Source organism: Oncorhynchus clarkii, chromosome 12 (assembly GCF_045791955.1).
Source record: "Oncorhynchus clarkii lewisi isolate Uvic-CL-2024 chromosome 12, UVic_Ocla_1.0, whole genome shotgun sequence".
NCBI lineage: Eukaryota > Metazoa > Chordata > Actinopteri > Salmoniformes > Salmonidae > Oncorhynchus > Oncorhynchus clarkii.
In genome coordinates this window covers 27,702,824-27,768,762 of record NC_092158.1, presented here as the reverse complement: position 1 = coordinate 27,768,762, position 65,939 = coordinate 27,702,824, and the positions used below count along the sequence as shown (strand labels likewise).

The 65,939-nt window shown below is 40.2% G+C and overlaps 1 protein-coding gene across 4 annotated transcripts; it reads right to left on the bottom strand.

Annotated features, from left to right (window-relative positions):
* Window positions 1-9,660: 9,660 nt before the first annotated feature.
* On the bottom strand, window positions 9,661-65,045 carry LOC139422958 (oligophrenin 1). Of its 4 annotated transcripts, XM_071174476.1 has the most exons (25): window positions 64,513-65,028; window positions 44,587-44,682; window positions 38,678-38,739; window positions 31,908-31,979; window positions 30,482-30,583; window positions 30,160-30,270; window positions 29,528-29,632; window positions 29,251-29,380; window positions 28,177-28,277; window positions 27,866-27,957; window positions 26,974-27,052; window positions 26,701-26,734; window positions 26,482-26,544; window positions 25,421-25,495; window positions 20,999-21,083; window positions 20,006-20,064; window positions 17,201-17,306; window positions 16,639-16,798; window positions 16,319-16,469; window positions 14,632-14,955; window positions 14,272-14,422; window positions 12,778-12,828; window positions 11,828-11,876; window positions 11,484-11,534; window positions 9,661-9,744 (listed from the first exon to the last, which is right to left on the bottom strand). In XM_071174476.1, the coding sequence occupies exons 1-24, from the start codon at window positions 64,664-64,666 to the stop codon at window positions 11,523-11,525; spliced, it is 2,424 nt and encodes an 807-aa protein (XP_071030577.1). In that variant the 5' UTR covers window positions 64,667-65,028; the 3' UTR covers window positions 9,661-9,744; window positions 11,484-11,522. The 4 variants fall into 4 exon arrangements, with proteins under 4 accessions (XP_071030577.1, XP_071030576.1, XP_071030578.1 ...); XM_071174475.1 differs by lacking the exon at window positions 9,661-9,744 and having other exon boundaries at window positions 10,064-11,534; window positions 64,513-65,045; XM_071174477.1 differs by lacking the exon at window positions 9,661-9,744 and having other exon boundaries at window positions 11,132-11,534; window positions 14,272-14,419; window positions 64,513-65,026.
* Window positions 65,046-65,939: the final 894 nt, after the last annotated feature.

Below are 65,939 nucleotides of genomic sequence, written 5' to 3'. Positions count from 1 at the left end.
ATGCATGATACGCCATCTTAACAGACTTCCTTGGCTTCAAATGCTCTATTGAGTCTTCACATAGGAATGAATGGTGTCCATTCATTTTGTCATTAGTTCAAACTAAGTGAGTGACATTTTTAATTCAACAAATTCCATCTTTGTTTTTATATGCCAACTGTGGCTTAAATTACTTCATAAAATCAAACAGTTTCATATTTTAGATAAGGTGAAATGCATTATCATATTAAGAATATAATTATACGCCTTTAAAATTGTGAAATCTTCATGTAGATATCTTGAAAACAAAAAAACTCCAGAAAGATCCCATTTTCATGGTCTTCGACATCTGATTGAACAAATGGTGGTATCCTAGTGGTTAGAGCGTTGGGCCAGTAACTGACAGATTGGAATCTCAAGGTGAATAATCTGTTCATGTGTAAGGCACTTAACCCTAATTGCTCCTGTAAGACGCTCTGGATAAGAACTGGTGCACCTGGCACCGACAATCATACCACGCTCAAATTTGCTTAGGCCACTCGTTTTGCCCATCCTAACATTAAATCGAACAGTAACTGAATGCCTCAATGCCCGTCTGCCTTCTTTATACAGCAAGCCACAGCCACGTGACTCACTGTCGGTAGGAAGAACCATTTTCATGAAAGGGGTGAATAAAAACTGGCCACTGAGTCTATATCTCTTCAATAGCTTGTGCATAAAGCTGTATTCACATTGTGACTTAAACCCTTTCTCTATAACGCATATTACTGTCAATTGAGATGTGAGAAACGTTTTACATTAGCAGTTGTCCAATGTGCTAAACACAATTGCAAAATGGTTTTGGTAAAAACCGCAGATTAAGACACGTTGTACATCACAGAAGTTGTGTACACAAGGACACTGCATAAATATTGCTACAGCAGATTTGATTGAATTCAGTCTTAGGTTACAATTGCTCATCTGAAGATATCTGACATTTTCTCTTCTGGAGAGACATAGGCTATGCCTATAAGCAATGACACTGTTAATTTGAATGTTTAATACATCAGATGACAATTTGTTAAAACCTGTACATTGTTTGCTATTGTTGTATTCATTTGTTACTCATTACAGGGTTTTCCTTAAAAAACATCTCAAATCAGGCAACCCAAATTGGAAAATACTAAATAAAGTACTAATTCAAAATATACTATAGGGCCCTATAATTATTTTGTCAAATTCAGTTTAGTATTTTCCCCATTTACATTTTCTGATTTCAGATAAGTTTTCAATTTTAGTTTTGCACTGTAAAAATTACAATACAGTTATCATTAGCGTCACTAACTGGTTACACAAAGTGCGGCCACCACACAGACAGGGGCATTCCCATGCCATTGCTTCTTCAGAAAGTTTCAGGAAAAAAACTGATGCATTATTTTCATATCTTGTGCGGAACTTGTGCAAATAAACATTTGATTAATATTCTACTAAATTCAACACACTTTTGAATATTGTTGAAATCCATTTATGTCTGGATTCCGTGATGTCTGCAGATTTTATAGGGCCCTAAATATGAAGGCCTTAAAAAAGCATGGCTGTTATACCATTTATTATTTTACAGTTCATGTAACTTTTAGATAATCTGTAAAGTAAAATTAGCAGCAGTTGTGTCTACCATACTGACTCCACATTACTGAATTTGAATTGAGGTAAATAGATTTAAGGAAATGATCAAAGATAAAGCGTTCTCTTCATACACCCAGTAATCATGCAATTACTATTTTGTTTATCATTATACATGTTTTCAACATTCTTTTTAGATTGACTTGGAGAACAGGATTGCTCTGTCAAGCAATAAACGATTTTCCATCATTAACTTTACTTTAAAATGTACCATGGTAGACCAACATTGAAATTTCCATATAAGCCTACAAGTAAATGACATTACAAGTATATTAAAAAGTCAAAATGGACATAGCTGTATGTATTTATACATTTGTATATTAATCTGTTTTTGTGTAAATGGTACAATTATTTGTGTACATGTTACTGACATTTTATGTCTGTTACAAAATGTAATGTAATGGAAAAACATTTTTCTTACAAAATAAGTTGTTAATGCTTTTTAACTACCTTCTGTAGTAGTATTGATTTAAATATTCTGTGAGTAAAATGCAAAGTTGCATGACTTCTTAAAGATGAGGCAATTCTGACCATCAAAATGGTGTTACCGAATCTTTGAAAGTTTGTTGTATTTTTACAATGTCTCTTATGTGAAGTTACTACTATTGAATGAGTCTATTTAAGAATGACCCCCATTCGTAACCTGTAAATTGATTGTCCATTTTCAGCTATTGATATGATTTGTCAGGTAGTTCTTAGTGTACCTTTATTTTCCTTTTTATTTTCCTTTGCATATTATTAAAAACAATCAAGTGTAAATGTGTGTTTCACTTACTTTAAAATGTACATACTGTATTTGTTTCAGAAACTAACTTTTCAACAGCGATCAAGACGACACTGAGCGTAAATATATATATTGATTGCAATTGTTTCCGAATGAGTGAGCGTTCATGTGTAAAGGATTATCATTTCAATTGTTATAATTATTAACTCTGTAGTGACTTCTTAGTCGACCCCCACTTCCCCTTTGTCTAACAAGCCGCCATGCCGGTTTAGCCCACTAGGGCACATTCTCCTATCATTTCTTGTAACCATATTTACTTTGTTGTTTTGTTTATGCATTTCTGTGATTACTTAGTAATAAATAAATAATTTAAGACAATTGATGTATGGATAACTCATAGTGAAGACTGGGTTCGTGCAGATAACCAACAATTTACGACGTTTGGAATGAGACTAACGTGAGGTCAAATAAATAATTCATTAATCAGATGACTATTGATCAGATATGAAAATATTTGAAAGGTTATATTGGGAAATTGTAACTTTGTAATCTGAATAATTTTCCTTGGTGCCCCGACTTCCTAGTTAATTACAGTTACATGATTATTCAGTTTAATCGCGTAATACTAATTACAGAGAATCTTTGATAAAAACGAAGTCTTCAATTTAATGATAGTAAAGACACGACACTAGGTAAGTCAGTCCAGCCAGTTAATTAAACCTGGTAGTAATCATAGTCAAATTATTGACGGGGAAACCAAACTCAAGTGCCCAGGGGCCCTGACTTCCAGGGGCCCCCCATTGATTTTGTTAGTCTCTCACTCAGATGACTTATGTCATGTTCATACAGTGCCTTGCGAAAGTATTCGGCCCCCTTGAACTTTGCGACCTTTTGCCACAATTCAGGCTTCAAACATAAAGATATAAAACTGTATTTTTTTGTGAAGAATCAACAACAAGTGGGACACAATCATGAAGTGGAACGACATTTATTGGATATTTCAAAATTTTTTAACAAATCAAAAACTGAAAAATTTTGCGTGCAAAATTATTCAGCCCCCTTAAGTTAATACTTTGTAGCGCCACCTTTTGCTGCGATTACAGCTGTAAGTCGCTTGGGGTATGTCTCTATCAGTTTTGCACATCGAGAGACTGACATTTTTTCCCATTCCTCCTTGCAAAACAGCTCGAGCTCAGTGAGGTTGGATGGAGAGCATTTGTGAACAGCAGTTTTCAGTTCTTTCCACAGATTCTCGATTGGATTCAGGTCTGGACTTTGACTTGGCCATTCTAACACCTGGATATGTTTATTTTTGAACCATTCCATTGTAGATTTTGCTTTATGTTTTGGATCATTGTCTTGTTGGAAGACAAATCTCCGTCCCAGTCTCAGGTCTTTTGCAGACTCCATCAGGTTTTCTTCCAGAATGGTCCTGTATTTGGCTCCATCCATCTTCCCATCAATTTTAACCATCTTCCCTGTCCCTGCTGAAGAAAAGCAGGCCCAAACCATGATGCTGCCACCACCATGTTTGACAGTGGGGATGGTGTGTTCAGCTGTGTTGCTTTTACGCCAAACATAACGTTTTGCATTGTTGCCAAAAAGTTCAATTTTGGTTTCATCTGACCAGAGCACCTTCTTCCACATGTTTGGTGTGTCTCCCAGGTGGCTTGTGGCAAACTTTAAACGACACTTTTTATGAATATATTTAAGAAATGGCTTTCTTCTTGCCACTCTTCCATAAAGGCCAGATTTGTGCAATATACGACTGATTGTTGTCCTATGGACAGTCTCCCACCTCAGCTGTAGATCTCTGCAGTTCATCCAGAGTGATCATGGGCCTCTTGGCTGCATCTCTGATCAGTCTTCTCCTTGTATGAGCTGAAAATTTAGAGGGACGGCCAGGTCTTGGTAGATTTGCAGTGGTCTGATACTCTTTCCATTTCAATATTATCGCTTGCACAGTGCTCCTTGGGATGTTTAAAGCTTGGGAAATCTTTTTGTATCCAAATCCGGCTTTAAACTTCTTCACAACAGTATCTCGGACCTGCCTGTTGTGTTCCTTGTTCTTCATGATGCTCTCTGCGCTTTTAATGGACCTCTGAGACTATCACAGTGCAGGTGCATTTATACGGAGACTTGATTACACACAGGTGGATTGTATTTATCATCATTAGTCATTTAGGTCAACATTGGATCATTCAGAGATCCTCACTGAACTTCTGGAGAGAGTTTGCTGCACTGAAAGTAAAGGGGCTGAATAATTTTGCACGCCCAATTTTTCAGTTTTTGATTTGTTAAAAAAGTTTGAAATATCCAATAAATGTCGTTCCACTTCATGATTGTGTCCCACTTGTTGTTGATTCTTCACAAAAAAATACAGTTTTATATCTTTATGTTTGAAGCCTGAAATGTGGCAAAAGGTCGCAAAGTTCAAGGGGGCCGAATACTTTCGCAAGGCACTGTATGCTATGGCAAAATGTGTAGAACTGCAAGGAAGTAGAATTAAAACGGCAACATTCTGCAACTGCAGAACTGCAGTTGTTTCAAGACCTAAAATTCAATGTTTTACATTTTATAGTTAAGCAATAAGGCAAGAGGGGGTGTGGTATATGGCCAATATACCAAGGCATTAGGGCTGTTCCTTAGTACGACGCAACGTGGTTTATAATTCTAAATAAAACATGTCTATTTGTTCAGCCCAGGGCCCACCAGGCCAAAGGTTTGAGCACCCCTGTCCTAAGTACTTTATACAATGCAAAACAAGTTTTGCAGTATAAACCACTTGCATTATGTTTTGTCATTGATATACAGTTACACATCAAATGTTTTGGTTGATATTGAACTGTCATTTAAAGTATTTTTCACTGTTGCAAATCCGGGGAACACATACAGTATGCCACCACAGTTCAATAATTACATATAAATTCAATACAACTTATCCCCTTAGAGCAATTAATAAATGCGTCTGCTTATTGACAAAAATACAATAGAATCCAATCGATCTTGTAAATTCCTTCTTGATAAGACCATAGAGCATTTAGAACAGGTTATTTGTACGCTTTAAAACTAGAAGCTGGCTCCCCTGGATTCTTAAGGAAACGCAGCTGTTTTTATATCAATATCAAATCATTTCTGGATAACAATTAAAAACCTCACTGTAATAGATTTCCATGGAAACTGACAAAAATAGGTTTTTAGCAAAACAATATTTCTTAAGCAAGCAAAAATTTAGCTGGGACTGCCTGGGAGTCGTCTGAGTGGGGAGGGGAAAACTAGCTGTAATTTATTTTTCCCCCTCTAATCTACACACAATACACCATAATGACAAAGCAATAACTGTTCAGACATTTTTGTAAAAAAATAAAAAAATCATACATCACACACACCACAGGAAACATCACATTTACATACGTTACCAGTCAAAAGTTTGGACACCTACTCAATACAGGTTTTTCTTTATTTTTTACTATTTTCTACATTGTAGAATAAATGTAACATATATGGAATCATCAGGTAACCAAAAAATGGTGTTAAAACAAATAAAATATATTTTATTGTGTTGGAGGTAAGCAGCCACCGTTTGCCTTGATGACAGCTTTGCACACTCTTGGCATTCTCTCAACTAGCTTCACGAGGTAGTCACCTAGAATGTATGCCAATTAACAGGTATGCCTTGTTAAAAGTTAATTTGTGGAATTTCAATTGTGTTGTGACAAGGCAGGGGTGGTATACAGAATATAGCCCTATTTGGTAAAAAGATAAAGTCCATATTATGGCAAGAACAGCTCAAATAAGCAAAGAGAAATGACAGTCCATCATTCATTTAAGACATGAAGGCCAGTCACTCCGGAAAATGTCAAGAACTTTGAAAGTTTCTTCAAGTGCAGTCCCAAAAACCATCAAGCGTTATGATGAAACTGGCTCTCATGAGGACCACCACAGGAAAGGAAGACCCAGAGTTACCTCTGCTGCAGAGGATAAGTTCATGAGAGTTACCAACCTCAGAAATTGGAGCCCAAATAAATGCTTCAGAGTTCAAGTAACAGACAACTGTTCTGAGTAGACTGCGTGAATCAGGCCTTCATGGTCGAATTGCTGCAAAGAAACCACTTCTAGGACACCAAGAAGAAGATACTTGCTTGGGCCAAGAAACATGAGCAATTGATATTAGACCTGTGGAAATCTGTCCTTTGGTCTGATGAGTCCAAATTGGAGATATTTGGTTCCAAACGCCATGTCTTTGTGAGATGCAGAGTAGGTGAATGGATGATCTCTGCATGTGTGGTTCCCACCGTGAAGCATGGAGGTGGTGTGATGGTACTTTGCTGGTGACACTGTCAGTGATTTATTTAGAATTCAAGGCACACTTAACCAGCACGGCTACCACAACATTCTGCAGCGATACGCAATCCCATCTGGTTTGTCAGCCAAAACACACCTCCAGGCTGTGTAAGGTCTATTTGACCAACAAGGAGAGTGATGGAGTGCTGCATCAGATGACCTGGCCTCCACAATCACATGACCTCAACCCAATTGAGATGGTTTGGGATGAGTTGGACTGCAGAGTGGAGGAAAAGCAGCCAACTTTGAAGAATCTAAAATATATTTTGATTTGTTTAACACTTTTTTGGTTACTACATGATTCCATGTGTTGTTTCATGGTTTTGAAATCTTCACTATTATTCTACAATGTAGAAAATATTAAAAATAAAGGAAAAGCATGGAATGAGTAGGTGTCCAAACTTTTGACTGATACTGTAAGTATTCAGACCCTTTACTCAGTACTTTGTTGAAGCACCATTGGCAGCGTTTACAGCTTCGAGTCTTCTTGTGTAAGACGCTACAAGCCTGGCACACCTGTATTTGGGGAGTTTCTCCCATTCTTCTCTGCAAATCCTCTCAAGCGCTGTCAGGTTGGATGGTGAGCGTCGCTGCACAGCTATTATCAAGTCTCTCCAAAGATGTTCGATTAGGTTCAAGTCCCGGCTCAGGCTGGGCCACTCAAGGAAATTCAGTGACTTGTACCAAAGCCACTCCTGCGTTATCTTGGCTGTGTGCCTAGGGTCATTGTCCTGTTGGAAGGTGAATCTTCGCTCCAGTCTGAGGTCCTGAGCGCTCTGGAGCAGGATTTCATCAAGGATCTTTCTGTACTTTGCTCTGTTCATCTTTCCCTTGATCCTGACTACTCTCCCAGTCACTGCTGCTGAAAAATATCTCCAGAGCATGATGCTGCCACCACCATGCTTTACCATAGGGATGGTGCCAGGTTTCCTCCAGACGTGACGCTTGGCATTCAGGCCAAAGAGTTCAATCTTGGTTTCATCAGACCATGAGAAACTTGTTTTTCATGGTCTGAGAGTCTCCAAGCGGGCTGCCATGGGCCTTTCAATGAGGAGCGGCTTATGTGTGGCCACTCTACCACAAAGGTCTGATTGGTGGAGTGCTGCAGAGATGGTTGTCCTTCTGGAAGGTTCTCCCATCTCCACAGAGGAACTCTCAAGCTCTGTCAGTGACCATCGGGTTCTTGAACACGTCCTTGACCAAGGCCCTTCTCCTCCGATTGGTCAGTTGACCGGGCGGCCAGCTCTAGGAATAGGCTTGGTGGGTCGAAATTTCTTCCATTTAAGAATTACCCGTCAATGCTGCCGAAATGTTTTGGTACCCTTCCCCAGATCTGTGCCTCCGAACAATCCTGTCTTGGAGCTCTATTCCTTGGACCTCATTGCTTGGTTTTTGCTCTGACATGCACATTTATTTTTTATAAAAACGTGTTTTTGCTTTGTCGTTATGGGTGTAGATTGATGAGGAATTTTTAAAATCCATTTTAGAGTAAGGCTGTAATATAACAAAATGTGGAAAATGTCAAGGGTCTGAATACTTTCCGAATGCACTGTATATGTTTTGTTTGTTTGTTTTTTAGTCCTCATTTGGACTAATCTTCCAAGATATCTTCCATATGTTCATGTGCAATATCTAAGACATTGGTTTTATGCAGGCTACAGTACCAAACTGTTTACTTTATTTTCCCATGACTGCAAGGCCAAGCATGACTCCAACAGCATCATTAAGTTTGCTGACGACAACAGTGGAAGGCCTGATCACAGACAACGACGATACAGCCTATAGGGAGGAGGTCAGAGACCTGGCAGTGTGATACCAGGACAACAACCTCTCCCTCAATGTGAGCAAGACAAAGGAGATGATCTTGGACTACAGGAAAAGGAGGGGCGAACAGACCCCCATTAACATCGATGGGGCTGTAGTGGAGCGGGTCGAGAGTTAAGTTCCTTGGTGTCCACATCACCAACAAACTATCATGGTCCAAACACACCACAACAGTCATGAAGAGGGCACGACAACACCTTTTCCCCAGGAGACTGAAAAGATATGGCATGGGTCCCCAGATCCTCAAAATGTTCTACAGCTGCACCATCAAAAGCATCCTGACCGGGTGCATCACCGCCTGGTATGGCAACTGCTCGGCATCTGACCATAAGGCGCTACAGAGGCTAGTGCATTCGGCCCAATACATCACTGTGGCCAAGCTTCCTGCCATAGAGGACCTATATACTAGGCGGTGTCAGAGGAAGGGCAAAAAAATAGTCCAAGACTCAAGTCACCCAAGTCATAAGACTGTTCTCTCTGCTACTGCACGGCAAGCAGTACCAGAGCGTCAAGTCTAGGCCCAAAATGCTCCTTAACAGCTTCTGCCCCCAAGCCATAAGTCTGCTGAACAATTAATCAAATGGCCACCGGAGTATTTACATTGACATCCACCCTTTGTTTTTACACTGCTGCTACTCGCTGTTTACTATCCATCTATCTATGCATAGCCACTTTACCCCCATCTACATGTACAAATTACCTCAACAAACCTGTATCCCCGCACACTGACTCGGTACTGGAACCCGCTGTATATAGCCTTGTTATTGTTATGTAATCTTGTTACTTTTTACTTTAGTTTATTTAGCAATGAGCTGCATTATTGGTTAAAGGCTTGTAAGTAAGCATTTCGTGGATAAGGTCTACAGCTGTTGGATTTGGCGCATGTGTGACAAATAACATTTGATTTGACTGCTGCATGTATCATTGCCATCGAAGTCTCCCTTTTCTCAAATTCTGACAAAGAAAATCCCTCTTAGAAAAAAATACTAAAAGGGCATTTTGGAGTAACTTTACACAGTATTCTCTTGCCCTGCATTTGAGTTAGAGTTGTTTTTTTGTGATGTGGATATGACCACGCTAGTCCCCTAACGCACAACTTATTAACCATTCTTATCACGCTTTCAATGTTTTTGAGAAAAAGTGGAAAGTTGATTTATTTTACTTTTCATGCTGATACATCTGGGCATGTTTCTTGATAAATCTGTACAACACTTACAGAATGCATACAAGGGAAAAAGAAAAGCTGACAATTAGTTTAAGACAGGACATTGAAGAGCATATTTGTTTTATACAATAAGACAATTAACATAAAAACATCAATACAGCTGTTGCTGTTAAATTTTTTGTTGAAAGACAGGATCAAGCAGGTAAGAGACACACAAGACAAGGAATGTTTCTTTGTCCAAATTTTCACAGAAATCAAATGGGAGTGAAGACAAAATGTTAAGATGAGCCAAAAACCTCTGGGAATTCTAATGACGAGCTCTTACCTGCGCTGTCAATCATTCACAAAATATTCTGAGACAGAAATCATTGAAGACAATTTTTTTTTTAATGCTATACATATTAGCTTTTCATAAACCTCCCTTCACAATATAATGCTTTCTTAAAATGACACAGTATTCTCCATTGTGAGGTCATCTGCAATGGTGCAAGCCACAAACAGGTATAACAGTTGCTAGTACTATGTAGCAATGTGTACCCACACTCGGTACAATGTACAGTAGCTGCCAATGTAATTACCACGTAAATTATGGCCTTAGTGACACTACATACAAAGTAGGACCAAAAGAAACATTCATGTTGGAGTGTTGTATGAATGACAGTACCCACATGGAAATAGAGAGATGCCAACAAACGGTTTCAAAAAACAAAACAAAAAAAACTATTGCAAACATTTGAACTGCTGATCATTCAAAATAAACCAGTGGTTATTTGGATTCCACAATCTAAAATAATTTAGTTAAGAGTCCTTAAAGCTGAGCTCCGCATTAGGTGAAACAGCGCCACTGGTCGCCCCCAGGCGCATTCGTTACATGTTTTGTTTATGAAGAAGAGGACATAAAAAAATGTATTACATACTCTGCTGTTCTATTGCATGTGCAATGATGTCCTAGAAAATAAATAAAACATGTTTGAAGTAACATCTTCGTTGGACGTGGCAGTATCACCGCTACGTATTCCAGCTTTAAGGATTCTTAAGAACATGGGAATGGTGAAATACATCTAACTAGATCTAACAAAGACACAGCATTCTGTAGTGTGACAGTGTGGATAATTATTTGTTACTTATCATTGTTATCATGGTTGGTATAGTAGGACTAACCTCAAGCTTAACCAAATGTATTATGGTATTCAGCACATTAGAATTTCCGTGGTCTGTTTTCATTCATCAAAGTGCATCATGAACAGAAGGAGTAGATAGTAATGCATATAACTCAACCTTTCTTAGAACCTATACCTTTTGTTATCAGTTTTGATTTAAGATGCTAGTTAACAATATTGTGCTACCGCTGAGCCACTTGGGGTGCTTTAATTTCAACCTGGTACAATAGGGAATATGTGAATTCCAAATGGTATCAGGTAGCTACAGTAGTATTTTTTTTTTTTGCAATTTGAAATTGAATGTGAAATGTGTCATAATATTGTGTGTCAAATACCTGGATACTGGAACTAGCCACTTGGACCAGGATTAATTTAGTTAACACATTATATAGAGTTGATCCCATATAATATCGATCCAGATGCCAAAAGCTAAAAGCTATGGATCAGACGGAGACATATAAAGGCATCCTATCTAGACCGGAGCTCCTTTATCACAAGTTAAACAACATGTTAATTTGGTCCCTTATAACAACAAGCAGGAGGATATCCACTGACAGGACAAAAGTGCTGTCATTCCGAGAGCGCGCCTCCATTCCACAACAGGACAGTGTGTCCAGATACTCACTGCAGTTCCACAGGAGTAGAGGCCATGGTAACAGACTAATCAACTTAAACTCTAAGGGAAAATAAAGATTGGTTTTGATTACAAAGTGCAAAGCAAATAGTTTTTGTAAAATCTATTTAAAGATTTAAGGGCCAAATAAGTTCATAAAAGCTGAGCAAGGCCTATTTCAAACCATAACGTGCATCTGAAATACAGTTTCAGGTACATGTATGACGCTGAGCTATTATCTCAACTACCTCTAAATCACCTCTGCAGCATCTCACTCAAACCATTACCCTCCCTCTGTCTGCCTGTTCCCAAAATGGAGCAGGTGGGGGAGAGAAAGAAACTATAGGACATCATACCTCTTCTTTCACATTGAGCAAAGTAGATGCTGGAGGTGAGACCGATGAGCTACATGAGGGAAGCAGAACAACACATTACACATGAAATATGCAACAAAGTCAGATGCAAATACCATTTTAAAAATACATTTGTATTTCTCCAGTTACAGTTTGCAAGCACAACTATTGTCTACATTAACCTGTTAGCTTGAAAGCTTCTACTTCATTATTCTGTATGTGCTTTACTGTCTGGCTTGAAATGCTCTTATAATTGATGGAAGTTTATCATTATAGTACATAACAGCATACAATAATTTACTGGATTTGAACCAAACAGTCAATGAGGCTACAAATAATTTGACATTTGAGGTTGGCCTCTATGCTTAATTTGGGACAAAACAACAGCTGTGCAGTGTGTGCCCCGCTTCTTTATTTAGTCTGAAACTCAAGGAGGCTCTTTCAAGGTTTTACTCAGAGTTACCAGGTTACAACGGACACCAGGAAGCCACAATATCACTGAATGTAACATCAACTCAATCCCTTGTTTAAACCTTTTAGTGGGAAAAAATGTATGCAGGTATCACAAGCGCATCACGTCAGTCATACAAGCATGGACATTGTCTGATGATCAAGATTGGTTTCAATATTCACTTGAGCTACTTCAAAAAAACATCTCAGCTCCTGTTCAATTATAAAATCGTCAAACAACCTGAGATCAGTGACAGGGACTACTTACATTTTTAAGAGCAGGATACTTTCAATAGTTCATAATTAAAGTGAACTGATCAATTTATTTCTCAGCCATCACATTATGTTTAAACAACTTGGCTTTGCAGCATGTTGAGGCCTTGCCTACCCTGACTATATCCACTTCCACATCATCTAACATGCATATCTCACTGATTTCTTCTATATAAGCATTTCATGGGGCAAAGGGGCGTGTGGAGATAAGAGTTTCGTTTTGAACCTACCTTCCAAATTTCCTTGAAGCATTCTCAAAAAACTTGGCTTTGGAAGCAACGCTGGAGAAAGAGAAAGACAGGGATCACCTGGGATGAACTTGAGGCATGTCGGGCTTTACAGCACACCAAACACTCTTTTGGAGTACAATGACAAAACTTTATGGGCAACATTTTCTGCCCACTAAATAGCCCTGGCAATGTGAAAATGGCATGTTACTTAGGATGTTACAAAACAGTAGTATTTAAAATAGACAGGATGGCCTTGTAATACAAAAGGAGTTTGGAACAGTGCAGCTTGTGATCTCATCTGTTGTGCACACAGTTTACTTGAGATGCACGTACATTATTGCCATTATCTAATTAGCTATATTTTTCCTTCTCCTTCCTTTGTACTTTTATTTTATTATGTTATGATGTGAAGCACTTTGTTACTCATATTGAAAAGTGGTCTAAAAAAAATTAAGTGCTCATTACTGTAAAAGAGAGCTTTTGAGATGCACCAGAGTGCAAGTATTATGACTAACACTTTTCCATTTGTGCATTTTGTTGGTGTTTAGCAGGCAGAAAGAAAAAAAACCACCCTAAATATACACTGAGTATACTAAACATTGGGAACACCGTACTAATATTGAGCACCACCCATTTTGCCCTCCGAACTGCCTCAATTCGTTGGGGCATGGACTCCGCAAGATGTCGAAAGCTGTCCACCGGGATGCTGGCCCATGTTGACTCCAATGCTTCCCACAGTTATGCCAAGTTGGCTGGATGTCCTTTGGGTAGTGGACTATTCTTGATATACACGGGAAACTGTTGAGCGTTAAAAAAAACAGCAGCATTGCAGTTCTTGACACAAACCGGTGCACCTGACACCTACTACCATACCCCGTTCAAAGATGCTTAAATATTTTGTCTTGCCCATTCACCCTCTGAATGGCACACATACACAATCCATGTCCCAATTGTCTCTAGGCTTAACAATCCTTATTTAACCAGTCTCCTCCCCTTAATCTACACTGACTGAAGTGGATTTAACAAGAGACATCAATAAAGGATCATAGTTTTCCCCGGGTTAGTCTGTCATGGAATAGCAGGTGTTCTTAACGTTTTGTATACTCAGTGTATTATGGCATCGCACTGCATACCCCTTGTAAAACAACAGGAGCAGGCATGTACAGAGTACACGACTGGTCATTGGGGAGTAGCAAATTGTAGGTTATTTTGTTGCTACAATGTGATAAATGGACACTGAAATGGGGAACACAGTGGGGAACATCTGAACACACTAGTGAAAGAGTAAAATCTTTGATCTAAATGCAGCCAATGGAATTAGTATGTTGTGAAGGGTTCAAAACGGTACATTTAATAAGAGACTTACAAGGACTGGAGAAAGACCAAAAGGAAACTCAAGGCTAAACACAGCATTTTGTGATTGTTCTCTTGATTAAGATTTTAATCAGTCTGGATGGAATGTCTGGGTCTGGCTGAGTTCTAAGGTCTACTCACTACGACGCCGGGGTGTCCTCGCTGGGGGTTGCAGTGGGGCTCTTGTGGGGTGCAGGGTATCGGCTAGGGGGGTCAGGGGGTCTGGTTGGAGGTCTGCAGATGGCAGGCTTCTCAGCTGGAGACCTCGTTTTGATCACACCGTCATTTTCTGCTGCAATGCAAGGAACGAAAATTTTAGCTTCCATAACAGAACCAAGAGCTAACACAATGAAATCCACTTTCAACCTTCTTTCTCATTGAACATGATATCAGTACCACAGAGCAGCTAGGTACTGTACTGCTGCACTGTTGTTAAGCAAAGTATAAAATGCAGTCTAAAATTCATAGCATGTTTGTATAGGCTACAGGTTGTTCCGCTACCTTCTCGAATGACCGCAACACTTCGAGGTGGTCTTCTGCCTTGGAAGGACTGCGCTCGGTTCACAGTGACTCCCGTCTCTCCATTGGCTGTTGCATCTGGCCTCTGACCTCCATCCGGTAGCTTAGCAACCAGTTTGACGACGTTAGAGTCTGAGTGTCTGTCCTGGCGGATGGATGGCCTGGGAAGGAGGGCCTGCCTCTGAGGAGGTTCCCGAGGGAGCCGTGGAGGGGCAGTTATGGGTTTGGTCCTTTGGAGAGGTGTAGGGCTCGTTGGGGTGTCCCCACCAGCCTCCACTCCCTCTGGTCTGCTACCATTCTGATCATCTGTGAGACAAACACAGGAACATTTTCAAATCAACATACAAAGAGAGTACACATTCAGCCCAGGCATATCCCTGGTTTACCTTCTTGTGATTGGGTTTAGTGCAGAGGTTGTCGTTTTAACTGATTTTGAACTTGATATCATTACTTCTCCTGAGCTCCTACCTACCATGATTAGTATACTTCTACTTACAGAATGTTATGTCTATACATGTAGTATGAGTGATCATAGCATACTTTAATAGCATACCTATTAGAAAATTAATAAAACCAATTTAAAAAAATTAACCATTATAAAAATAAATGAAACATTCTTTATATGATTTGATTTGTTTATATGGATCCTATTAGCTTTTGCAGAAACCTCTGCTACTCTTCCTGGGGTTCCTAGAGTATTATAAAAGCAAGTCTAATGTTGGCATTTGGGAGGATGCATTTAACAATGGCAGAAAGCACAAACCCTTTACAGTTAAATACATTTGTGGATTAATAGTCTGAGCTGGAGAAAAATATGGTTTTAAGGAAAGTGAATTGTGTATAACAATGATCTATTAATCTAGGATAATAAAAAGTCAGACTACTAGGTTGCATTCTTTCATCTAGAGTCATGATGTTGGCCAGGTTTCCAGTGGTACATACACTATTCAAATGCTGCGAGGGATTTAGACAGGTGGTAGTTTGTCGTCAAGCAAATCGGAGCTGGTTATTTGGTAACTCCAAGCAGGAACCAAGAAGAGTGATAAATAAAATACTACACAATGAGGGGAGGACACGCTGCAAGTGTTCCACATCTTTCCATACCACAGTAAATGAAAGGCATGACTCACACAGACATTTAACAAAGTTACAAGAGATATAAATGACATGATTTAGCCTGAAGCAATAACTTCCATTCAGTGATCACGGCCTAAGCAAGACCTCCAATTGCCTTTCTTTAAGCACAGTTAACAAAAACAATTAATGGTTCAACTTGGCTGAGGAGGTCGTAGTAAGCCAACATCTGGATATGCCATTGGCCACTATGCAACAAATGTAATGCTTATTGTTTCCGAATCAACAAAATGGCTTGATAAAACGTCCCACCAAAAGGCTTGCGAATAATGTAAAGATCAAACATTTAGAAAGAAAAGTAAAAGCACTATTCTATTTTAGCAATTCACAACGAGTACTTAAGATTCACACTTGCAGTAATACAGTGCCCAGAATAAACATCAGCCACCTACTGTATAAATCACCTTACCCATACCAAGTGTACAATGTAATAATCCTAATATAATTATTTGCATTCACAGGACAAGGGATGGTAATGATAATAATGGTGATGGTGATAATGAGATTGATGATTAAATCAGAGGCTGATAATTACTCTCAATGTTCTGGAGCTGGCCATAATTAACTGCTGGGTAGACGCGGGGCGTGCGCTTGGAGATGGTGATTGGTTGCCGTTTCCTTGGGGTAATCCTTGGAGGCGGCATGGGTGGGGCTGTGGAACTCTCCTCTGGCGCAGTGCAGAAGATCTGTAATCACCCCAGCACGTCCAAAATGACTTACATTATATAGACATTCAACTTGAGAATATGCATTTAATAAAATCTAGAATGTACCATGGAATACTTGAATGTTTATGATGCCACAGTGCATTAAATAACAATCACATGACCCCCTAATGACATTTTTCAAATTCACCTTGGTGTAGTCCTCGATTAGAATCTCAACAACAATGTTCTGGAACTTTATATCCAACATGGCTGCCACAGTCTCTTCCTCTGCCCTCATGAGGGTGGGGCCAAAGATCACGCCCATGTTGGAGGGAGTCATCAGGTTGTCTCCACTGTTGCTGCAGACACTGCCAACAGGAATCCAGACGGGTTCGTAAACAACATAATTCTCTAAAGACATGTCCAACAAGAACAAACACCTCTCAAATAGGGGATAGGGAAGTTAATGCCAGTTAATGTCAATTTATAAATTGCACAACTACTATTAATGCATTAAATACAAGTATTATTTTAGGAAGATTGGACAGCTATTACACTATGCATAGATGCATGAGTCTCAGTCAGATACTTTACCCATCTGAACAGATGCCACTTAATCCCTTCACTGACGCACATGCAACACAACACCACAAATGCAATTACAAAACAAGAAAAGGCCTAAATAAGCATAACTTGTATAACTTCATCAGTTAGGAGGCACACAGAGACTGAAGCACAACAGTGGCATGTCATATCAGGTTAGCTCTTACTTCACCAGGTGTTCGATCAGTAGGCTTAACATTTCTCGATTCTTCTCTGGGAGTTTGTATGTCAGGGAGTGGATTGCACCCAGTCGATCATCTAGACTATCTGATTCTAAGAAACAAGATAGATTTATTTTTTACATGAGCAATAACTGACATATTGTCCATAAGTTAGATTGAGACCTATTATGTTAAGAGCAATGTGAATGTATTCATTGGTAATTAACACAATCCATTACACACACACACACACACACACACACACACACACACACACACACAACCAGTCAAACGTTTGGACACACCTACTCATTCAAGGGTTTTTCTTCATTTTTTACTATTTCTACATTGTAGAATAATAGTGAAGACATGGAGAACTATGAAATAACACCTATGGAATCATGTAGTAACCAAAAAGTGGTAAACAAATCAAAATCTATTTTATATTTGAGATTCTTCAAATAGCCACCCTTTGCCTTAACGACAGCTTTGCACACACTTGGCATTCTCTCAACCAGCTTCATGAAGTAGTCACCTGGAATGCATTTCAATTAAAAGGTGTGCCTGGTTAAAAGTTCATTTGTGGAATTTCTTTCCTTCTCAATGCGTTTTAGCCAATCAGTTGTATTATAACAAGGAAGTGGGAGTAGTAAACAGAAGATACCCCTATTTTGTAAAAGACCAAGTCCATATTATGGCAATAACAGCTCAAATAAGCAAAGAGAAATGACAGTCCATCATTCATTTAAGACATGAAGGCCAGTCAATACGGAAAATGTCAAGAACTTTTAAAGTTTCTTCAAGAGCACTCGCAAAAACCATCAAGCGTTATGATGAAACTGGCTCTCACGTGGACCGCCACAGGAAAGGAAGACCCAGAGTTACCTCTGCTGCAGAGGATAAGTTCATTGGAGTTATCAGCCTCAGAAATTGCAACCCAAATAAATGCTTCAGAGTTCAAGTAACAGACATCTCAACATCAACTGTTCAGAGGAGGCTATGTGAATTAGGCCTTCATGGTCAAATTGTTGCAAAGAATCCACTACTAAAATGACACCAATAAGAAGAAGACTAGCTTGGGCCAAGAAACACGAGCAATGTTCTTGGTCTGGAGTCCAAATTGGAGATTTTTGTTTCAACCGCCGTGTCTTTGAGACGCGGTATGGGTGAACGGATGATCTCTGCATGTGTGGTTTCCACTGTGAAGCATGGAGGTGGTGGTGTTATGGTGTGGGGGTGCTTTGCTGGTGACACTGATTTATTTAGAATTCAAGGCACACTTAACCAGCATGGCTACCACAGCATTCTACAGTGATACGCCATCCCATCTGGTTTGGGCTTAGTGAGACTATCATTTGTTTTTCAACAGGACAATGACCCAACACACCTCCAGACTGTGTACAGTATGGGCAATTTTAACAAGAAGGAGAGTGATGGAGTGCTGCATCAGATGACCTGGCCTCCACAATCCCCGACCTCAACCAAATTGAGATGGTTTGGGATGAGTCGGACCACAAAGTGAAGGAAAAGCAGCCAACAAGTGCTCTGCATATGTGGGAAGTCCTTCAAGACCGTTGGAAAATCATTCCAGGTGAAGCTGGTTGAGAGAATGCCAAGTGTGTGCAAAGCTGCCATCAATATAAAATATATTTTGATTTGGTTAACACTTTTTTGGTTTATATGCATAAACATTGTGCATGAGAAAGTTCATCAGCAAAGCCCAATCCTCATCCCAGTCAAAACATTTCAGGTGTCCAATTGCAGAACCCGCTGCTACATTGCTGTGTAATGTGAACCTCAAGAAGTTAAAAGATCGGGCTCCTGGGGCATGGGAGCTTATCTCAGTTAAGAGGTTTAGAACTGGTGTATAACATGCTTTTACAATGGTTTTACCATTTAATTATGGCATGTTCAAACGCAATCTGGAGTTTTTCACACCCACTATGATACTGTGGATCCAGTCTGTGGAGAAACGGACCAAAATAAAATTACATTAGGAGGCAAGGGACTAGGATCCCCTGCAGGAGAACTGAATAAGATATCCAGAGGTAGGAACTTTAATTGACTGGATCTAATAAAAGAAAATGCCTGATGCCATTATATCCTTTTTCTTTGTTATTGCTTTTTTCACAGGGAACACACAGATAGTGTGTATTTTTTTTTTTTTTAAATGTATAAAGAAAATAAATAGGGATTTTACTTTAAATTTACTGTACTGAACAGAGAGAATGTTTTTTTCCCCCTTCCCTTTTATAGCTGTAACCCAGCCTGTTGAACTTGAGAGTGAACTCAGTCTGATGGAGAACAAATGCACAATTAACTGTAGAAAGAGCACTTAGAAGACATAAAACAAGATGTGGAAGTAAACCACCTGTTGCTCAGCTCCCAAAGCCAACCTTAAATGTAATTTGACATTTTAGTCATATCCAGAGAGTGACAGTAGTGAGCGCATACATTTTTATATTTTATTTGTACTGGTCCCCTGTGGTAATCGAACCCACAACGAGCACTGCTCTACTAACTGAGCTACACGTTACTTCTAATGACTTGTACGATACCCAAACAGTGTTTGACAAAGACATGCCCTCGCATGAGAAGGAAATGTAAATGTGCCATGAGACTATCCTAAAGATCTAGAAATCTGACCTACTACTGTACATGTTCTGATAACAGAAATCCATCAGTTTAGTGGACTGGTGCAGCTTTTCTTTTTAAAGTGTGTAAGCAAATAAAGTGTGCAAATAAAATGTTGATCTTGAGGTAGGTCTGAGTAATTGTCTTTATATCAGTAAGTGTGAAAACACATCTTACTTGCTGCTAAGATGAGGTCCCTGTTGAGACCGTAGGTCATCAGAGGCTCTGTTAAACTCCTGTGGATGAACACACGCGATCAGGTAAACAAGTACAGTACAAATACTCCAACACTCACATCATACCCTAAAACAGCCTTTTTAATAACTGCTACTGAATTGTTGCTCATGCACTTTCAGCATCAACAAGTGCTACAGTACTCATTCTGAATGAATTTAAGAGTCCACTGACAAATGTCTCCTTATCAAAATGTTCCTTCCTAGTCTGAAATTAGACTTAACAATGCAGTGTTAAGGCATGAGTGACCAAAGGCCTAATGTAAGCCTTCAAGCAGCTGCCTGGCCTCCTCAAAGTGTGGGGAGACAACCTGTGAGTAAATCATTATGAGGGGTATTGGGGGGAGGATAAAAACCTGGCCTTGAAGACAAGAGGCCTTGAAGACAAGAGGCCTTGTCACTGAGCACTTTAAGCAGCAAACAATTATACTAGGCTCATGGAGCAGAGAGAAACCTCTCATCCTTTGCCAGCATAGATGATTACAACTTTAAAATGTAGTATATCTAATCACAGCACATAACTTATTTCAAAACATGGCATTATATTTTCTCATAAAACATAGAATATACAGTCTGGAAATGGCAGAGCGCTGTTTCGCCCTCTTTAAATGTCTCTAATTTAGAAGCTGAGTGCTAATTGGCATCAGACAAAGCTTGGTCTAACATCATTCTATAGAACATGTTGTTCCAGAGCAACTGGCTCTTGTATGTCACCTGCTAGATGATTTAAGACAGAGGTGTCAAACTCATTTCATGGAGGGCTTAGTGTCTGCGGGTTTTTGTTTTTTCCTTTCAATTAAGACCTAGACAACCAGCTGAGGGGAGTTTTCCACTAATTAGTGACCTTAATTCATCAATCAAGAATAAAGGAGGAGCCCACAGACACTCGGCCCTCCGTGGAATGAGTTTGACAAGATTTAATAGGACGGGAACACACCGGAGATAAAACTTCATGGCACTTGTGATGGTTTTAATGTCCCAGTCGCTGCTGTGGAAATCCACATCCCCTGGGCATTTCTGGTCTACAGGAAGAGGAGAAAGACGATTAAAAACAAACAAGAAAACACAATTCTGAAGAGTGACAACAAGTACAGGTTAAACTCAAATAAAGCATACTATTTAATAGCAAACAAACCTGATAAAACAACTTGCAGCCCTCCCAAAACAAATAATAAGCAAACCAGTTATAATTTCCCAAAAATAAGGATAAATGCTTTAATTAGAAACACTATTCATAACAATTTTAAACACTTCTAAAAAAATCTGAATTAAACAGTTGGACTGATCCTACAGCCTTCTTAGACTCAATAACTTTGAAACAATCAGCAGCAGCAAGAAAAATATTAAAAATGTAAATCCCCCAAGAAGAAATATTGGACACTTAAAACATTAGCGCGGAGAAAAGCACAATGGGCATCTTTCCCATGTCATTTTATTTGATATTCTGGGACAAAGTAGTGCCCCTATTTACTCAAATGACAACACACGTCACTCAATTCAGCGCTTCTGAGTTTCATGTATCAAACAGTTATTTCAGTTATATTAAAACCAAGAAAATATGGAGTCCCGTCAGATTACAGACCCATAAATGTAATAAATTGGGACAAAATAATAACAATAGTCATAAGCAACAGAATGGCAGAAGTATTACCAGACTTGATACATATTAAGCCAACATGGTTTATTAGAAATATACACTTACAAATGAAAATATGTTTCAGTATAATACAGTACTCTAAAAAACAAGATGTATCAATAATGGCTGTTGATAGCGAAAAGGCTTTTCAGTCGAGTGGCCTTCTCTATTCAAAACTTTGGAAGCCTTCAACTTTCCACCTGAAATAATACATTTCATAAAAATATCCTGTATTGTCTAGTGTTGTGGCTTTGCTGGCATGCATCCCACTTTTTTTCTCTCTGCTCCAAGAGCCCCCACCCACCAAGAATTACATGTTAAAAATCACCACTGGGTACGAGACTGGGATGTCCTCTCTCCCCCCTCATGTTTGCACTGACAATACGTGAAAATAGTCTGGGATTAGCATGCGCATCTCCCATATGTAACCATTGTTCCTCTTTAGTGCATTTAACAATATGTCGCAAGTAAAAGCCTTTGGTGACGAGTTGATACAATCTCAGGATATAAAATTAAACGTGAAAATTTCATTTTTTATGGCAATAGGAAAAATACAACTTAATTTATGATCTATAGCAATCCTTTAAGTGAACCACAAACATTGTAAATACTTAGGATATTTAAGTGATAATAAAACAAATATATTAAGATACAGTTATCCTAGATCTAATTCAATTGAACAATCTCCCCATACATTTAACAAGTAGAATAAACCTCTTTAGAATGTCCTGGCTCCCAAAGTTTGTATGTTTATTCTCAGTAATACCAATTTCCCCACTAAACCAGAGCCTAGTGGTTAGAGCATTGGACTAGTAACCGGAAGGTTGCAAGTTCAAACCCCCAAGCTGACAAGGTACAAATTTGTCGTTCTGCCCCTGAACAGGCAGTTAACCCACTGTTCCTAGGCCGTCAGTGAAAATAAGAATTTGTTCTTAACTGACTTGCCTAGTTAAATACAGTGGGGAGAACAAGTATTTGATAACCTGCAAAATCGGTAGTGTTTCCTACTTACAAAGAATGTAGAGGTCTGTAATTTGTATCATAGGTACACTTCAACTGTGAGAGACGGAATCTAAACCAAAAATCCAGAAAATCACATTGTATGATTTTGAAGTAATTCATTTGCATTTTATTGCATGACATATGTATTTGATCACCTACCAACCAGTAAGAATTCCGGTTAGTTTTTCTTTAAGAAGCCCTCCTGTTCTCCACTCATTACCTGTATTAACTGCACCTGTTTGAACTCGTTACCTCCAACCTCTCCACAATGGCCAAGACCAGAGAGCTGTGTAAGGACATCAGGGATAAAATTGTAGACCTGCACAAGGCTGGGATGGGCTACAGGACAATAGGCAAGCAGCTTGGTGAGAAGGCAACAACTGTTGGCGCAATTATTAGAAAATGGAAAAAGTTCAAGATGACTGTCAATCACCCTCGGTCTGGGGCTCCATGCAAGATCTCACCTCGTGGGGCATCAATGATCATGAGGCAGGTGAGGGATCAGCCCAGAACTACACGGCAGGCCCCTTCAGGCCCCAATGACCTGAAGAGAGCCGGGACCACAGTCTCAAAGAAAACCATTAGTAACACACTACGCCGTCAAGGATTAAAATCCTGCAGCGCACGCAAGGTCCCCCTGCTCAAGCCAGCGCGTGTCCAGGCCCGTCTGAAGTTTGCCAATGACCATCTGGATGATCCAGAGGAGGAATGGGAGAAGGTCATGTGGTCTGATGAGACAAAAATAGAGCTTTTCGGTCTAAACTCCACAAGCCGTGTTTGGAGGAAGAAGAAGGATGAGTACAACCCCAAGAACACCATCCCAACCGTGAAGCATGAAGGTGGAAACATCATTCTTTGGGGATGCTTTTCTGCAAAGGGGACAGGACGACTGCACCGTATTGAGGGGAGGATCGATGGGGCCATGTATCGTGAGATCTTGGCCAACAACCTCCTTCCCTCAGTAAGAGCATTGAAGATGGGTCGTGGCTGGGTCTTCCAGCATGACAACGACCCGAAACACACAGCCAGGGAAACAAAGGAGTGGCTCCATAAGAAGCATCTCAAGGTCCTGGAGTGACCTAGCCAGTCTCCAGAACTGAACAGGAAAGAAAATCTTTGGAGGGAGCTGAAAATCCGTATTGCCCAGTGACAGCCCCGAAACCTGAAGGATCTGGAGAAGGTCTGTATGGAGGAGTGGGCCAAAATCCCTGCTGCAGTGTGCGCAAACCTGGTAAAGAACTACAGGAAACGTATGATCTCTGTAATTGCTTTTCTGATGTATCAAATACTTATGTCATGCAATACAATGCAAATTAATTACTTACAAATCATACAATGTGATTTTCTGTATTTTTGTTTTAGATTCCATCTCTCACAGTTTAAGTGTACTGTTGATAAAAATGACAGACCTCTACATGCTTTGTAAGTAGGAAAACCTACAAAATCGGCAGTGTGTCAAATACTTGTTCTCCCCACTGTAGGTAAAATAAAAATAAAAGGACATTCTTTAAATGGAGGGTGGTTTTAACCTTCTAGATTTGGAATTGTATCAACTCGTCATCCAGGGCTTTTACTCGTATTGTTAAATGCACTAAAGAGGAACAATGGTTACATATTGAAGATGCGCATGCTCATCCCCAGACTATTTGTTAAAAATATATATATATATAAAATAAAAAAAAACTGGAAAAAAAATCTAAATTCAACTTAATTAAAAAAATTATTTAAAAAATTAAGCAGAAATGGCAAACCTTTTTTTCCACAGGGGCCCTTGCAAACACATCTGATTAGTGTTCTTTTTTTATTCAGGTCACACTGGCAAGTTATCACAGTAGGTGCAGCCAGTTGAAATATCTGACTGTATTGGTGAATTAAAGTACTCAATCTTAAAATGCAAGTAAATATAAAATGCCAGTGTCTTTTGCACTGTTTCCACAACAATAAAACTATTATGGAGGGTTGGATACAAGATTATGATATGGATACAATATTATGATAAATTAAGCCTTTGCAGTAGCGCATAGTGATATCTAGATTAATATTGGAAAAAATAAATGTTATATCCGGTCACAGTCATCTGCCATAGGGGCAAGGGAATTACTTATAAACTACTTCATAAATATGCATTTGGTGCTTTTTAATATTGCTTCAAAATCTGCTGTGTGTTTGCCTGGCTACCCAAAATACTTGCTCCGCCCAAACGCTACGCCACACCCACGGACGTTACTTTGTTCTCCGCAATGAGTCTGGATCAGTGTAGCTCCCCGACAACTTCTAGAATGCAAACACATTCTAACCGTTCTGATTGGTCCAAGAAAAACTCCTGAGTTGGGCCAGAGGCAGAACACACATGGGTAAAGCAGATTTAAAACAATTTGTCATTTGCTTTGATACTCTGATTAGTTAGAAATTATCCAATCACCGAGGTCTTTGTTTTGCACAACAACCGTCTCAGAATGATGTAAAAAAAAAGAAAGAAAGAAAAAAAAAGAAGCAGAATAATTCAGTTTGAGTTCTCAGGCAAGCTGTGCGTGCCAGTAAAACAGGGAAATGTAACAGTTTAATCTCTGTATTGTGCTTCAAACAGCCCCTCTGTTTCATGCAATCTTCAATCCCATCTATCTATCTATCTATCTATCTATCTATCTATCTATCTATCTATCGAGAGAGGGAGAGAGAGAGAGAAAGAGAGAGAACATGTTGACTGGGTAATTTCCTCACCAAAGAAAGCATTTAAAAGCTTCTGCACTTGGATGTTACTGCCAACAGTTCTGTATACTCCTTCTTGTGTGAGTCCTGTAAAAGAGAGAAGGAGAGAGTGGGTGGGGTTTAGGTAAAAGGAAAGAAAAGGGGGAGTTTCCTCCAGAGAAATTCAGAGCAGTGGAAATGTACAAGCTGTTCCTCAGTGCAGGCCTGTATCAACTGGAGTGAAAATAAGGACGTAGCAGACAACGCCTTCACAATGCTAGCCTACTTCCAAATTAATGATTTGCTTCACTGCTCCAGTGGATGGCTGGAGTTTGTTATTATACGAGGCCTGTATAATTTAATGTATGCCATTTAGCAGACGCTTTTATCTAAAGAGACTTACAATCATGCGTTAACACATTTAATGCATGGTTGGCCCCGGGAATCGAACCCACAATCCTGGCTTTGCAAGCGCCATGCTCGACCACCTAAACCATACAGGATCATACAACATCAAAGTGACGGTGCCTCACCAAACTCGTAAATAAATTGGACGAGTGAATTAGGGAGGGCTGAAGTGAGAAAGCCTATGGAATCTAAAGAATTTGAGCTGCTTGAGAGATAGGAGCAGTTGAATGTGCCCACACATTTAACCGTTTTCTGATGCCACATGGTAATATACTCTCTCTGGAGTAATACTTTTGTTGCCTACATACTGGTATGATTCTTAAAAAACTATGTATAGTACTAGTGCGTTGTTATTAGTTATATTGCTGTAAACAAAGCAAAACAGCAAATGTAGTATGGACTGAAGTGCTCTTCTATAAGGACATTTATTGTGGTGAGCTAAATGGCAAAGTTAAGCTGGACGTCATAATGCAGCCGTTGTGTTTTTATTTACTGCTGCCCTCTGGTGAGAAAGTTCATTTAGGATAGCAGTGAGGCTTCAGAGTCCATTTCAAACAACTCATCTCTGCCCTCTAACGGGCAATATGGAAAACTGACTAGACTATGATGAAACTGGCATGATATTTGATAGGCGGCATACATAGACAAAACGCATGGTATGGACTAGAACTTTCTGGTTACTTTACCTTTAGTTTCAACGAAGTTAATGCATTTTCTTACAAACTTGAATCCAACTTCATTCAATTCCACTGTGGAAGACAAGTAACATTTAACAGATTTCACAAGCAGTGGAATGACAAACAAATGTGTCTTTATGGATGTTCAGTGAGATTAATACGGTATAATTTACTATATTATACTGCAGTAAAAAACAACAAATAATGAACATTGGTAATGGTACATACTTTCAGCTTGCTTGTGAATTGGGGAATGATAAATCTGGAATGAAATAACAATGTAAAACACCAAAAACGAATATCTGTGGAGCTTTCTGTGGCACTCATAAAAATAACCCTGAATATATGATATTATAAAGAGATCTGACTTTCATTATCATATTTCATTATCATTACCAAAGAAAAACAGCAATATTAGGACTATAAAACACAATGCCTTTACAGTACAGAATAACATTTGGACCAAGGGGGCTGTATGGACCCTCCAGTTTAGAAACTCACAGGCTCTTTTCCATCCATGGCCTCCATCCATAACTTCCTGTTGGCCTCCGAAACAGCCTGGAGAGTGACAGGTATGTTTCTATTGTGATAGGAACAAGTGCCACAGTTAGTGCATAGACAATATTGCATGTTTGACTAATATATATATATATTTTTTTAATTGACTGGTGTCTGAGCTCCCTTTTTTAAGTTAAGTTTATTAAATCCACCATTAAAAAAAAACAAAAAAACAAGCACACATAAAACGTGAAAAAGCCTTTACATGCACATTAGTAAAATCCTCGAAGATATCACAATAAAGTCAGACTTATTTCCATTGTGGTCCCTCTGTCTGATAAAAAAATACACCTTATGGAACAGCAGGGACTGTGAAGTAACAAACAGAGACACATGCATGCACACACGATAACATACGCACTATACACACGTACACATGGATTTTTCGTTGTAGATATGTGGTAGTGGAGTATGGGCCTGAGGGCACACAATGTGTTGTGAATTCTGTAATGAATGTTTTTAAAATTCTATAACTGCCTTAATTTTGCCGGACCCTTGGCAGTAGCTAATGGGGATCCATAATAAATACAATGAAATATCAGTGTACGGCTTGCGTCCCTCTGCTGTAAATATTGTAAAGAATGCCTTGCTTGTATGAGTTCATGGTGTTCCCTTCCCCTGAAATCACCGAGTTTGCCATCTGCTTCCAGCAGGAAGTAGGCACCTGCTGCCAACTGATTGTTTGGGCTATCATCCACTCTGTACATGCACACACTCAGTGTCCTTGTAAACCACCTGTTCACCTCACTCAAACTTGTTTATACCACAAGGCATGTATGATCTTATACGAAGTCTACCTCATCTCGAAGTCGCAAAGTGGCTTGTTTGTACTAACCTCTCGTAAGTTTCGATATCAAAGCAGAAGCGCTTGTCTATGGACTCTGTCTTTCGGCGGAAGCAGGATTTAAGCTTCAGCTCTGTGGGGCCCTGGAAGAAAGCATCACAGTGTGTGAGTAAAAGGAGGGTGGAGAGGCCTAGAGAGATAATCTCTACATTACAGCTTTGGAGAAAGTAAAAAAAAAATATATATTTTTAAATCATTATATGAGCACATGTGCATTTGAATAATTCCATTGACATATCAGAGATGAACAAATAGTTGTTCAAGTGTCTAATCAAGATTATATGACCAATTTTATGACCTACCTGTTTGGTTGCGGGTTTTGGTTCAGCAGGGACCATGACAAACAGCTTGCTGGCTTTGTGATACTTGCAGTAGTACTTCACCCATGACACACCCAAGGCCCCTGGGAGAGCAGGGTGATAGGATATCATGTCAGGGCTCATTCAATACAACATGTTGAGAGGAATATAGCAGGTTCGTTCCACCAATTAGGTGCCTTTTGAGAAGTGTAACTTGGTTGAAATGCACTTTTGATTTCACCTAATTTTAACATTGTCATAAAGAGTGCATGTTAAACCTAAAAAAAAAAAAAAAACTTTCCAATCTCAAGATATAATATTACTATAGTAACCATAGATATAATAATACTATAGTAAGTGCCTATATAGAGCCAAATAAAGTAATAGGTTGACGATAAATAAATCCCCTGAAAGGGGAATGGAAGCTTATTGTGTGCAACAGGGAGTGGCAAATGTATGAAACATTTTTTTAAACATGAACTTGATAAATCAATTCTAGCCTGTCTATCTATGGGTAACAGGGTTGATGTGTTTATGCGCGACCTGCTCAGTTTTCCACCATAAAATGGCCAAAAAGCGTAGAACCAGCTCACCTACTTTTACGCTATGATTTGACTTTTAGGTGTTCAATGTTTCTTTTTGTTTCTTTTAATGGAATAGTTTTTAACTCACTTAATCCATAGTTAAAATCTTAAAAATGAGGGACAGACATATGAATCACTAACCACCTGAAATAAATAATATTCAGAAATTACTTTGTCAAAGGAACAAAATAATTAGGTCTTTACAATGATTGTGAAAGTGACATTTATGGATTAAGTGAGTTAAAATCTTTCTAGAAGTGACAGAGGGTTGATGAGGGACATGTAAAAATGCTGAATTTTGGCACTTTAGCAAGCCTTTATAAAAAATCTGATTGCTTGAATTTTCCATGTGGTCTATATTAAAGAGCACTTAATTTAATATAACATGCTTTTAAAATTCAATATTGGTGCACAATTTCTAGTTAAAATATCAAAGGGCACTCACTTTGTGGGAAGACAGCAGGTTTACAAACAAACTAACATGAATACTTACACTTCTCCTGAGAGTACAGGTAGCCCTCAATGGTTGGTTGGCCGTGCATTTTGCCGATCTGGGTTGGATGCTTCATTCTCTTCATCAGCTCCTCCATCTCCTCACGAGTGCTCTCGAAGTGGTTCCGCGTCTGCAGATCACAGCAAAACAGTCCATGTTGGATGGTTATAAGAAAGCCCTATTACAGCTTCTTGAAGTCCTAACCAGACCCATCACTACCATTACCACCCATCGCCACCATCATCATTGAGTCTCATTATCATCGGTAGCTACTCACATTCTGCAAGCTGAGCTGCAGCTCCTGCTTATAGGGCATAAAGTCCTGAGTCATCTCCACCGTCAGGTTGTTGAGTGTTAGGATACTGTGAAGAAATGCCAGCACCTGTCCATTGAAAATGCAACATACATATAATTATTAGTATATTGATAATCATTCAGAAAATGGTCCTGTCACTATATTCTTCTAATGGGCAAATGTATTTCATAACACTTAATGAAGTGAAGTGTAAGAGTTCACCTCCAAACCTGCCTTGAGTAACAGATTTCTAGGCTCTCACAGCTGTTCAAAGGCTGTTCTTAACACTCACTCATAATGTACTCGAACACTAACCTATTTCTACTCTAGCATTTGAGTCCAATGAGAAATCAATGCAATTGTGAGTAATTGTTTCCTAGTGCCATGCTAGACTTGCCTTCCTTAATGTGCAGGTGTTCAGAGGTAACTATAGTTAGTTCAGGATGAGGGCTATTGATCCACTGTGGACGTATCATATAATAGGTTACACAGGCAGCATCTATAGCCTTGTGAGTGAGTGAGTGAATGAATGAGTGTGTGTGTGTGTGGATAGCCATGCAGCAACACTGGGAGGCGTAAACAGGAAGTGTGGGAGACTAGAAGAAAGCACTTACAGGCTCCACCACATCAAACTTCTTTCGGTCCTGCACCTGCTGGATCTGGTACACATACTCCACTGACGACTCATAGAAGTTCAGCCTCTCTTTGTCCAGCAGCTCGTCAGCCTGTGGAGGAACCACATGGTGATTACAAAAGCAGCTTATTTCCAAATAGTCTTCATAAGTGTTATTAGCTCATCTTTAAGCCATTGAGCTAGTTGAGTTATCCAATTAGGGAGCATTATAATACAATAAAGACATTTGACAAACAAAACTTTGTAAAAACAATTCCATTGAACTGTTTACAGGAAGCTTATGTTGAGGGATTTCCACCAACCTCCTGCAGCTGAGTTTCCTTCTTCTTAGCAGACAAATTCAGATGTTTATCTAACTGAGAGTAATATTTTTCGCTTTCTTTCTCAAACTTCTTCCTTCTTTCCTAAAAGAAGGAAGTTTATTAAATTACACCATAATTCAACAAAACATTAACAATCTTTTTTTCAGTGTGAGGCTTCATCATGAGTCAAGAAGAATAATAGCAATATCTTAATCACAACAGTTTGTACATGCTCCACACAGCCACACAGCCATAACTGGCCTTGATCTGTTGAGATCAGAGTTTCCCCCAACCCCCTCCTGGGGGACCACAAAATTGTCCACATTTTTCTTCTAGCTTTGCACATCTGATTCAACAACTCAAGGGCTTGGTTATTACTTGAATCAGGTGTGTTAGTGCAGGGCTATAACAAAACTGTGGACTGTCTGGGAGGTCACCCAGGACAGAGTAGGGGAACACTGGTGTACATAGTCCTGCCAACACATTTGGAAGGCCTCGAATTGGTTTAAGATCATGTCTCAGCTGAGGTCATCTGTAGATGATTACAGACGTCAAAGCACTCCAGTCCACAACCCATTTTGGACTCAGACACAGCTGCCTTGGCAGAGAGGACAGAGGCACACAAAGGGTGAGTTGGAGAAAGGGAAGCTAACACTTTTTGAAAGCAAATTCCATGGTTTTCAGTACAAACACTGAGCCTAATACAATATGTGCTAGATAGATCTCAAATCAATTGTAGTCAAAAGTAGGTCAACAGACCAAGGGTATGTGAAAAATGGATATCCAATCCAGAACCACTAGGCAGCTCCAGTTTTCCATAGGCAGCTTTCAAAAACTCAGTTGATTTATTTAGCTTTGGCTTAGCGATTATACATTTTCCACTGAACTTTCCACATGTTTAGTGTGCAGTACAACACTAGCGGTGTTTCTACACCCCATCTGACTTAGTCACAATCTAAAGGCGCAATTCAGTCAACCTACATTGCAGCATAAGCATTCATAGAACTAGTACATTTGAATAGTCTTTGCAATGGTAAAAAAGTTTAACGTTGATCAACTTGTGCAGTTTATGGTGGCACTGGGTAAGTATACAAAAGAGATACATTTAGTTTGACTGAATGCCTTGCTGAATAAGGTTGGTGTCATGGTGAGCTTCCTGCTAAATTTTCACAGCAAGCAAATCTGGAGGGTGCCATCTCAGCGACACATGAGAATTGTTTATATGTACTGCCAAAACTTTGATCCTCTTTTCTCCCGTCAAGTGCACACACTTGTTAGAAGGAAAGAGTGCTGCTTCAGCTCATGAATGTCTAATAGAAAGTGAGTATACTCAACAATCCAATCCAACAACCCATAATTGTAAAATGTACATACTGAAGTATCCATCACCCTAAATAAATGAATAAAAAGCTTTATATGAACTCACTTTTGTCACTCCTATTTGCTCCTTGCGAAACTTCTCCAGTGGCTTGATAAGCAGATCACAAGCATTCTGAACCTGAACCAGAGAAAAAAAAATACAAAAAAATTGCGTGACATATTTACAGTGCCGTCCGTAATTATTGGGAAAGTGATGCATTGCTTTCTTCTTTCGACTCTATACTCCAATGTTTTGTATTTGAAATCAAACAATGACTATAGAGGTTAAACTGCAGACTGTCAGTTTTCATTTGAGGGTATTTCCATCCATTTCGGAGAACCGTTTAGACATTTCAGGACACCAAAAATATTGGGACAAATTCACTTGTGTATTAAAGTTGTGGAACGTTTAGTATTCGGTTCCATATTCCTAGCATTCAATGATTACACCAACAAACTTGGATGCATTTGCGTTTCAGATTATTTTGTTCCCAATAAAATGTAAATGGTAAATAATGTAGTGTAATTTTGGATTCACTTTTATTGTAAATAAAACACTTCTACATTAATGTGGATTCTACCATGATTACAGATAGTCCTGAATGTATCGTGAATGATGAGTGAAAAAGACGCACAAATATCATAACCCCAAGACATGCCAACCCCTCACCTTTACAATAAGAGGGATATGATATTTGTGCATCTATCTCACTCAACATTCATGATACATTCAGGACTATCCGTAATCATGGTAGCATGCATATCAATGTAGAAGTATTTAGAAACGTATTGTCATTTACAATAAAATGGACTCAATATAACACAATTCATTATTTAGCATTCATTTATATGGGTCACAAAATAATCTGAAACACAACCAAAACAAACAGCAAATGCATCCGTCATGACATTGGCCTGTGGGTGAGGTTTATGACCCCCCCTCTCTCTTGACTCTACAGAAGGACTCTTGAAAAGCCTTTGTTAAACATAGAGTCTGGGAACATCAAAAGGTGGGGGAAAGGAACCATATTTCGGTAATCCAACCAGCTGAAAATATGCATTGGTACTAAATGAATATGATGCCAGATCAGTTGGCGTCTGAGATATATTACTGATGATAGGACGACATAAAATGTATCTTGGAAAGTCTACACATTATAGTTTTCAGATTCACATGGAATTGTTGCGCAATTTAAAATATTTAAATATTAAACTATTTGTGAAAAGATGAAATGTAATTTAGCTTCTTAATGAGAAAACGGTTTGTCATAGAGCTCAACTCAGTGGCCCTGCCCATGTGAACAGACATTGGTTATAAACTATGAAACACACCCTTCTCTCCCCTCCTATATAAAGCCCTTGACGATAATGTAACTTTCTGTTACGAGGACATTAGGGCGACAGTCCTACATTAAAAGATAAGCTGTTCCAAGGACGTGTGGACTTGAGATCCCCACAATGAAAGGACAAGACCACATACAGAACTAAGCCAACCTGAGAGAACCTAATGAAATTAGCATCGAATTTCAATGTGAAGGTGACGACCTACATGCCGGAAGGATGAATTGCGACAATACCAGCCAGAATATAGCATGAGCATATAATATGGCAACTTGGTATGAACTTTGAACTCTTATTCACTAAAGAAGTGATACCTCCTAGCCGTTGCGTTAGCACCCGCAGCTGTAAACGTGGGCTAGGAGAGGACGGACAGAGTATCCATTCTACCACGCTCCAGTTCACCACTAGACAGTCTTCAGAGGACCAGAGATCCATGCTGGACAACCGGCTTACGATCTACGACCTACCGAAGCGCAGCTCAGAGTAAATATTTATTGCATTCTCCTTTTTCAAATGGGCGGTCATTTAGAATGCATAAAATACTGTATTTAAGATAGCATAGCTTCTCCCTTTGTTACTCAGTCTTCCCGCTCTGTCACTCAAACCCAACCCCCTTTCCTTTGAGTAACCAGCCGTCATGTCGGCTCCGTCCACCAGTGATGTTCTCTTTATGACATAATTTGTAATCAATGTATGATCCATTCGGTGTATATGTAATTCTGTTTGATTAGTTAGGTATTTAGTAAATAAATTATTAAACCAAATGTTGTATTGCTGATTCAACTTGTTAGCCAGGGTTCGAGAAGACAACCAAGAATTTAACACTTTCAGATGAGACTAACCAAGGTGAGGATTAAATATGGACTGTTATTTATGTAAACGTTTACTTGGTCTTTAACCTGTTGAGTGTAGGGGGCAGTATTTTGATGTTTGGATGAAAAACGTCCCCAAATGAAACTATTTCTCAGGCCCAGAAACTAGAATATGCATATAATTGTCAGATTAGGATTGAAAACTCTAAAGTTTCCAAAACAGTCAAAATATTGTCTGTGAGTATAACAGAACTGAAGGCGAAAACCTGAGGAAAATCCAAAGAGGAAGATCCTTTATTTTGAAAGCTCCCTGTTCCATTGCATGCCTTCACTCCATTTAAAAGGGATATCAACCAGATTCCTTTCCCTATGGCTTCCACATGGTCTGAACAGTCTTTAGACATAGTTTCAGTCTTTTATTCTGAAAAATGAGCGAGAAAGATCACATCGCGTCAGTGGATGGCTGGGTGCCAGCAGAGTTCTGCATGCGCGAGCAGCTTGGAGCAGACATTTTCTCTCTCTCTCCTATTGAAAAAGCTACGGTCCGGTTGAAATATTATTGATTATTTATTGTAAAAACAACCTTAGGATTGATTATAAAAAACGTTTGACATGTTTCTATGAACTTTACGGATACTATTTGGAATTTGTCTGCCCCGTCGTGACCGCTCGAGCCTGTGGATTTCTGAACATAACGCGCCAACCAAATGGAGTTATTTTGGATATAAAAATCATCTTTATGGAACTATGTACAAAAAGTGCTGTAATTTCTAAACGGTACACCCGATATGGATGAAAATAACTAAAATTACAAGCTGACCGTCCACACTAACTTCATAGTCATTGCATCTTTTCAAATAATAAAGTGTACTCCTGCAGAGTCAGAATAATAAAAAATGCTTCACTGTCCCAATAATTACAGAGGGCACTATATGTTCTGGCTGAAAAGATTTGGGATGGGCCCTCGGATCCTCAAAAAGTTCTACAGCTGCAACATCGAGAGCATCTTGATTGGCTGTATTATCAATTTGCATGGCAAATGCACCGCTCTCTACCACAATTGGCAAACTGTCTAAACCTGTTTTCGCTTTGTCATTATGAGGTATTGTGTGTAGATTGAAGATTTATTTTTTTCCATTTCATCCATTTTAGAATAAGGCTGTAACATAACAAAATGTAGAAATAGGGAAGGGGTGGTCTTAATCCTTTCCGAATGCACTGTATACACACACCAAACCCACACAATGACAACACACAGTTTTACACTCATCATATGCTGCTGGTACTCGGTTCTTTATTTTACTCGTATTATCTATCCTGATGCCTAGTCCCTTTAGCCTGCCTTCATGTACATATCTTCCTCAAACACCCCGTAACCCTGCACATTGATCTGGCACTATGTATTTTACTCCTATTTAAATTTTTATTTGTACTTTTTTTAACTCTGCATCGTTGGGAAGGGCTCGTAAGCCTCCATTTCACTAACATTTACACCCAATGTATTCAGTGCATGTAACAAATACAATTGTATTTGACTATTTGGCAAAAACATTCATGCATTACATTAAACACACAAGGTGAGTTATGATAAGAATGTGTGAAAAGGGGAAACCAGCAACAATAAGCCTAGAAATCAAACAAATAAACAGCGAGATCTCTTGCACTCCAGCAGGTGTTGCTCTTCTTCCCCTCAAAAAGAGCATCAGCTGTAATCAGAGAGCAAGTGTGTTTAAAAACATCCTTAAAGCATCCAGAAAGCCCAGTATAACAGGATCTGCTGCTTTTCACTGCACGCTGATAATGCAGTGTCATGACATAATGACTTCAATAGCACAAAGCAAAAAACTAGAGTTCACTCCAGGGCCCAGATCTTCACTACTTTTTAATCTGGATCAGAACGATCCAGATTCTGTAATCCTCTTTTTTGCAATCCAAGATCAGATCAATTTGGCCGTTAAGTAATTTAAAAAACCTTTTTTTTAAAGAAAAAACAAATCAGGCAGAATCATTCTGATTGAGATATCAAGATCACAGAATCCAGATTTTCAGTGCTTTGAAAAGTCCTACACCTTGCCATAGTGGACAGGTTGTGCTACTTCTGGACCATTTGCATTGTGTCCCCCCCTCCCCCTCTTTTACACTGCTGCTACTCTGTTTATCATATATGCATAGTCACTTTAACAATACCTACATGTACATGCTACCTCAATTTGCCCGACTAAGCAGTGCCTGTATATAGCCGCGCTACTGTTATTTCACTGTTGTTTGATTTTTTATTGTTTTTCTTTTTACTTATTTATTGTTCACCTAATACCTATTTTTGACTTTAAAAAACTGTACTGCTGTATTTGGCGCAAGTGGGAGAGGGGGAAAAAAAAAGTTGTAGAAACAAAGAATGATCAATGGAAACAGGATACACCTGAGCTCAAATTCAAGTCTCATAGCAAAAGATCTGAATGCTTATTTACATTAGGTATGTTTATTTGTAATAAATCTGTCATAAATTTGCTTTGTCCCTATGGGGTATTGTTTGTAGATGGAGGAAAATGTTTTGTTTAATACTCTAAAATGTAAGGCTGTAACGCCTTATTCTAAAATGTGGAAAAAATGAAGGATCCGAATACTTTCCAAATGCACTGTAGATTAAAATAGAGCCTGCCTGCATATCACTTATAAATAAGTAGATGCATCTATTTGACACCTCTCAATATAACTGCACACATGCCGACAGTACCAGTCAAAAGTTTGGACAACTACTCATGCAAAGGTTTTTCTTTATTTTTACAATTTTCTACATTGTGGAATATTAGTGAAGACGTAAATTATGAAATAACACACATTCAATCATTTAGTAACCCCCCCAAAAACAACTTGTTAAATCAAAATATATTTTATATTTGAGATTCTTCAAAGTAGCCACCCGTTGCCTTGATGACAGCCTTGCACTTTCTTGGCATTCTCTCAACCAGCTTCATGAAGTAGTCGCCTGGAACGCATTTCAATCAACAGGTGTGCCTTGTTAAAAGTTCATTTGTAGAATTTCTTTCCTTCTCAATCAGTTGTGTTGTGACAAGGTAGGGGTAGTATACAGAAGATAAACCTATTTGGTAAAAGACCAAGTCCATATTATGGCAGGAACAGCTCAAATAAGCAAAGAGAAAACGACAGTCCATCATTACTTTAAGACATGAAGGTCAGTCAATCTGGAAAATGTCAAGAACTTTGAAAGTTTCTTCAAGTGCTGTCGCAGAAAACGTCAAGGGCTACGATGAAACTGGCTCTCATGAGGACCACCACAGGAAAGGAAGACCCAGAGTTACCTCTGCTGCAGAAGATAAGTTCATTAGAGTTAATGCACCTCAGATTGCAGCTGAAAAAAATGCTTCCGAGTTCATGTAACAGACATCTCAACATCAACTGTTCAGAGGAGACTGTGTGAGTCAGGCCTTCATGGTTGAATTGCTTCAAAGAAATCACTACTAAATGACACCAATAAGAAGAAGAGACTTGCTTGGGCCAAGAAACAAACAATGGACATTAGACCGGTGGAAATCTGTGCTTTGGTCTGATGAGTGCCAATTTGAGATTTTTGGTTCCAACCAGTGTCTTTGTGAAACGTGGAGTAGGTGAACGGATGATCTCTGCATGTGTGGTTCCCACCGTGAAGCATGGAGATAGTGGTGTGATGGTGCTTTGCTGGTGACACCGTCATTGACTTATTTAGAATTCAATGCACACTTAACCAGCACGGCTACCACAGCATTCTACATCGATACGCCATCCCATCTGGTTTGCACTTAGTGGGACTATCATTTGTTTTTCAACAGGACAATGACAACACACCTCCAGGCTGTGTAAGGGCTATTTGACCAAGAAGGAGAGTGATGCATCTTATGACCTGGCCTCCACAATCACCCAACCTCAACCCAATTGAGATGGTTTAGGATGAGTTGGACCGCAGAGTGAAGGAAAAGCTGTATACTAGTGTTCAGTATATGTGGGAACTCTCAAAACGGTTGGAAAAACATTCCAGGTAAAGCTGGTTGAGAGAATGCCAAGAATGTGCAACGCTGTCATCAAGGCGAGGCTATTTTCATCAAGGTCATCAAGGTGGCTATTTTGAAGAATCTCAAATATATTTTGATTTATTTAACACCATTTTTGGTTACTACATGATTCCATATGGGTTATTTAATAGTGTTTATGTCTTCCCTATTATTCTACAATGTAGAAAATAATAAAAAATAAAGAAACACCCTTGAATGAGTAGGTGTGTCCAAACTTCTGACTGGTACTGTATACTGTGATCAATTCAACATAATGAACCTTTGGTTTTCAGCTGTAAGAAAGTTCTTTAAACCTACAGATACCTTGAAATTTCTTGGTTGTAGTGCCATTCAACTTTTTAAATCGATTTCAGTGGGATCAAGATAATCCTTATTTTTAGCATCAAAACACTACCTTTGAGTTATGAAAAAAGCAAAAACGACATACAATCCTGATTAAAGTTCAGATTGGATTACCAAATTCTTATCCCTATATGGAGGATAAGAATCTCATTTTACAGTCTTGAAAATCCCAATTCTCTCATTTAATCCTAACTGATTGTCGGAATCCGGTCAGATATCTTTTGAATATCTTATTTCCACCTCTGGTTCTAAAAGAAGTGCTGCTGATAACCCACCAACATCATCCGGTCATCCTCCACTTCCTGTAGGAGACCAGCAAACTCTTGGAAAGATTCCGCTGTGGACAAAAATAAATATGTTATCCATGTTTAGTGAGATAATTGGGCAAAAATGATGCTCATGGCACTGTACAGGGGAGGATGTGAAATCAATACAGGATAGCATAAGATTTGTGCCACAACATGAAAATATGTTTCACATCCTAATTCCATGAAGTAAATTACACTGAAACATTGAGAAACATCAATACATCTGTTGCTACACAGACTCAATGCTAGGGGGTAAAGTAATGAGGCGGACTATAGCCATATACAGATTAAACTCAAAAACGATATACAGTTGTGGCCAAAAGTTTTGAGAATGACAAATACTAATTTTCACAAAGTCTGCTGCCCCAGTGTCTTTAGATATTTTTGTCAGATGTTACTATGGAATACTGAAGTATAATTAAAAGCATTTCATAAGTGTCAAAGACTTTTATTGACAATTACAAGAAGTTGATGCAAAGAGTCAATATTTGCAGTGTTGACCCTTCTTTTCCAAAACCTCTGCAATCCGCCCTAGCATGCTGTAAATTAACTTCTGGGCCACATCCTGACTGATGGCAGCCCATTCTTGCATAATCAATGCTTGGAGTTCGCCAGAATTTGTGGGTTTTTGTTTGTCCACCTGCCTCTTGAGGATTGACCACAAGTCCTCAATGGGATTAATGTCTGGGGAGTTCCCTGGCAATAGACACAAAATATATATGTTTTGTTCCCCGAGCCACTTAGTTATTACTTTTGCTTTATGGCAAGGTGCTCCATCATGCTGGAAAAGGCATTGTTCGTCACCAAACTGTTCCTGGATGGTTGGGAGAAGTTGCTCTTGGAGGATGTGTTGGTACCATTCTTTATTCATGGCTGTGTTCTTAGGCAAATTTGTGAGTGAGCCCACTCCCTTGGCTGAGAAGCAACCCCACACATGAATGGTCTCAGGATGCTTTACTGTTGGCATGACACAGGACTGATGGTAGCGCTCAGCTCGTCTTCTCCGGACAAGCTTTTTTCTGGATGCCCCAAACAATCGGTAAGGGGATTCATCAGAGAAAATGACTTTACCCCAGTCCTCAGGAGTCCAATCCCTGTACCTTTTTCAGAATATCAGTCTGTCCCTGATGTTTTCCCTGGAGAGAAGTGGCTTCTTTGCTGCCCTTCTTGACACCAGGCCATCCTCAAAGTCTTCGCCTCACTGCGCATGCAGATGCAAGCTCTGTACTGGTGATGCCCCAATCCCGCAGCTGAATCAACTTTAGGAGACGTTGCTGGACTTTCTTTGGCACCCTGAAGTCTCCTTCACAACAATTGAACCGTTCTCCTTGAAGTTCTTGATGATCCGATAAGTGGTTGATTTAGGTGCAATCTTACTGGCAGCAATATCCGTGCCTGTGATGCCCTTTTTGTGCAAAGCAATGATGAAGGCACGTGTTTCCTTGCAGGTAACCATGTTTATGTATCGGCCTCACGGCCTTCGTCAGAGCTTTTGTGAATTTTCTGAAATTAGCACCCTTATGTAGACCTAGCCCCACCCACATCCGTTCCACACATCAAAAGGGGTTGGAGGCAAAGGAAAAACAAATAAAGTGCTACCACATAACAATATGAATTTCATAAATATTACAAAAGTGTGTAAATAAGACATTAAACAGGCACATAATTCATGTTCAAATTCACAACATACATTGGCATTTCATCATTAAATCCATTAGGAAATAATGTCTGGAGGGTGAAAATCCCAAAACATTCTCTTTTACTCAGAGTATTAGTAATATCACCTCCCCCGTCTGATATCTTAACTTTCTCTATGCCACAAAATCTTGAAAAAATAAATAATTAAAAAAAAAGGTAGAAATGTCATGATTTAGGTCATTAAAATGTACTGCGACTGGATAATCCCTGTCGTTTCTCCTGATTGAACTTTTATGTTCACCAATTCTCTGTTTGAGAGAGCAGGAGGTTTTACCGACATAGCAGAGCCCACATGGGCATTTAATAATGTAAAGAACATGGGTGGTGGAACACGTAATAATGTCATTTATTTGGAACCATTTTCCTGTGTGTGGTTGGCAGAAATATTCACACTTCATCATATTGTTGCACTGTGCGCATCCTCTGCATTTATAGCTACCATTTGGACCATTTTCCATTCGTTTGGAGGTAGTATTCATCATCAAACCTAAAATAGTTATACGTCAAAACATATTCAGCCAATTCTAGAATCAAGTTTGTTGGTGGATATTTATTAGTATCTCGGTCTCCCAAATAGTGTGCTAGTGCTGCCAGTTCATTTGCATGGCAAAGAGGGACTTTGCAATTAATTGCAATTCATCTGATCACCCTTCATAACATTCTGGAGTATATGCAAATTGCCATCATACAAACTGAGGCAGCAGACTTTGTGAAAATTAATATTTGTGTCATTCTCAAAACTTTTGGCCACGACTGTATTTTAAGTGAGAAGTAGGCAGGTCTGAAGTTGAAAAAGGACATTTACATGAGCATCACAAGGCCTACTTCACCCACTAAGGTTTTCCAGCACACAGCTTTGACATACAGCAGCTATGTTGGTCTATTTAAGTGATAATGCCAGAGAAGCCAGTGTTGAGGATATATTGGCAGAGGTGTTAGGCCCGAGATGATGTCAATGTTACTGACTGGCAACGTTCTAGTAACATTTATTTCGATACATCCATAACAATATGTTGATAACCCGTTAGGGCTCCCCAGTGGTGCAGCGATCTAAGGCACTTCATCTCAGTGCTAGAGGCGTCACTACAGGCCCTGGTTCGATTCCAGGCTGTATCACAAACGGCCGTGATTGGGAGTCCCATAGAGCGGTGCCCAATTGGCCCAGCATCATCCGGGTTAGGGTTTGACCGAGGTAGGCCGTCATTGTAAATAACAATTTGTCCTTTAACTGAATTGCCTAGTTAAATACATTTTAAATTAAATTCAAATTAAAAAATAAGCTGATGAGGGGTGACTTCGCCTGGCATAGAAAATGTGCTCACTCGTCAGGAATTGAGAGGAGCTAGCCAACAACACAGCTACAGTAACACAATCACGTCGAATAGAAGAAAAGACAGCAAATTAGCTGCGTTTAGTTTTACCTTCCTTCAATTGATAGATAGATGAATATAGATATCTATCTATGTGTGTGTGTGTGTGTGTGTACACACATACCATAGTTTTGACAAAACTATACATTTGAAAATTTGTGGAGTGGTTGAAAAACGAGTTTATGACTCCAATCTAAGTGTATGTAAACTTCCGACTTCAACTATGTGTACACACACACACGAAGTCGGAAGTTTACATACATTTAGGTTGGAGTCCTTAAAACTCGTTTTTCAATCACTCCACAAATTTCTTGTTAACAAACTATAGTTTTGGCAAGTCGGTTAGGACATCTACTTTGTGCATGACAAGTAATTTTCCAACAATTGTTTACAGACAGATTATTTCACTGTATCACAATTCCAGTGGGTCAGAAGTTTACCTACACTAAGTTGTCTGTGCCTTTAAACCGCTTGGAAAATTCCAGAAAATTATGTCATGGCTTTAGAAGCTTCTGATAGGCTAATTGACATCATTTGTGTTAATTGGGGGTGTACCTGTGGATGTATTTCAAGGCCTACCTTCAAACTCAGTGCCTCTTTGCTTGACATCATGAGAAAATAAAAATAAATCATCAAAGACCTAAAAAAATAAAATATAGTGGCCCTCCACAAGTCTGGTTCATCCTTGGGAGCAATTTCCAAACACCTGAAGGTACCACGTTCATCTGTGCAAACAATAGTAAGCAAGTCTAAACAACATGAGACCACGTAGCCGTCATACCACTCAGGAAGGAGACACATTCGGTCTCCTAGAGATGAACATACTTTGGTGCGAAAAGTGCAAATAAATCCAGGAACAACAGCAAAGGACCTTGTGAAGATGCTGGAGGAAACAGGTACAAAAGTATCTATATCCACAGTAAAACGAGTCTTATAACGACATAACCTGAAAGGCCACTCGGCAAGGAAGAACCACTGCTCCAAAACCAACATAAAAAAGCCAGACTACAGTTTGCAACTGCACATGGGGACAAAGATTGTACCTTTGAGGAATGTCCTCTGGTCTAATGAAACAAAAATAGAACTGTTTGGCCATAGTGACCATCGTTATGCATGGAGGAAAAAGGGGGAGGCTTGAAAGCGGAAGAATACCATCCCAACCGTGAAGCACGGGGATGGCTGCATCATGTTGTTGGGGTGCTTTTCTGCAGGAGCGACTGGATTTAACGCTCGTCGAAATGGGTAGACCAATGCGCATCATAATTTATTTGAATGAGAACCAGCAACAAAAACAATAGAGAAACAAACAAACGTACAGCCTAATAGGGCTCAAAAGCAACAATACAAAAACAAGATCCCACAAACAACAGATGGGAAAAGGCTACCTAAATATGATCCCCAATCAGAGACAACAATAGACAGCTGCCTCTGATTGGGAACCATACCAGGCCAACATAGAAATACAAAAACTAGACTGCACATAGAAATAATAAACTAGAACACCACCCCCCCCCCCCCCCATTCACACCCTGACCTACTCCACCATAGAAAATAAAGGCTTTCTATGGTCAGGACATGACACTGGTGCACTTAACAAAATAGATGTCATCATGAGGGAGGAATATTATGTGGATATATTGAAGCAACATCTAAGACATCCGTCAGGAAGTTAAAGCTTAAAGCTTGGTAGCAAATGGGTCTTCCAAATGGACAATGACCCCAAGTATACTTCCAAAGTTGTGGTAAAATGTCTTAGGGACAACAAAGTCAAGGTATTGGAGTGGCCATCACAGAGCCCTGACCTCAATCCTATAGATGTGCACGCAAGGAGGGCTACAAACCTGACTCCGTTACACCAGTTCTGTCAGGAGGAATGAGTCTAAATTCATCCAACTTATAGTGGGAAGCTTGTGGAAGGCTACAATTTAAAGGCAATGCTACCAAATACTAACTAAGTGTATGTAAACTTCTGACCCACTGGGAATGTAATGAAAGAAAGAAAAGCTCAAATAAATCATTCTCGCTACTATTATTCTGACATTTCACATTTTTTAAATAGTGGTCCTAACTGACCTAAGAATGTTTTTGGCTAAGGTGTGTGTAAACGACTGACTGGACTGACTGGACTGACTGGACTGACTGGACTGACTGGACTGACTGGACTGACTGGACTGACTGTATCCATAAAAATGATGCACGCTGAATCATGATTTCGACTGGCTTAAAAACGCTGCCTGCCTGGCTGTCTGTCCCGACATGTTCATTACTACGAGACAGTAGGAGATCGAATTTGAATACTGAAAACAATGTTGCAAATGTCAGTGAGACAGACAGCAAGGTTCAAACAAATCTCTGGTGTTGGAAACTAAAATGTTAGCATTAAAGAAATGTGAGATCATGTCTACATGCTTTTTAATAGTGGATGTCAAGCTTATACGTTTCTTGACTGAGATGAGACGGTGGATTGTGTAGTCAGATGGAACAGAGTAAATAGGACTATTTAATGTCATAGCTTTAGCCGGTGGCAATTTGTGGAATGCATTTTTAACCAATCAGCATTCAGGATTAGACCCAACCGTTGTACAATGTCCTTCAAACAATGTGTAGGCAGGTTGCTTCGGATTCACACCATCTCAAGCAACCTAATTCATACTCTTCGAGGAGGTACCCCCACAATGTGATTTTTACTGCATACAAGGTAATGTATTGCCTGCTTTCCACCCCACACTAAGACATTATTCCCATATGGTCTTAGGTTGACCAATGAGGTAAGTGTTTGTGTGACATCACATCCCTATATGAACTTACCAATATTAATCTCGTCATCTGTCAGGGAATCACCAATGAAGTCGAACTGGAACACGTTGAGTGTCTGGGAGAACTTATGAACTGCCACAGAATAACCTTAATAAAAATAAAAAACATATTGCATATTATCAACACAATCTACATAATTTGGTAACAAAAATATAGTGGATGTATTAGGAATTTATAAATTAAACTGTGATTGTTATTTTGATGATTGCCAAATATTGGGCTTAAATGTGTATGTTAATCCTACAGCTATTGGATGCAGTAATCATGAGCCCATGAACCAGAGTTACACTGTTAGCACTGAGGCGGTGTGCCCTAGTAGGGAGATCACTTTGTGCAGGGTGAGCTGCACAATCAAGTCGATTTCTGATAAGCTTCACAGTAAAGTATTAAAAACAATCAAGAAACCCAGAAGTGCTAAACATAGGCTGCAAATGTTAATATGGGCTAAGAAACAACGTTCATGAAGTCAATAACTTGCTTGTAACAGATGACATTCATATTCTAGTTATAACTACTAATCCAGTTTAGCAGGCAATATTAACCAGGTGAAATTGTGTCATTTCTCTTGCTTTCATTGCACGCAGAGTCAGGGTATATGCAACAGTTTGGGCTGCCTGGCTCATTGCGAACTAATTTGCCAGAATTTTACGTAATTATGACATAACATTGAAGGTTGTGCAATGTAACAAGAATATTTAGACTTAGGGATGCCACCCGTTAGATAAAATACCGAACGGTTCCGTATTTCACTGAAATAATAAACGTTTTGTTTTCGAAATGATAGTTTCCGGATTCGACCATATTAATGACCAAAGGCTCGTATTTCTGTGTGTTAATGTTATAATTAAGTCTGATTTGATAGAGCAGTCTGACTGAGCAGCAGCAGGCCCGTAATCGTTCATTCAAACAGCACTTTGGTGCGTTTTGCCAGCAGCTCTTCGCAAGCACAGCGCTGTTTATGACATCAAGCCTATCAGTTTAATTGCTGGTGTAACCAATGTGAAATGGCTAGCTAGTTAGCTGGGTTTCAAACGTCACTCGCTTTCAGATTTGGAGTAGTTATTCCCCTTGCGCTGCAAGGGCCGCGGCATTTGTAGAGCGATGGGTAACGCTGCTTCGAGTGTGGCTGTTGTCGATGTGTTCCTGGTTCAAGCCAAGGTAAGGGTGAGGAGAGGGACGAAAGCTATACTGTTACACTGGCAATACTAAAGTGCCTATAAGAACATCCAATAGTCGAAGGTATATGAAATACAAATGGTATAGAGAGAAATAGTCCTATAAATACTATATTAACTACAACATAAAACCTCTTACCTTGGAATATTGAAGTCTCATGTTAAAAGGAACCACCAACTTTCACATGTTCTCATGTTCTGAGCAAGGAACTCAAACGTTAGCTTTTTTACATGGCACATATTGGCACATATTGCTTTCTTCTCCAACACTTTGTTTTTGCATTATTTAAATCAAATTGAACATGTTTCATTATTTATTTGAGGCTAAATTGATTTTACTGATGTATTATATTAAGTTAAAATAAGTGTTCATTCAGTATTGTTGTAATTGTCATTATTACAAAAAAATTAAAAATGGCAGATTAATCGGTATGGGCTTTTTTGGTCCTCCAATAAATCGGTATAGGCGTTGAAAAATCATAATCGGTCAAACTCTAGTAGCAATACATAGTCATAACATTTACCGAAAAGACAGAAATGCCAACGGGGCGATGTTGCGGTCTATATAAAGAACCACATTTCTGTAAAGCCTAGAGACTTTCTAATGTTAAATACTGTTGAAGTAATATGGCCACAGGCTCATCTACCTCACCTAAAGCCCATTCTCATGGGAAGCTGTTATAGACCACCAAGTGCTAACAGTCAGTATCAAATCAAATTTTATTGGTTACATACACATGGTTAGCAGATGTTATTGCGAGTGTAGCGAAATGCTGGTGCTTCTAGTTCCGACAGTGCAGCAATACCTAACATGTAATCTAACAATTTCACAACAACTACCAAATACACAAAAATCTAAGTAAAGGAATGAAATAAGTATATGTACAGTGGGGCAAAAAAGTATTTAGTCAGCCACCAATTGTGCAAGTTCTCCTACTTAAAAAGATGAGGCCTGTAATTTTCATCATAGGTACACTTAAACTATGACAGACAAAATGAGAAAATAAATCCAGTAATTCATTTGCAATAAAATGCTAATTAATTACTTAAAAATCATACAATGTGATTTTCTGGATTTTTGTTTTAGATTCCGTCTCTCACAGTTGAAGACCTCTACATGCTTTGTAAGTAGCAATACCTGCAAAAATCGGCAGTGTATCAAATACTTGTTCTCCCCATTGTGTGTGTGTGTATATATATATATATATATATATGAATGAGATGAGTAATGCAAGATATGTAAACAATAAAAGTGACATTATTAAAGTGACTAGTGATCCATTTATTAAAAAGCGGCCAATGATTTCAAGTCTGTATGTAAGCAGCAGCCTCTGTGTTAGTGATGGCTGTTTAACAGTCTGATGGTCTTGAGATAGACGCTATTTTTCAGTTTCTCTGTCCCAGCTTCGATGCACCTGTACTGACCTCGCCTTCTGGACGGTAGCAGGGTGAACAGGCAGTGGCTCATGGTTGTTGTCAATTATTGTTTTGGCCTTCCAGTGACATCGGGTGTTTTAGGTGTCCTGGAGGGCAGGTAGTTTGTCCCCGGTGATGCGTTGTGCAGACCACCCCGCCCTCTGAACAGAGCCATGCAGTTGTGGGAGGTATAGTTGCAGTACCAGACGGTGATTCAACCCGACAGGATGCTCTCAATTGTGCATCTATAAAATGTTTGAGGGTTTTAGGTGACAAGCCAAATTTCTTCAGCCTCCTGGAGGTTGAAGAGGCGCTGTTGCGCCTTCACCACACTTTGTGTGGATTGACCATTTCAGTTGTCCGTGATGTGTACACAGAGGAACTTAAAACGTTCCACCTTCTCCACTGCTGTCCCTTCGATGTGGATAGGGGGGTGCTCACTCTGCTGTTTCCTGAAGTCCACGATCAGCTCCTTTGTTTTGTTGACGTTGAGTGAGAGGTTGTTTTCCTAACACCACACTCCGAGTGCCCTCAACTCCTCCCTGTAGGCGGTCTCGTCGGTGTTGCTAATTAAGCCTACTAATGTTGTGTCATCTGCAAACTTGACGATTGAGTTGGAGGCGTGCATGGTCACGCAGTCATGGGTGAACAGGGAGTACAGGAGGGAGCTGAGCACACACCCTTGTGAGGCCCCAGTGTTCAGGATCAGCAAAGTGGAGATGTTGTTTGCTACCTTCACCACCTGGGGCATCCTGTCTGGATAATGTGTGTGAAATGCTTGATAATGTATGTGATAGAGAAGTATATATTCTGGGTGATTTAAATATTGACTGAATCTCATCAAGCTGTCCACTCAAGAAAAAACTTCAAACTGTAATCAGTGCATGCAACCTGGTTCAAGTTGTCAGTCAACCTACCAGGGTATTTACAAACACAACAGGAATTAAATCAACATGGATTGATAACATCTTTACTAATGCTGCAGAAATTAGCTTTAAAGCAGTATCCAAATCCATAGTAGTGATTACAATATAATAGCCATATCTAGGAAAACCAAAGTACTAAAGGCTGGGCATAATATAGTGTATAAAGAGGTCATACAATACATTTTGTAGTGATTCATATGTTGATGATGTAAAGAACATTTGCTGGTCTGTGGTGTGTAACGAGGAGCAACTAGATGCTGCACTTGGAACGCCCCTTTTGCCAGAGTGCATAAAACCCCTCATGAAGAATTAACGTATCAGACCAAGCAAGCGGATGGTGTTGAACCGGATGTCACGAATGGTTAGAATCTAGGAGACCAGAAAAACATGGAGCGTGGCTGTACGTTGAAATGGTAGGAATTTAAATCTCTAGAGATCAGTACATTGCAGGGTTGCTACAGGTGTGTAAAATGGTTCTAGCTCTACATTAGACCAATGTGACAGACCGTGTGAGCTGAAAGGTACGAAATGGTTAGAAATGCTGAAACTCTCTCTCGAAGAAGACTACACAGGAACATTCAGTGTGCAGCTGTTTAAGTACTTTAGTCTAGTACTAAAGTACTAAACTCGACCAAGAACCACCGGTTGGGACTTAGAAAGATCCATTCTAACAAACACTTCCTCTGGAAGAGCTGGTCTAACGTACACTCTGAGACAGAGAAGCTACAGCTTCAAAGGACATGGTGACCTCTGGTGGACAACCAGAAACTCTGGAATTACTCCCCATAGATGGAACGAGTGTTTTCAACAGACACAGCAAACCCATACACACGTAAATATGTACATTGCAATTATTTCGAATGAGTGGCCGTTCATGTGCAAAGTATTTGCATTAATAAGCTTACTTATTAAAGATCAGTGATACTATCAAGAGCAGTGTGCGGTTTCCTTTTTCATTCATCTTGTTCAACTGTTGCCATGCACCTGCAAAAAGTTTTACTTAGATGTGCGAGGCCCTTTTCAAAGTATTTGCATTACCATGAGCATAGTTATGAACTGTATGTACGTGGAATTCCTTTGTCTCTCCCTTTCCCTCTCTTTTGAATCCGACATTTTGTGTAACAAGCAGTCATCTCCTTTTAGTCCACTAGGGACTTTTCATTGCATTGTGTAGTAATCAATGTGTAAGCTATCCTGTTTGTAATTCTGTGTGATTATTTAGTTAGTAAATAAATAACTAAGCCAATTTGTATATTGCTGATTCATAATTTATGCTAGGGTTCGTGCAGTTATCCAAGAGTTTTGCGACATTCAGAATGAGACTGATAAGGTAAATAAGAATTAATGAATTGACTGTGACTGATATAAGATAAATATATATCTTTAGAGTTTAGTCAGGAGATAGTAACTCGTTAAATAACTTTTCCCGTGGTGCCCCAGATTACTACTTCATTGTTATATGATTCATTTAATTGTGTAATAATTGAATGTGGTATGTCACAATCAACCACATTAATGATTGTCACAACGGCAAGTTGAGGTGACAAAACTGCTTGGAGTTACCCTGGATTGATCAAAACATATTGATAAAAATAATAGCTAAGATGGGGAGATGTCTGTCCATAATAAAGCGGTAGTGTGCATTCTTAACACTATCAACAAGGCAGGTCCTACAGGCCCTTGTTTTGTCGCATTCTTAACACTATCAACAAGGCAGGTCCTACAGGCCCTTGTTTTGTCGCACCTGGACTACAGTAGTGTGGTCAGGGACTTGGGAAAATTGCAGCTGGCCCAGAACAGGGCAGCACGGCTGGCCTTTAAAAGTAGTAGAAGAGAGATTGACATCAAATATTAGTTTTCGTAAGAGGTGTTGACAAGCTGAAGGGACTGAGCTGTATGATTAAAATACCCATGCACACCCCACAAGACATGCCACCAGAGGTCTCTTCACAGTCCAAGTCCAGATGGGAGGAGCACAGTACTACATAGAGCCATGACTATATGGAACTATATTCCACAACAGGTAACTGATGCAAGGAGTAGAATCAAATTTAAAAAGAAAGTAAAAACACAACTTATGGAACACTGGGGACTGAAGTAACACAAACATAGGCACAGACACATGCATACACACGATAACATACACACTGTACTGTATGTATTTTGTCTAGTAGATATGTGGTAGTGGAGTATGGGCCTGAGGGCACAGTGTGTTGTGAATTCTGTAATTTATGTATTGTAATGTTTTTTTAAATTGTATAGCTGCCTTAATTTTTGCCGGACCCCAGGAAGAGTCGCTGTTGCCAGGGATCCATAATAAATACAAGTATCGTGTAACGTGGCAAGGAAACAAAGAACTTAGTAGATTTATCTTCTTCAGGAAAACAGCTATAATGTAAGAAACAAATATCCTTATGTTGTCATCGGGTAACAATTATTTATTTTCTAAGCTACAGAACACAATATACAGCAGGTTTTTAAAAGGAACAAATAGTTTGTGTACTTCGTGTTTTCATTTTTCTCCAGCTAACTAATTGGCTAGGCGTCAAGATCAAGCTTAGTTAGAGCAGAGACATTCAATCCCCTCCTGGATCAGGAGCCCTGTTGCCTAAATGTTTTTATTTTATTTTATAGCGCTCCTTGTGTGCACATTCGGATATACCGTATGGTACAGAAAAGGTATGACAATCTGGATACCTCCCAACCCTATGCTACCGACGTAAATCGTCGTAAATCGTAAATCGAAGTGGTTTCAACAGGCTCTTCCGTTGCGCCGCCGCCGAAGGCCCATCTGCTAGCCCCGGCCTGCTAGATGTCTGAATCGCCGTGTCTCCAGCTCGCCTAGTGTAGTAGTGACTACCGAACGACTCCCTGACTCACCTATTGCTACTCATTGGACCCTATGATCACTCGGCTACACATGAATCTCCCGAATGTCAATATGCCTTGTCTAATGCTGTTATGGTTGGTTATTATTGTCTTATTTCACTGTAGAGCCCCCAGCCCTGCCCAATATGCCTTAGGTTGCCTTTTTGTCCCACCCCCCACACACGCGGTGACCTCACCTGGCTTAACTGGCGCCTCTAGAGACAAAACCTCTCTCATCGTCACTCAATGCCAAGGTTTACCTCCAATGTACTCACATTCTTCCATACCCTTGTATCTATTCTTCCACGCCCAGAAATCTGCTCCTTTTACTCTGTTCCGAACGCCCTCGACGACCAGTTAACCTTTAGCCATACCCTTATCCTACTCCTCCGTTCCACTGGTGATGTAGAGGTTAACCCAGGCCCTGCAGCCCCCAGCACCACTCCTATTCCCCAGGCACTCTCATTTGTTAACTTCTGTAACCGTAAAAGCATTGGTTCCATGCATGTTAACATCAGAAGCCTCCTCCCTAAGTATGTTTTATTCACTGCTTTAGCACACTCCGACAACCCTGATGCCCTAGCTGTGTCTGAATCCTGCCTTAGGAAGGCCACCAAAAATCTAGAAATGTCCACCCCTAACTACAACATTTTCCAACAAGATAGAACTGCCAAAAGGGGCGGAGTTGCAATCTACTGCAGAGATAGCCTGCAGAGTTCTGTCATACTATCCAGGTCTGTCCACAAACAATTCAAGATTCTATTTTTAAAGATCCACGTTTCCAGAAAAAAAGTCTCACTGTATCCGCTTGTTATCCCCCTCAGCCCCCAGCTGTGCCCTGGACACCATATGTGAATTGATTGACCCCCCCCCCCCCCCATCTACCTTCAGAGTTCATACTGTTAGGTGACCTAAACTGGGATATACTTAACAACCCGGCTGTCTTACAATCTAAGCTACATGCCCTCAATCTCACACAAATTATCAAGCAACCTAACAGGTACAACCCTAAATCCGTAACCATGGGCACCCTCTTAGATATCATCCTGACCAACTTGCCCTCTAAATACACTTCTGCGGTCTTCAACCAGGATCTCAGCGATCACTGCCTCATTGCCTGCGTCCATAATGGATCCGTTTGACCACCCCTCATCACTGTCAAACACTCCCTAAAACACTTCAGCGTGGCCTTTCTAATCAACCTGGCCCGGGTATCCAGGAAGTATATTGACCTCATCCCGTCAGTAGAGGATGCCTGGTTGCTCTTCAAAAGTGCTTTCCTCACTATCTTAAATAAGCACGCCCCTTTCAAAAAATTGAGAACTAAGAACAGATAGCCCTTGGATCACCCCAGACTTGACTGCCCTTGACCAGCACAAAAACATCCTGTGGCGTTCTGCATTAGCATCGAATAGCCCTCGCGATATGCAACTTTTCAGGGAAGTCAGGAACCAATATATACAGTCAGTTAGGAAAGCTAAGGCTAGCTTTTTCAAACAGAAATGTGCATCCTGTAGAACTAATTCCAAACATTGTTGGGACACTAAAGTCCATGGAGAATAAGTGCACCTCCTCAAAGCTGCCCACTGCACTGAGGCTAGGAAGCACTGTCACCACTGATAAATCTACGATAATCGATCATTTCATTTCAATAAGCATTTTCCTACGGCTGGCCATGCTTTCCACCTAGCTACCGCTACCCCGGCCAACAGCTCTGTGACCCTTGCAGAAACTTGCCCGCCCCCCTTCACCAAAATCCAGACAGCTGATGTTCTGAAAGAAATGCAAAATCTGGCTCCCTACAAATCAGCTGGGCTAGACAATCTGGACCCTCTCTTTCTAAAATGATCCGCTGAAATTGTTGCAACCCCTATTACTAGCCTGTTCAACCTCTCTTTCATATCGTCTGAGATCCCCAAAGATTGGAAAGCTGCCGCGGTCATCCCCCTCTTAAAAAGGGGGAGACACTCTAGTCCCAAACTGTTATAGACCTATATCCATCCTGCCCTGCCTTTCTAAGGTCTTCAAAAGCGAAGTTAACAAACAGATCACCGACCATTTCGAATCCCACCGTACCTTCTCCACTATGCAATCCGGTTTCCGAGCTGGTCATGGTGCCCCTCTGCCACGCTCAAGGTCCTAAACAATATCATAACTGCCATCGATAAAAGACAGTACTGTGCAACCGTCTTCATGGATCCGTGCTTCTACACCTGCATTGCTTGCTGTTTGGGGTTTTAGGCTGGGTTTCTGTACAGCACTTTGAGATATCAGCTGATGTACGAAGGGCTATATAAATAAATTTGATTTGATTTGATTTGAAAAATAAATTTGAAAAAATAAAATAAATAAATTTGATTTGATTTGATTTGATCTGGCCAAGGCTTTCGACTCTGTCAATCACCGCATTCTTATTGGAAGACTCAATAGCCTTGGTTTCTCAAATGACTGCCTCCACTGGTTCACCAACTACTTCTCAGACAGAGTTCAGTGTGTCAAATCAGAGGGCCTGTTGTCCGGACCTCTGGCAGTCTCTATGGGGGTGCCACAGTGTTCAATTCTCGGGACGATTCTTTTCTCCGTATATATCAATGATGTCTCTTGCTGCTGGTGATTCTCTGATCCACCTCTACGCGGACGACATCATTCTGTATATATATGGCCCTTCTTTGGACACTGTTAAACCTCCAAATGAGCTTCAATGCCATACAACACTCCTTCCGTGGCCTCCAACTGCTTTTAAATGCTAGTAAAACTAAATACATGCTCTTCAACCGATTGCTGCCCACACCTGTCCGCCCGTCTAGCATCACTACTCTGGACGATTCGGACTTAGAATATGTGGACAACTACAAATACCTAGGTGCCTGGTTAGACTGTAAACTCTCCTTCCAGACTCGTATTAAGCATCTCCAATGCAAAATCAAATCTAGAATCGGCTTCCTATTTCGCAACAAAGCATCCTTCACTCATGCTGCCAAACATACCCTCGTAAAACTGACTATCCTACCGATCCTTGACTTTGGTGATGTCACTTACAAAATAGTCTCCAACACTCTACTCAGTAAACTAGATGTAGTCTATCACAATGCCATCCGTTTTGTCACCAAAGCCCCATATACACTACCCACCACTGCGACCTGTATGCTCTCGTTGGCTGGCCCTTGCTTCATATTCATCGCCAAACTCACTGGATCCAGGTAATCTATAAGTCTTTGCTAGGTAAAGACCCGCCTTATCTCAGCTCACTGGTCACCATAGCAACACCCACCCATAGCACACGCTCCAGCAGGTATATTTCACTGGTCATCTCCAAAGCCAACACCTCGTTTGGATGCCTTTCCTTCCAGTTCTCAGCTGCCAATGACTGGAACGAATTGCAAAAATCTGAAGCTGGAGTCATATCTCCCTCTCTAACTTTAAGCATCAGCTGTCAGAGCAGCTTACCGATCATTGTACCTGTACACAGCCAATCTGTAAATAGCACACCCAACTACCTCACCCCCATATTGTTATGTATCTTCTTACGCTTTTGAGGGCAAACTCAGCTTCAGCCTACTCCGCTGGACCCAGTATATCTACTTGCAAATCTAACATCCGGCGCCAACAGAGATATATGTTATTTCTTACATTGTTACCCCAGGAATTCTTAGGTTTTATTACATACAGTCGGAAGCAACTATTGGATATAAGAGCAACGTCAACTCACTAACATTACGAGCAGGAATACGACTTTCCCTAAGCGGATCCTCTGTTTGACCCACCGCCCAGGACAAAGGATCGGATCCCATTCAGCGACCCAAAACAATGGCGCCGCAGAAGGGTCAGACAGAGCGGTCTTCTGGTCAGGCTCCGTAGACAGGCACATCGCGCTCTGCTCCCGAGCATACTACTTGCCAATGTCCAGTCCCTTGACAACAAGGTAGACGAAATCAGAGCAAGGGTTGCCTTCCAGAGCCTAACGTTCTTTGTGTCAAGGAAACATGGCTCACTCGAGACACGCTATCGGAGTCGGTACAGCCACCTGGTTTCTTCACGCATCGCTCTGACAGAAACAAGCATCTCTCTGGTAAGAAGAAGGGCGGGGGTGTATGCCTTATGATTAACGAGACGTGGTGTGATCATAACATACAGGAACTCAAGTTAACCTGACTTAGAATTCCTCACAATCAAATGCAGACCGCATTATCTACCAAGAGAATTCTCTTTGATCCTAACCATAGTCGTGTATATTCACCCCAAAGCAGACACATCGAAGGCCCTGAACAAACGTTATTTGACTCCATGTAAACTGGAAACCACATATCCTGAGGCTGCATTTATTGTAGCTAGGGATTTTAAAAAGGCTAATCTGAAAACAAGGCTCCCTATCCCTATTTATCAGCATATCGATTGCGCGACCCGGGCTGGCAAAACCCTGTATCATTGTTATTCTAACTTCCGCGAAGCATATAAGGCCCTCCCCCGGCCTCCTTTCAGAAAAGTTGACCACGACTCCATTTTGTTGCTCCCCACCTATAGACAAACTTAAAAAGGAAGCACCTGTGCTCAGGTCTGTTCAACGCTGGTCCGACCAATCAGATTCCACGCTTCAAGATCGCTTTGATCATGTGGACTGAGATATGTTCCGCATAGCATTGAACAACAACATTGATGAATATGCTGATTCAGTGAGCGAGTTTATTAGCAAGTGCATCGGTGATGTTGTACCTACAGCGTCTATTAAAACATTCCCCAACCAGAAACCGTGGATTGATGGCAGCATTCGTGCAAAACTGAAAGTGCAAACCACTGCTTTTAATCAGGGCAAGGTGACCGGAAACATGACCGAATACAAACAGTGTAGATTTTCCCTCCGCAAGGCAATCAAACAAGATAAGCGTCAGTATAGAGACAAAGTAGAGTCGCAATTCAACTGCTCAAACATGAGGTATGTGGCAGGGTCTACAGTCAATCACGGACTATAAAAGAAAAACCAGCCCCGTCGCGGACCACGATGTCTTGCTCCCAGACAAACTAAACAACTTCTTTGCTCGCTTTGAGGACAATACAGTGCCACTGACACAGCCCGCTACCAAAACCTGCGGTCTCTCCTTCACTGCAGCCAATGTGAGTAAAACATTTAAACGTGTTAACCCATGCAAGGCTGCAGGCCCAGACGGCATCCCCAGCCACGTTCTCAGAGCATGCGCAGACCAGCTGGCTGGTGTGTTTATGGACATATTCAATCAAGCCTTATCCCAGTCTGCTGTTCCCACATGGTTCAAGAGGGCCACCACGTTCCTGTTCCCAAGTTAGCTAAGGTAACTGAGCTAAATGACTACCGCCCCGTAGTACTCACTTCCGCCATCATGAAGTGCTTTAAGAGACTAGTCAAGGACCATATAACCTCCACCCTACCTGACACCCTAGACCAACTCCAATTTGCTTACCGCCCCAATAGGTCCACAGATGACGCAATCGCAACAACAAGAGGAATACCTAAGTAAGAATGCTGTTCATTGACTACAGCTCAGCATTTAACACCATAGTAGTCTCCAAACTCGTCATCAAGCTCGAGACCCTGGGTCTCGACCCCGCCCTGTGCAAATGGGTCCTGGAATCCTGACGGGCCGCCCCCAGGTAATGAGGGTAGGTAACAACATCTCCACCCTGCTGATCCTCAACATTGGACACAAGGTGCGTTCTCAGCCCTCTCCTGTACTCCGTTCACCCACGACTGCATGGCCATGCACGCCTCCAACTAAATAATCAAGTTTGCAGACGACACTACAGTGGTAGGCTTGATTACCAGCAACGACGAGACGGCCTACAGGGAGGAGGTGTGGTGTCAGGATAATAACCTCACACTCAATGTCACCAAAAACAAAGGAGATGATCGTGGACTTCAGGAAACAGGAGAGGGAGCAGCCCCCTATCCACATCGACGGGACAGTAGTGGAGAGGGTGGAAAGTAAGGTCCTCGGCATACACATCACAGACAAACTGAATTGGTCCACCCACACAGACAGCGTGGTGAAGAAGGCGCAGCAGCGCCTCTTCAACCTCAGGAGGCTGAAGAAATTCGGCTTGTCACCAAAAACACTAACTTTTACAGATGCACAAATCTAGAGCATCCTGTCAGGCTGCAACTGCGCCGCCCACAACCGTAAGGCTCTCCAGAGGGTAGTGAGGTCTACACAACGCATCACCGGTGGCAAACTACCTGCCCTCCAGGACACCTATACCACCAGATGTCACAGGAAGGCCAAAAATATCATCAAGGACAACAACCACCCGAGCCACTGCCTGTTCACCCCGCTATCATCCAGAAGGCGAGGTCAGTACAGGTGCATCAAAGCGGGGACTGAGAGACAGCTTCTATCTCAAGGCCATCAGACTGTTAAACAGCCATCACTAACATTGCGTGGCTGCTACCAACATACTGACTCAACTCTAGCCACTTTACGAATGGAAAAATGTATGTAATAAATGTATCACTATCCACAAACAATGCCACTTTATATAATGTTTACATACATTACTCATCTCATATGTATATACTGTACTCTATACCATCTACTGCATCTAGCCTATGCCATTTGGCCATCTCGCATTCATATATTTTTATGTACATATTCTTATTCATTCCTTTACACTTGTGTGTATAAGGTAGTTGTTGTGAAATTTTTAGGTTACATTACTTGTTAGATTTTACTGCATGGTCGGAACTAGAAGCACAAGCATTTCGCTACACTCGCATTAACATCTGCTGACCATGTGTATGTGACAAATGAAATTTGATTTCACTCCAGTGTTAATGCTAAATTGTAATTATTTCGCCTCTATGGCCTATTCATTGCCTTACCTCCCTAATATTCTATTTGTTCCCAGCCGTTCAGTACCCAATCGTTCAGTCTTTTTTCTCAATGTTCCATTGCAAAATTGGCTGGCAATGTCCTTATCCCTTGCTTGCTAGCTAGCCAGCCAGCCAGCTACAGCTAATTTATAGCCACATCAAATGTGCAGCCAGAATAACAGCAAAGTAGCTGCATTTGCATAAGCTGATTTCTGGTAACATTTATTTGGATACATCCATACAATGACTGAAATTAGGCACGATTTCACCTGGCATAGAAAAATTGCTCACTCGTCAGGACACCGTTGTTCAGAGGAGCTAGCCAACAACACAGCTAACACAATCACTTCAAAACGAAGCTGGAAAGACTGCAAACTAGCTGCACTTAATTTAGTTAGACTTTTTTTACATTTACATTTCTTTGTATAGATCATAAAAATGTCAGCTGATTCATGGTTTCGACTGGCTGAGAAACATTGCCTGCCCGCGTCTCGACCCGACACGTTCATTACTATGGAATAGCTAGAGATCGAATTTGCAACAATGTTGCAAATGTCAGAGACAGACAGCAAGTTTTATGCAAATATCCGCTGTTGAAAACAAATGTTAGTCTAAAAGAAATGTGAGATAATGTCTAGATGCTTTTTATAGTGGAGAGCAAGTTTAGAAATGGCTTTGCTGGGCTGATGAGACAGTGGATTGCACAGTCAGATGAAACAGAGTAAATAGGCATTTTAATGTCATAGATTTAGCCGGTGGTAACTTGTGGAATAGACACCAGCTGGAATGCAGTTACCCAATCAGCCTTCAAGATTAGACCCACCCATTGTATAATATACAGATAAGACATGGACATGCTAATGGTTAGAATGGTTCTTAAGGTTGGGGCATAGATCAACAAGGTAAAACACTACAAGAGCTGAGGGCAAACTCAGCTTCAGGTTCAGCCTACTCCGCTGGACCCAGAATTGGAACGTTGCTCCACTGCTTAATTGCCGTCTCCTGCTCTGCTGCCAAATATATTTTCTTAAATTACATCAGAAGAGGTGTGCCAATGAGGAGGCCCAAGATATCAGACAGACTAGTGAAACCGGTATGAAATAGCTGGCTAGTTAGCGGTGCGCGCTAGAAGCATTTGAAATCGGTGAAGTCACTAGCTCTGAGACCTTGAAGTAGTTATTTCCCCTGCTCTGCAAGGACCGGGGCTTTGTGGAGCGATATGTAACAATGCTTCAACGGTGACTGTTGTTGATGTGTGTAGAGGGTCCCTGGTTCAAGCCCAGGTTGGGGAGAGGAGAGGGACAGAAGCAATACTGTTACACAGGGCTGCAGTGGAGCAAATCACTAAAGACTTAAAATGGTCCACACACGCAGTCTCCAACTACACAGTCCTGAAGAAGGTGTGACAGGGCCTCTTCCCCCTCAGGAGGTTGAAATAGTATGGCATTGGCCCTCAAAAAGTTCTACAACTGTACCATAGAGCATCTTGACTGGCTGCATCACTGACTGGTATGGCAATAGCACCGCCCTCAATCGCATAGCACTACAGAGGGTGGTGTGGACAGCACAGGACATCACTGGGGCCGAGCTCCCTGCCATCCAGGACATCTATATCAGGCAGTATGGAAAGAAAGCCCGGAAAATCATTAGTCGATGGCTTGGGTGGTTGGAGTCTATTCTCTCTGCTTTCACGCGGTACTGGTGCATCAAGTCTGACACCAACAGGCTCTTGAACAGCTTCTATTCCCAAGGAATAAGACTGATAAATAAAAAATATAAAAAATCTAATTTTATTTGTCACATGCGACCTTACAGTGAAATGCTTGAAATGCTTACTTACAAGCCCTAAATAAACTAAAGTAAAAAAATAAAAAAAATCTACATCAAAAAGTAATATGAGGCGATATACAGACAGTACCGAGTCAATGTGCAGGGGCACAGGTTAGTCAGGGTAATTTGTTAAGTGACTATGCATAGATAATAAACAGAGAGTAGCAGAAGTGTAAAAACAAAGGGGGGTGGGGGGTGGCATTTAATTAGTTTAGTTGTCCAGCAGTCTTTTGGCTTGGAGGTAGAAGCTATTAAGGAGCCTTTTGGTCCTAGACTTTATGCTCCGGTACAGCTTGCCGTGCGGTAGCAGAGAGAACAGTCTATGACTTGGGTGACTGAATAGCTACACAGACTGTGTTAACCTTATATCTTTTTTTACCTTTTATTTTTGCACTCTCTATATGCACACTCACAGGGCCCTACACACACTCGATCCTCTGCTTACTCACACATAATATGCACATACATTTATACTGACTCTACACACACCCACTCACATACAAGCTGCTGCTACTCTGTGCATCTTATATCCTGTTGCCTAGTCAACCCTACACATTTCTACCTCCATCACTCCAGTATCCCTGCACATCGTAAATATGGTATTGGAACTGACCCTGTATATACTAAAGTATGCTTACACTTGTGTTCTTCATATTTCTTGTGTTTTTCTAGTATTACATAATTGATTATTGCATTTGTCCTGTCTTTGGCTATGCCGGATTATGTGATATGACATGCTATTCTATAAAATAATTTATCCGTAATTACTATTACCTGATTAATCATGTAAATGTAATTAACTAGAGAGTCGGGCACCAAAAAATTATATTTATAGAGCTGTTATCGTCTGAATAAACTCTTAAAGACCTAGTAATATTTTACATCCATAGTAGTCAATATCAATCGTCACCTCAATTCAGTCTCATCTGAAAGTTGTAAATTCTTTTATCTGCACGAACCCTGGCTAACAAGTTGAATCAGCAATACAAAATTGGGTTTAATTATTTATTTACTAAATACCTAACTAATCACACATGCACACAATTAATCATAACTTGATTACAAATTACATCATAAAGGAAAACGTCTCTAGCAGGCGGAACAGATATGACAGCTTGTTACACAAAGGAAAAGGGGCTGGGTTGAGTGAAAGAGCGGGAGACTGAGGAACAAAGGGAAAAAGCTGTGCTATTGTAAATACAGTATCTTATGCATTCTAAATTACCGCCCATTTGGAAAAGGAAAATGCAATAAATATTTACTCTGAGCTGTAGGTTGGTGGTAGATGGAAGACCGTGTTGCCTGTTCCTTCCTAACCCTCGTTTGCAGCAGCTGTTGCTAACTCAACGACTAGGAGGTATCACTTCTGTAGTGAATAAGAGTTCAAAGTTCATACCATTCTCAACCAAAGCTCACGCTGATGTTGGCTTCGTTCTGTAGTTAGTTGGATCGTCGTCCTCACATCATCGGAACAGGAAGTTATGTTGTCATCAAGGGCTTATATAGGAAGGGAGAGGAGGGTGTGTTTGAAAAGTTTTATAGCCCTTGTCCCTTCACAGGAGAGGGCCCCTGATTGAGAAGCCCTATCTTATGAAAACCCAAATGTCACATTTTAGAAGCTAAAATCACATTTCACCCCATCACAAATAATTTTATATTCAAACATTTAAATTGAACCACAATTCCATGTGAATCCGATAACTCCGATGTGTAGACTTTCCACTGTAGAGTTTATGTCATCTTATCATTGATGAAAATGTCTCAGATGACAACCGAACTGACATCATATTCATTAAGTACCACCGCATATGTTCAATTGTTCGGATTTCCAGAATATAGTTCATTTCCCCCCACCTACTGACGTTCCCAGAATCTCTATGTTAACCAAGGGTTTTGCAAATGTAACCTCAGTAGGGTAGAGAGAGGAAAAAGGGGGGAAGAGGTATTTATGATTGGCCTGGGGGGTAGGTTTATGACAATGTCATGACACATTGTTAGATTTTGAGTTAGCAAAAAAGGCATTTTGCTGGCCCACTAATGCTTCCCACAGTTGTGTCAAGTTGGCTGGATGTCCTTTGGGTGGTGGACCATTCTTGATACACAGGAAACTGTTGAGCATGAAAAACCCAGCAGTGTTGCAGTTCTTGACGCAATAAAACCGGTGCACCTACCATACCCTGTTCAAAAGGCACTTAAATATTTTGTCTTGCCCATTCACCCTCTGAATGGCACACACAATCCATGTCTCAATTGTCTCAAGGCTTAAAATCCTTCTTTAACCAGTCTCCTCCCCTTCATCAACACTGATTGAACTGGATATAAGAGGTGACATCAATAATGAATCATAGCTTTCAGCTGGATTCACCTGGTCAGTCTGTCATCGAAAGAGCAGTAGGGCTAGGAATTGCCAGGGACCTCACACGATATGACATTTTCACAGTACTTATGTGCCGGTACAATATATATTGCGATTCTATACTGCGATTTTATTGTGAATTGACGTAACAAACATATTGCTCAGTATGTGTATGCTGCAGACATACAAGAAAGCATGAGAAAACAAGTTTTGATCAGTCAGGTAAATAAAAGTGCTGAAAACCTATTGGCTCACTATTTAAAAAGAATCTGGAGAACAAGCTATAGGATGAAAAATACTGTTTTTACTCAGGTACAGCAGACTAGCGCTAGCAAACGCTACCTACAGTACTTACATATATCATTAACTCCACTTCAAAAAGATAAGATAATATTTTCAGGATGGTAAAACAGTGTGAACATCAATGACTAAAACCAGATATAAAGTATGAAGAAACGATAATGGAGTAATTTATTGGAGCCCCCACTGACTTTGCTATAATGTTTTAGTCACTCAAACATAACACGGCACAAGCCATTGCATATTTTGTGGAATTGCAGGAAATTAGCTTTTAAAATAAAAAAATAAGTCTCTCTGCCCCATGGCAAAATGTGTAAAATTGCAGCTTTAAAACAGCAACATAATGTCTCAGCAACCAAGAGTATGGTCGGAGACTGTGCCATTGGCCACGCCCACTACCACACGCCCCCCCACACTAACTTTACCACCGCTACTAAAATAAATCTTAGGGGACTCACTGTGGACTTGTTTGCACCACCAGATGGGTGTTGTTAGGCCTATGACTTATGATAAATCAGTATATCATAGGGGGGGGGGACTCTTATTTGAGACCAATCCCTTGTACATTGACAATGAACACTCTTCAAGTGACCCCCAGTTATCACCAAGACTGAATAAGTGACATATCCCCTACTCAGCACTTCATCTCTCTTTACAATGGCAGTTTCTGTTTTCAAGATAAAAAGCTTGACATTGGTGAATTGGGCTACGGAATGGAATCTTGGTGGGTCAAACAATGCAAATACTGTTCCAGTCATTTGGTCCTATACCAAAAGGCAGTGGTACTCATGGAGAATGTCCAAAAGCTGACGTTTGGGATTAGCACAGTGGTACTTTGGTGAAATACTGAGGTTAGCCTTCAGTAGCCTAAGTAAGATCAACTCCAACAGTGCAAAAGGCATCAACCAAGTTTCTGTAAACACAAGGGCAAATACACTGGTCAGCATACATTATTTGGTTGATGAGTTTTACATTTTTTGCTTCCTTGAGACCTGCAAAGGCAGCACTCTCGCTTTATATGTAGAGTAGAATATCATATGGCAGTGGTTTTGGTGGAGAGAAAACAGGAAGGAAAACAGACAGGACCATGGCATGGATAATAAACGCAGAGCACGACAACATTGACAAAAACATGGTTATAACGTATGCTACAAGTTCATCTTGTGTATAATAAGGAATCACTAAGGGCTTCCATTGTTTACTTATGCTTGTTTAGCACGTGGTTTGGGTGTGGTTATAGACTGTGCTGCAAACATCAGATCATATTTTTCTAATGATTGAAACATTTATTCCTACCTACATAAGGACTCTAAATGATTCCTGATCTTGACTCCATAGGCTATCCACCATCAGTGCTCTGTGGATTTGGACTGACTTTATGAAGTATAGGATAGAAGGTGCATGAGTCACATGTGGGGTGGCAGGTAGCCTAGTGGTTAGAATATTGGACTACTAACCGAAAGGTTGCAAGATCGAATGACTGAGCTGACAAGGTACAAATCTGTCGTTCTGCCCCTGAACAAGGCAGTTAACCCACTGTTCCTAGGCCGTCATTGAAAATAAGAATTTGTTCTCAAATGACTTGCCTAGTTAAATAAAGGTAAACATGCACAAGTCAGCATGGGATGAGTCATACCAGAGTTCAGAGTTAATTTACAATGTAGCTTTAGGTTGTCTATCAGGTCATGTTTTTGACATCTTAAATAGGTTGCATAAAGAATATTCTGCTGTCACAGCCCACTGCCATCCACTCATTTCTTATCAAGAAAAGTTAAATGTTAGGCTGATAAATTGGTTGAAATTGTGTTCTCGTAATTCAGCTGCAATTCAGCAAATTATGAACGTGTTTGAAGTGCATTCACACATGTATTTTTACAGTAATCCATCAGAACAACAGATGGGGGGGGGGGGGGGGGGGCAGATGGGTTTAATTTGGAGAGGGCCAGCCCTCTCCCCTTTTCACACCACTGCTCAGTGTGCATCTTTCAAATTGGCTAGAGTAGATTCTTTCCATCTGTCAGGCTCTGCTTCACCATATCTAATCAGATTATCTGGTGGTCAAGTGAAAGCATCAGGCAGGCTTTGTTTTTGGAAACAATTGCCCAACAATGAGGTTCCTCTCCTACAAACAGTGGGTAGGCTGTCTCGTGAGCCACAAACAGCCTATAAAGTAAAACATTAAAAAAGGGGAGAAAGAGAGAATCTTACCCTTGATTGCATTGATTACACTGTTGCCATCTTTGATGACATCTTTGAGAAATTTGCTTGTTCTTTCCAATTCTAATTCATAGCATTTTAGTCTTTCTCTAAAATCCGGACTATCCCCATAGCAGTCGCTGAACTCAAGCGGAGGATGCCCCATTACTTATTTTTAGAATGCTGTGCAGCTACCTAGATGTTAGAATGAGAAGTCTTCGGATTAAAACAACATATTGCAGAACATTGTTGATCAATTTTCCAAGTTGAGATTTGGTTAGCCCGCTCCTCAAAAAACGAATGCAGTCGAACCGGACCCGTGAAACGCAGTAATTCTTGATGAGAGATTCTTGATGCATTCATTCATCAAATAAACAATGTTAGGTGATTTTTGTTACAAAGTATCTTCGAGTATATCTGGGTCCCGTTTTTTACATCTCATAAATGTATTTTTCCTTTGGATACTTTTTCCTTTTTGCGGGGGTTAAAATAGTGACTTGCGAAAAGCGGGTTGGCCAAGCACATCCTCCTTTCACACCCATAGTATAATTCTTAAAGGGACAGCTACACAAAATATTTTCCATATGCACGATTTTGATGATATAAAATTGTAGATATGTTAATACATTGTGATATTTGACTGCCTTTGTCTATTAATTTGTGCTTACTTCGTGTCAACTTGACAAGACAAGACAATATACGTTTTTGTTCTCTGAACCACTTCAACCATAATAATGCCCAACGCCCATGCTCTTGAATAGTCAAATGTTCCATAATTTGCTAATATGCTGTGTTCATAAATTGTCAAAATAAACGACTGGGAAAAATCCAACTGGTAATTAGTAACTAGTGGGAAACTCCTCTATCATCTCTGAGCTCCAACTTCTCCCACATGCTGACCTCCCCTAATAAGGATATTACCTCTATAACAGCATTTTCCACAGTTAAATGCAACAACAAAACATTATTTATAAAACGCAATCTATTAATATAGATTTTGAACATATAATTTGTTTAAAAGCATGATAGCTGTACCTTTAGTGTATCGTTGACGAAGCTTGTTGGCCATTAGCCAATCAGCATTTCTAAACAAGTTCAAAGCAAGTAAATGCATACAACTGGTATTTACGAGTTCACAACTAGTAATTACCAATTTGTTATGAATGCAGCATTATTATTTACTGCTGCTGGCAACACATTTTCTATAAAAATGTCTATACACACCAGCATATACATATATATATTTATATTCCAGACTCTGACATTGCTCGTTCAAATTTTTCTACATTTCTAAATTCCTTTATTTTCTTTTTGGGGATTTGCGTGTGTAGTATTGTTAGGTATTACTGCACTGTTGGAGATAAGAACATAAGCAGTTCGCTACACTCACGATAGCATTTGCAAAATGTATGTACACAACCAAATAAAATGTTATTTGA

What these genes read in the sequence shown, in the direction of transcription:
- LOC139422958 (XM_071174475.1), bottom strand. Translation starts at nt 64,666, where the DNA reads ATGGGGCATCCTCCGCTTGAGTTCAGCGACTGCTATGGGGATAGTCCG. An exon ending in AGGATGACCGGATGATGTTG is followed by an intron (nt 31,980 to 38,677) that starts GTGGGTTATCAG and finishes TCTCTGGTTCAG; the next exon opens with GTTCAGAATGCTTGTGATCT. An exon ending in GCTTTTAAATGCTTTCTTTG is followed by an intron (nt 21,084 to 25,420) that starts GTGAGGAAATTA and finishes CTCTTCCTGTAG; the next exon opens with ACCAGAAATGCCCAGGGGAT.